The 72,089-nt window shown below is 42.2% G+C and overlaps 2 protein-coding genes across 2 annotated transcripts; one reads left to right on the top strand and one right to left on the bottom strand.

The window, feature by feature from the left end:
- The first annotated feature begins 34,522 nt into the window (after positions 1 to 34,522).
- Positions 34,523 to 35,752, top strand: LOC134291168 (uncharacterized). The gene has a single exon (XM_062858586.1). It carries the CDS (start codon positions 34,523 to 34,525, stop codon positions 35,750 to 35,752), a length of 1,230 nt encoding a protein of 409 aa, XP_062714570.1.
- A 15,886-nt stretch (positions 35,753 to 51,638) lies between these two features.
- Positions 51,639 to 53,978, bottom strand: LOC109413262 (fibroleukin). Its single transcript, XM_019686990.3, has 2 exons — positions 52,425 to 53,978; positions 51,639 to 52,372 (listed from the first exon to the last, which is right to left on the bottom strand). The coding sequence occupies exons 1-2, from the start codon at positions 53,747 to 53,749 to the stop codon at positions 52,258 to 52,260; spliced, it is 1,440 nt and encodes a 479-aa protein (XP_019542535.3). The 5' UTR covers positions 53,750 to 53,978; the 3' UTR covers positions 51,639 to 52,257.
- Positions 53,979 to 72,089: the final 18,111 nt, after the last annotated feature.

Here is a 72,089-nt window from a genome sequence, read left to right as displayed (position 1 = left end):
TATTTGGGACAATCGGTAGTGTCATGGAATGAGTTACAGGTTTCCCGCCGGAAGTGGTCAAACGTAAAATTGAACCAAACCCATGCATGCGACACTTCAAATAGCAGAATCATGAAAGTGAACAAAATCAATGTTAGCGATAAATCAAATCGTGAGTTTTTTTTATAGCTTGGTAAACAGTGGGTAAGATTAAACGTTAAGAAATTGTCGAAGTCGTCATATATGTAAGGGATCAAAATCGTGACCAAAGCGATCTCATCAAATCACACCATTTCAGATTCCTGCGTTGTAAATATATAGTAGGATGGATCATTGGAAAATTATCATTTGAGCGCATCAGCACTAAATAAAGTTTTTCCGAAAACAACTGCTCACGATTTGGGTGCGGCTGGTTGAGCCCTCGCTCTTCTCATTGCGATTGAAATTTGAAAGGAAAATTTCCCTTTTCTGCATTTTTCGAATAAGGAGGTCAACTATCACATGAATCGTGTAACCAAGAATAAAAAAATATAGCCGTGGAAGTACCGTACCACAACCCATGAAAACCCGGGACCACAAGCAGTCCCGGCGTAACTGAAACAATTGCGGGGGGTCCTACCTACAGGTTGATCATTAGTACTCTTTAGCTAAACCAATGAACCATAGTGGAAGCTGTGTCAAAAAAGTCACACCAAAACATAAATGCCGAACCTCGGACTATCAAGGCACACGCCTAGCAAACAAAACATAACCAAAAGGGGTCTAGGTGATCAACTGGGGCCTTAAAAATCCTGTAGGGCAAACCATCTGATGCTGGCCCCGTGGCTAATCGAGCTTAAAGCAGCCTGCACACCACGTTAAACGCAAACTCCTGCCCTATAAGTCTATGAAGACATTTTTGAAGAAATTTCAGAATCAGTCGAACAACTTTTGTAAGAATTCCTGAAGGAATTTTCGTGAGATTCCGAAGAAATCTCCAGTAAATTCCCTGCACAAATCTCTGATAGTACTCTCGATTGAATCTCTAGAACAATATCTGAAATCTGAAATCCCAGGGATATCCTTGACGGAATTCCTGGAGAAATGCCTAGATAAATCACTAGGAAAACCCTTGGCGGGATTCCAAGAAAAGTATAATGAAGGTTTTTTAAGAAAATTATGAAAATATGAAGCTAACCCTGAAGCAATTTGTGAACGTATTTCCGATGGAATTTCTGTAAGAACACTTGGAGAAACGCTTAGATAAACATGAAGACACGTTGGAGACAATTTGAAATTATGCATTTTCTGAAGAAATATCAGAAAAGTTCCTGATGAAATTCTTGGAAGAATCTCAGAAGGCATTCCTGTCGAAAATTCTGAAAAGTTCGCTAGAGGATTTTCTGAAGGAATCGCTGGTGAAATTTCTGATGAAATAAGTGGAGGGTTTTTAACAGGAATCCATAGAAGAATTTCTGGAGATATTTATGGATGGTTTTCTAAATGAATCTTTCGTTAATTTTTTGGAAGAATGTCTCAAAGAATTTACCTAATTTCACTGATGAGCTCACGGTGTCAAAATTATGATTATTATCGAATTTTCGTGCACCTCGGATTTTATTTCACAGAATGTCAGAACTTTGGCTAAATATTATTAAGGGAAAGTTTGAAAATATTATATCGGGGAAAATTTGATTTAGCTAAGTGTTTGGATTTTTTCCATACTAAAGATCAATAAATACTGTTTCAGCCTAAAACGTGTGGAAACAATTTCGCTGATGACATATTTCCTAGTCTTCCGATTTTGAATATATAGCCTAAATATAAATCATTTTTGAAGGAAAATACGTTGTATAATCGAGATATGACACCGCAAAGCTATTTTTTCATGCATGCAAAAATAGAAAACAAATCATAAATTGGATATATTTCTTATTTGTAAAAGAACATTTTTTTGAAAAATGACCATTAAAGCCTATATTATATGGCCATTTTTCACAAAATTGGCCACAACTCAAGAACGAAAAAAAGTGCCTTCCACTTTCAACGATTAAACCTCCTAATTTTTTTTTTAATTTTCCGCGTGTTCGGGCATAGTGTTTCAGTTTTTCTTTATGGATTTTCTCAACAGTGAAAAATTTCCCACTTCATATTTTTCTTTGACTTTCATTTTTTTGATATTTTTTTGAAATTTGCTTTCATTTTTGAAAACTTTTTTTTACGACGCTTCCTTCGTTCTTTATTTTTTTTTAAAGTGAGGCCGGAACAAATCTCATTTTCTTCTTTTGTCACTTTGCTCGTTCATTCGTCAAGAGAGGGGGATGATAAATAATAAATGTTTTTGATGAAAAATTACCCTAACAATTAGGCACTAGATTAGGCATAATTGACAAACTCATCGGATTTGTTAAGAAAATTTCTCGACGACTCTTATTTCAATTTAAAATTTTTAAATTAGGTATATTTTATTTGTGTGCCCCCTCAAAATGTCGAATGCAGACAAAATTTTTCCAAGGGGGGAGGTGGGTCACATAAGAGAGAATCGAAATTTTTGTCAGCCTAAGTAGTGTCAGGGAAAGCAAATAAAAACCACCTGAGTTTTCCGGGAAAATAGGCGGCTCTGAATTTTTCACATTTTTTTAATTCATATATCCATGAACCCTGCTAGTGGAAAAAGTTTCATGAAAATCTGGGTTCTTCGGCCTAAATCCGTGCGGTAATAAAAAAAATAATCCCCTAGTGTAAAGTATATCACTTACAAATAAAGCCAAGATCTGGCTGCTTACGTGTCATTTCTTCAGCATCTATATACTCCACTTTAACGATTACCTTATTGTATCGCCACTTTTCAAACACTCTTTATTAAAACTGCATCCCCAGGTCATTCAAAAGTTTTGGTTGTGTCAGTTTCAATGCTTTCGTCGTGATAAAAAGCATTTAATTACGTCGGCTGAGTGTTATAAAAGCGTTCGTAAAAACAAACGTCATTTGGAAGATTTTCCCATTTGTATTTGCACACGAAAAACGACGACGATAAAACTATTCTAAGCCATCTCTCCGTCGGAAGTGCATAACTCAACCATAGGCGAAGTCAGGGCTTTTCAGTGGGAAGGGTGAGAAAAGCCCAATTGTGAATCCTGCATCCGCCAATGACCCAATCGAGATGAGAGCTTTAAAACTGGGTGACAACAAAACTAAAACTCATCCCTGCCTACGAGATCTACGGGGGACGGCGGTGATGACGATGCTTAAAAGAAAACCTTGGCAAATTATTGCCACCCCCACCGAGCATCGCCGGGTACTCCATAACGAGCGCGTGCAAACACATCCATCCTCAAACTTCAACCATCGCCATCGTCGTTGTCGCTGCCGCGCCGGTCAGAGGATGACTCCTTTTTTTCGGCGAGCTCTCTTTAGAACTGCAAACGAGACTGCATTATGCATCTGGAAGCTCTTATTGAAATTGTGCCTCCGCATTCGGTGACCAATTAAATTTTATAATTGCTGTTTTTCCGAGATGAGCGCACTTTTGAGTTTATGGTGGCTAGTTTCGAGCAAACAATCGAAAATGCACTCTGAAATGAATGCAGCAAACAGCCGGTTCCGGAGATGATTATTTAATCCTTGGAAAATTCTATTTTCGGTCTGGCTGATTTTCAGCCACTGCTTAACCCACTTAGACAAAAACGACTAATTTTGAATCCTTTCGAAATGAAACAGTCTTGTTATTGATAACTTAGTAAAACCAAACGTCAGCGAAAGAGCACCCTACAATTTGGTTAGCTTGCTGTTGAACGAGTCACTTTCAAGCTGTAAAAGGAGCAAAGAAACAGCAAATTTATGGGAGAACACCATCACCAGAAATTGGCTTCATGAATGGGAACCATTACTCTGGGTTGCCGGCTAGAACTAAGTATAAGGTACGAGCAACACACGGACAGATTGGGTCTGGATCCGACACCAGTGGTGTTTCGGGGGGATGGTCAGATGATTTGTAAAGATTTTTTTTTAACAAAGTCATTATTTTCTTTGGCTTCTGTTGCGGCTTAAAGAGAGAAAGGAAAAAGTTTACAGTTGAGCCTCCCAGTTGTTTTAAAGTGAAATATAAATTGATGCACTGAAGAAGTGCATACAGTGGGTTGACAATCTGGAGATGTGGATCGAGCAGCGTCTGTCCTGGCAAACAGCGGCTGAATGAGAAACGCCTACGTGATACATGTAGCACGACCCCGGTAAGGTAGTCTGTCGAAATCTTTCACCACCACGAAAAATGCAGAGGAACAAAAATGGGAATGGCCACCTTCTGGATACTGGGTTAGCCGTAGAGTTCAGCGAGCTCGTGATTCATCCTTCTTCGCCACAAACCATTCTCCTACATATTGCCGAAGATCGTCCTTATCACGCGTCGCACGAAAGGTGGTATGCACTACTCAAATACGACCTAAGAGTTGGTGCCAGAGCATAACAGACGAGAAAAACGTTGCCAGAAGCCGATTGCTGGTGTAGGGGATCGGCAGAGCACTGAGCGATATATGGAAGCAATAGGAGTCGAAAAATGAATCCACCGCAAAGCGAAATGATGAAAATGTGAATGCTCCAGCGCAAAAGATTATAGAACAGAATTATATGCGGAGGTGTTACGAAACTGTCAATGACGGTGCTTGCTCTTGTCATATGCAGCGACTGTGATGGAAAGTTTCTGACAGATGGTAGTTGCCAGGTAGAAATTGCTGTTGAGGCACCGCAGTGCCTCAAGTGGGTAGCTCTTGGATTCCTGGCGGGATGGAGTCTCGCAAGAAATCCTCCGTTGATCCGACTCGAAGGACCAAAAGTTGAGGCGCCGTAGTGCCTCAAACGGGAAGCGTTGGATTCCTCCGGTATTCCTGGCGGGAAAATGTCTTGGGTTGAAAATATCTTGGGTTGCCATGAAACACAGGAATCTGGCTTGAACAACCAAATGTTTGGGGCTCCGCAGTGTCTCAAACGGGACTTTCTTCCTCGCAAGAAAGAAAACACACAGGAAGTACTTTACACTAAAAGCACTTTATTTCCTACAAAACTTGCGTTGTCCAAGCCTCACCAACGCTTGTAATTGCACTTCACTTTTACACTTTAAACTAACTTGACCGTTTGCCGGGTCAGAATAAACTATTTCGTCGTACGTTGGTCCGGGTCTGCTTTTATAGATCCCAAAAATGTTGCGCGACATAAATTGGAACAATCCAGTAATCTGGCGGCACTGGAACCCACGCGGTTGGCTCTCTCCGCTGGCGATGACAACGATGATGATGATGACGCTGAGTTCCCGACGGCGGCCAATGAGGTACAGATACAGGTGGCGCAGATAAACATTGCGAACCACTAGTTGTCTCTTTTGTTCTACCGCTGATGCAACTCAATTGGTGACGTCGCTACCTGTGCTACCTGTATCTGTACCTTCTTCTTCTTCTTCTTTTTTCTGACCAACTAGCACCGTTCGGCGCCAGTTGTGTTTTACTTCGGCTGGGTCTAGGAGCTAAGCCTTAAATTCCGACGCCCCAGGGAGACAGCCACCACACCACCACATATCGAACCCATCAACACATGGGCCGGGACCTACGGCTTTACTTCCTATCCGAGGGAAGGCGTGATCACGGATTTTATATCTCAGAAAATCCCATCGGCGTCGACGGGAATTGAACCCCGACCGACATCAAATTTAAAAAAGTGTCTTGTATGGGAAAATTTGACCTTTTATTTTCAAAAAATCATATCTCAAAAACTAAAAAACATACATCTCTGATTTTTTGATATGTTACGCCAAAATACCATGAAAACGTGAAAAAACTTATATATATATATGCATATTGTATAGTACTCTTTACATTTTAGCCCCTTTAACGTATTTTCCCTGAAAACTACAATTCAATAGCTTTCAAACAAAAAAAGAAATTTGAAATCGGTCAAATGGTTCAAAAATTACGATTTTTTGAAAAATATTAGTTTTGAAAAACCTTGATTTTTTGGACCATTCTATATGAAAATTGGTCACTCTAATGACGAAATAAAAAAATACGGGTCTAATTATTTCCGAAGAACTACAAGCCCACCAAGTTTCACGACAATCGGAGATGCACTATATCGTTTTTCTATGGAATGGCTGTATAAGTAAAATATTGGCATGGATTCGTACACTGACCCTTACTTACCTTACCGGTCAGGCTAAGGCCAGGGTGGCCTCTGCTGTACATAGTAGCCGCCTCCATTCCACTCGGTCCATGGCTGTTTGTCTTCAGTTCCGCACTCTGCGTAGGGTCCGCAGATCGTCCTCCACTTGGTCGACCCACCTAGCTCGCTGCGCTCCACGTCTTCTTGTACCGGTCGGATGACTCTTGAGAACCATTTTAGTCGGGTTGCTATCCGACATCCTGATGACGTGACCCGCCCACCGTAGCCTCCCGATTTTCGCGGTGTGGACGATGGTTGGTTCTCCCAGCAGCTGATGCAGCTCGTGGTTCATTCGCCTTCTCCAAGTCCCGTCTTCCATCTGCACTCCGCCGTAGATGGTACGCAACACCTTCCGTTCGAAAACTCCAAGGGCGCGTTGGTCCTCTGCACGTAGGGTCCATGTTTCGTGCCCATAGAGGACGACCGGTCTAATCAAGGTTTTGTAGATGGTGAACTTCGTGTTACGGCGAACTTTGTTCGATCGTAGAGTTCTGCGGAGTCCAAAGTAGGCACGATTTCCTGCCACAATGCGCCTCTGAATTTCTCTGCTGGTGTCGTTGTCGTCGGTCACCAGTGAGCCCAAGTACACGAATTCTTCAACCGCCTCGATTTCATCACCGTCGATATGAATTCGGGGTGGCGGGCGCGGTGATTCCTCCCTGGAGCCCTTTGCCATCATGCACTTTGTCTTCGACACATTAATGACTAATCCGATTCGCCTGGCTTCACTCTTTAGTCGGATGTAAGTTTCCGCCATCGTCTCAAATTTACGAGCAATAATATCAATATCATCGGCGAAACTAAGCAGCTGAACGGACTTCGTGAAAATCGTCCCACTCGTGTTTATCCCCGCTCTTCTTATTACACCCTCCAAAGCAATGTTGAACAGCAAGCACGAAAGACCATCACCTTGTCGTAACCCTCTGCGAGATTTGAAGGGACTCGAGAGTGTCCCTGATACTCGAACTACGCACATCACTCGATCCATCGTCGCCTTGATCAACCGTATCAGTTTATCCGGGAATCCGTATTCGTGCATAATCTACCATAGCTGTTCTCGATCGATTGTATCATACGCCGATTTGAAATCGATGAAAAAGTGATGTGTGGGCACGTTGTATTCGCGGCATTTCTGCAACACCTGGCGGATGGCGAACATCTGGTCCGTTGTAGTGCGTTCACCCATGAATTCAGCCTGATATTGCCCCACGAGCTCTCTTGCAATCGGTGATAGACGGCGGCATAAAATTTGGGAGAGTATTTTGTAGGCAGCGCTCCAACTTGTCGCCCTTTTTGTAGATGGGACACACGATACCTTCCATCCATTCCTCCGGTAATACTTCCTCCTCCCAAATCTTGGTAAAAAGTCCCAAAAAAAATGACCACGTGTCGCTTCAATCGGTTTAGTGTGGTGCGAAACATTCGAATCGGCGATCTGGTCATCAATGCCAGCGTCAAGAAATGAAATGGTTGGACGCGATGAAGAATACTTCGCGTCCATCAAGGGAAAGGTAGGCGAACAAAAAAAAAAAAGACACGGACGTCTTCAGCTTTCGGCTGTACAGACTGTTTTAAACTTAACATTAGACAACGGACAACGGAGCATGGCACCAGTGGAAACGGGGAAGAAACTATTCTCACGAAAAGTTTCAACGCCCGATGCGGGAATCGAACCCTCACCCCATAGCATGGTGCGATTATATGCTTGGTGACCCTAACCGCACGGCTACGAGGCTCCACAACAAGGTGAGTCAATGAGCAGACTTCAATGCGTACACATCAACGTCCGGTTTGCCAGTTGGCTATGTCGAGCATTCTGGTATAGCCAAAAATCTCAACAGAAATACGGGTGGAAGCATGTATGTAGGACACTGAAACGTCGTTTAGTGCCGCCCAAACAACTTCGGTTGCTCCTAGAATCTTCTAGTCAGTTTAGTTAGTCAGCATGTAGGAAACGGCACATCAGCGCTTGTAAGAATAGGAGGAAGCGATAATCTGACCCATCCACAAAGGTGATTAGCTAGAATGCGAGAACTTACGAGCGATTGTCAGCCTGAGTGTCACCTTCAAAATGATATCCCGGATCATTAACGTCTATCTCCGAAAGCAAAGTAACGTCGGCTTTGTGACAAACAGCTTTTCAGCTAAGTATTCAATAAGCTCTTCCACAGTTATTAACTGACTCATGGTTATGCTGAATACTCACGCCTCCCCAGCTGTGGTTCTAGGGCCCCGAATTTCATCTAAAAAACGAATACATATAATAATTTCGTTTACAAGCCACAAAAAACAGCGTGTATAAGCTAGAACGAAAGTAGCCATGACTATCCCTCCGAAACACATCACCGTGGGCACTGCAAATGACTTTCTGCGACCTTATTCTGGCACCAGCTGCGAGCATCCTACATCTGCTTTAGTAAACTAAAAAAATCGTACCATCCAAAGAGATAGATTTCATCTACATATAAAGTTGAACGCGGATAAAATGTAGGAACGGGCATCTCCATATCGTGCTCGTTCCGTTCTTGTCGCCGCGTCGTCGTAGACAGTAGTCAGGCCACACCTGACGGTGTCTGCAAGAACAAAAATTTCAATTTCCTCTTGGCGGAAAAACCCTGAAAAATGCAAACTACTGCAGTTTCGCTGCCTTTCTTCCCCATGAGAGACAGAGCGGAATATGTATGTATGTAGAATGGTTTGACTCTTCCTGGAGGAACCGACACTAGGCACTACTGTGGCTGAAGTACCTTGTCATCGGGGACGTCGCTACAGTCACAGCCAGCAACGCGACGGCGGCGAGGACGACAGTGGAGACAGACATCTGCTGTCTGATGAATGTATAAAAAAGTGGGAAATTTAATATCGAGGTAGTCACAGTGGTGAGATGATACCCCGGATTGAGAGTGCACGCCAACCGAAAGCTGTTAATGGCGGTACCGAATCCTCCAGGTGAGACGATGCGAAGTTGGGAGCTAGGTGGTGCCGACATCGGGCAAACAATACGGTTTTCGTGTGGAAAACTGAAGTCCCATCACCGCGCGCTTGCTGGCTGTCGTCACGAGGACAACACTGTGTAAAGCGTAGGAAAAAAGGCCGCTCTGTGTGAAGTGTGTCACAGAAAAATTGCATTTTATGGTTCCAGCCGAGCCGAACCGAGGGTACCGGGTTGGAGCCGGAATGTGAAAGAGTACGGCGAATGAGATGGATTGTTCCATTTGAAGCGAAATACTTTATCAAACGCTTCCAGGAAGAAGCGGATAACCCATAAAAGCTCAAGGCCGTAATCCACGGGGTTGATGAAAGTTCGTTGCCGTTGTTTTTTTGCGCTATGTTTGTCCGTTTTGACCATGGAAGCCGTAATATTAAAAAAAAAAGTTCTTTGTTTCAGCGAACCTTTTCACAGCTAGTATAATTTTTAATGTACTCGTGTTCCGGCTGATGTTTTATGCAAACAAACCGGCAAAGAAAGGGTGAAATCAATAAAAAAGATAATGCAATCTATCATGTACGTATGACTGCGCATAATTGGGAGCTGAGTTGAATTGTGACTTGTTAGCACAGAGCTTCATTTTAACAATGTGAGAAATTTCCTGGTTGGCCTACAGGGCGAAGCGTAGAAATGCCGATACCGAGAAGGTAGCATCGATTCCTCGAAAAATACCTGGAGCTGCGTTTGAGTCCCAGTTAATCTTATCCCTACCTCCCAGTAAAACCAATTGCAACGACAAGTTAGCAATAGAGTAATACGAACCGAGACCCATGGCTCCAATTGGCTTCTTTAACGGTGTTGAGCTAATTCGATATTCTGAATCTGCATGTCAAACTGAGCCGAAATCCAAATTTTCATGAATTTTGGAGCCCGGGAACCTATTTAAAAATCAATTTGAAGTTTGTATGGGAGCGATTTGTCGAATCACCCCTCTTCGCAGTTTGTACTGGGCGGAGCTGTCAAACAGTTGCCCAGCTGTCAAAAGGTGATTTCAAAAAATTTCTTTGGAATAGATTTTAGGTAACAAAATAAGGTTCTAAAAATCTGAAAAAAATCATAGTGGCTCAGAAAAATATGCTCTTTCGTATAAAATCAAAAAATCAATATATTTTTCAAAATTTAAAAACCCAATTGGAAGCTCGATACATGGAACTACCGATCCATCAACTTTCTGAGGAGCATCCATATAGTCGCCGATCTACTGAAGGGCCATGGATTCGGTGCTGTAGTGCTACAGAAGGTAAGGTATAAGTACCCTTCTTCATTCTGTGCCCCTAATTTTAAAAACAGATTATTTAGGCCCCGGTCTATTCCATTCTTTTTTGACCTTGCATGCTCAGTGAATATTGCTCACACCCAACAAAAATACAGAAGGAAACAAATATGTAGTGCTTAAAATAATTCGTCTATTGGGCTTCGTGGCCGAGCGGTTAGCGGCGTCAGTCGTTTAGGTGTCTCGTAAGCCTCGGAGTGTGGGTTCGATTCCCGCTCCAGTCGGGGAAAACTTTTCGTCAAACGGAAAATTCTCCACTGGGCCACTGGGTGTTTCATGTGTTGTCCGTTGTCTAATGATAGTTATGTTCAGTATGTGCGGCCTCTGGCCGAAGACGGAGTAGTGTCTTTAATTGTTGAAATTTTCGTTTACATTTGCACAATTCCACGATAATAAAAAAATATATATATAGTGATCGCCTAGATCCAGTCATTTCTTACACTTCTTATTGAATTGGGATTTCCTGAAATTACATTTTGTAATAGATACAATGGGGTGCAAGTGACCATTTTGTCGAATTTAAGCTGAGCAGATAAAAACATACTTTTACATACATACTTAGATTGCAAGATTTTAGAATCTTTTTCAGGATTATTTTTACGATGCTTAGAAAAATACCTTTAAATTGGAGAGAATATTGTTGAAATTCCATACACTTTTTATGTATGGGATAAAAAAATAATAAAAACTTAGAACCTTAGCTTCTCGAAAGCCACCCTCTGTGACCCTCAAGCGTACTTTTTCATGGTGCGTGTACTCAGTACATGACCGACATCTCCCAGGTTGAACGTACCTTTAAGGTGGAACATCAAGAAATCCCATTGCAATTTTGCATACAAACTTTAGAGGCACAAATCTGACGAAAGAAGCGTCGATCAAAGCCGCACTCGGTTATCCTGGCTTTGCTCACTTGCAAAAAGAGGCAGCTTTTCCAAATCGAGCGCATTTGTTAACGTTTTTTTTTTTTTAGATTTGTGCTCTTGAAAACGTGAGTAGGTGTCCCAGTCGGCCATTGTGGCAGCCATATTGGTACTCTTTGAAGTTTCTCCTTAAGTTACCTCAAGGTGTGGCTCATCCTAATGTTGACCGAGTCTCACTAATTGTAGAATGGTTCTCCCTGGTAGATGGAATTCAAGCATATCTACAGTATGTTCCGATCTTATCACGCCCTCCGCGCGTCAGTCCTTCATTTTTCTTTAACTTGCTGTTACATTTCAGAGCAAGTGTTCCCCTCTTCTTCAAGATGAATGTTGAAGGCTGGTTTTGCGACGTTAAAAATATTGCAAATGGGTTTAGATTTTGTAGAACATTTAAAAACAGTTTTTAAAAGAGGCGTGGTAAAATCGGAACAATACTGTATTACAAATATGTCAGATTTTCTTTTTTAAGTTTCTTGGGAGGTTTAGAAAGGTTTCGCAAGTGTTCCCGGTGATTCAAGGGAGCTTCTAAGTGAAGTTTCAGGTATGTGTCAAACACGAAACATTTATAGGGGGTTCCGAAAGGACTTTCGTTGGATTATTGAGCCACCCTTAAAATGCCCTGCAACGACAAAGCAAGCCCTTGAGCCCCAAACACACCCCTGTAACACTCCTAAAATCTGCCGAGGCCCCCTGAAACACCCCTAAAACGCCCCTAGAACGCTTCTGAAAGCGCTTAAAACCCTTTGGAACGTCATTAACCCTTCCGAAAAAAAACATGAGATCCGTTGAAATGCCCATAAAACTTTGAAAATCTAAAACGCTTCTTAAAACCAAAGAACACCATCGAAATGCACCTGTTATATCCCGGAACACCTAGGAAACCCCTTGAAATTAGAGACGAACCAGCCAAGGCCTGAAAGTCGATATAATAAAGACAAATCAATCAAAAACCTCCTGGAACGTTCTTGATACTACTTGAAAACCCCTGCATGGTGTCTATGATAGAAGAATATTGTTAGAATACTGTCAATATCGCTGAGTCACCCACCAAATGAAAGCTAAGAGTATTTCATTTATTGATAAGAGTGAAATGTTCTATCATTTTTTTTTCATATAAGTATTGGATGAAAAGTACCTACAATAGGTATTTCTCGGAAATTTGTTTTAGAAATCACGAAAAAATATTTTTTTTCTAGACCCCCCTCGATAGAACATTTTCCTGTTAGCAGTTAATGAAATAGAATACCCTTTGCTGTCATTTGGTAGACGGTTTAGCAATACTGATTTTTTTCCGATTATATTTTTATCATAGATATCGTGCCAGGAAAACCTCCGAAAATCCACTGAAATGTCCAGAAACGCCCCTGATATGCTCCTGAAACTACCTAAAATCCATTGGAACATCCCTAAAACTCCTTGAAATTTCTTAAAACTCTTTTGAAACGACTTTGAAATACCACATGACGCCCTTGAAACACCCCTGAAATTCCCTGGAACACCCTTGAAATCCTTTGGAAACCTCTGAAACGTCCAGGAATCTCTTGGAACACCCCTGACGCACCTGGAACACCCTTGAAGCTTTCTGAAAATACCTGAAACGACTGTAACCCGCTGAAATGTCCAGGATCGACCCTGAAATCCTCTTGTATCCCTTAAAATGTCCCTGAAACGCTTTGAAACGCATTAGAAACAGCCCTGAAAGCGTCTAGAAACCCCGTTCAATAGATCTCCACCCCCCCCCCCCCCCCCCCGAAACGCCCCTAAAACTCCTGGAAAACCCCTGGAACACCTGACGTTCTTGAAACGCCAATGAATTCACCTGAAACGCCCCTCAAATCCCTGAAACGTTCCTAAAATCCACTAAAATGTCATTCAAACCCCCTACAACACCCCTGAAACCCCTTGTAATCTTCTTAAATCTTTTGGAATACACCAGAAGCCCCCTGGAACATCTTTGAATGCCCCTAGATCGCGCCTAACACCTCTGAAATTTCACTGAAATCACCTGGAACGCTACTGACACCCTTTGAAATGACCCTTAAACACCCTGGAATACCACTGACCACCACATGATCGCCTTTTGCAGGCTGTTCGGGCTCGTTTGGAAGTTGACCATCAATGTTAACTTCTTTTCTTGAACAGCCTAGATACCCAAGTAACACACATGTTATATAAAAGTTGCGACAGCGCAAGTTTTGGTTGTACAGAAGTTTATTTTACGATATTTCAACACAATGTTAGAATTACGTAAAATAAACTTCTATATAACAAAACTTGCGCTGTCGTAACTCTATTATAACATGTGTGTTGCTTGGGTAGCTGTGTAGTGTCGGTAGCGGTTGTCTCAATTGGGTTCTTTAGGGTTCTCCAGATTATTTCATAATCGGATTCTCCGCCCAAAAAATAGTCGAAATCCAAAATTTCATAATTTTTGGAGTTCGGGAACTATTTTTAAAATGCATTTAAAGTTTGTATGGGGAAAATTTTTTGTTCGGTTAGAACTGTCACTTTATCGATTGAACTGTCATTCTAGCCACGAAAATTAAAACTGTTTTGTTGATTTAACCATCAAAATAAAGGTGTTGGAGTCCAATTAAATCATGTTATACTCAGAAAAATGAGCTCTTTCGATTAGGCTATAGAAAATAGCAATATTTAATTCACTAAACAACCCAATTGGCTAAGAATAACACTACGGATCGCCTGATCCAGTGGTAAGAGTCCACTAAACAGGTGACCCCTAATTCATGGTGTTATGCGGCTTTATGCTTACCGTGCCAAGGAATGAATGGTTAGGGGGGTCTAATAAAAACCTAACTTCAAACGGAGCCTGTGGAGTACTAGGGCGCCCTTCACAGTATTCTGCCCTTACTGCGCTAACCGGAGCAATGGTGCAGTGGACCTTGTGTTTCTCCGAGATAATCTGCTATCCTTCTTAATCCTCAACTGCGAGGCTCAATAAGGATGGGATTATTAGTATGTTGTTTATTAGCTTTAATTATAACCTATATGGCTCTTCGCATTATGCGTTCTTAACAGTGTCCTCTGTGTATGCTCGTCTCTGGCGCTCTTCAATCGATATTGCTGTGTGCGTTCAAGATGCAAACGGTGCCCAAATGCGCTCCAAACGCGGTAACACAGTGTTACCAAAGGCAACTTAGCAACCATAGCCAAAACCATCGCCAACCTAGGATTCAAAAGCTCCCACTGACATCGGGTTACTTGTTAGAAAATCTTACCGCATTTGGTGCTCCCGCATTTGATATTTGCATTCTGAATGCACACAGCAATACCGAATTGGTTTTTATCGCTGCTCTTTTTTCTTGTGTTATGATTGTAAGAGTTTGATCGTGCCTAGTTTGGGTAGTGGCTAAGGTTATGACAGCTCAGATCAGTCTTCAGCATAAAAGAACAGCTTTGGTCCAAGAACCTTTCTTTCGTAGGGAGGATTTCTATGTAGATGTAATGTTTTAATTAACACCTATATGGTTCCGCGTTTTGCGTTTGACCCGATGTTTGCTTCTTCCAGTAAAATTGAATTGACAATCTTGCGTGTCATGCCTCGAGCCAAAAAATGTTTTGATAAAACTGCTTGTTTGCAGCCTTGCTATTCCCAAATCTTGGTGGGATTATACTGTCAAGTTTATTCCGTAAGTGGATAATGTCTTCGTATGAAGATCAAACCTATCAATTTGGCCTCTTCTTTTGAAATGATTTAGAACGCTTTGTCGAGCATCACACCCGTGATGTTTTTTTAGCAAACATGCTTCTCCATGGGAACTAACATGCTTACCAAAATAGAAAGTCCACTGTGATTAGTTAATGTTATTTACGATATCGGAAAAGCATTCATTCAAAAACAATTTTGCTTGGGTGTTTCTCGGATTTCCAGGATACTTTTGAACACGTACCTTTCGATTTCATATTGGAAGCCGCATGGATTGTCCTATTTATCTTTCAATGATTTCCAATTGGATTTACCAAATCCTCAAAAATCAAAATCTCTTCTCGGCATTACGTCAAGCAGTGATTAGGGAATTGAGTGTTTGTGGATGCCCCCATGCGGAAGTCTTGCCATGCCTTTTGAGGAATCTCGTAGCAGAAACGCAATTGCGATAACTCAATGTGGTTTTCCAACCTATGATTTTGTCCATCACAAGCCTCAGTCAACAGGCTGCTTCATTTGTATATCTTAGCTGAGAATCCGACTGTGGAACTTTGAATCATTTGATATGTAACTACCCAGTTTTTACGCAACTGCGTTTCCGAGTACTCGGTAAACACTTGATTAAGTGAAACTGACCTAAGAAGCCTGAATCTTCAGGATGTTCTGTTGTTCTGAACCCGTTGTGGTAAGTAGCTATAGGCTTACTTTACGCTTTATGCCCTTTTCAGGGCACTGTTTGAACCCGCTGTGGTACGCTTATGCGATTATGTCGACCCTATTCCCTTACCTTCCCTTTCCCTATCCCATCCCTTATTCCTCACTTCGCTCTCCCTCAGGTAAATAATGAATAGGCTCGTATTCATGGCGATGGCACAAATTTCCCAAATGGAGGAGAACGTGCCTCTTGAGCCGACCTACTGATACCTGATACCCTCAAATCCCTGAAACGTTCCTAAAATCCACTAAAATGTCATTCAAACCCCCTAGAACACCCCTGAAATCCCTTGAAATCTTCTTAAATCTCTTGGAATACACCAGAAGCCCCCTGGAACATCTTTGAATGCCCCTAGATCGCGCCTAACACCTCTTAAATTTCACTTAAATCGCCTGGAATGCTACCGACACCCTTTGAAATGACCCTTAAACACCCTGGAATACCACTGACCACCATATGATCACCTTTGAAACACCTGGAGCGCACAACAAAAAACTTAGAAACCCCTTGGAACGCTTTCGAAATCACTTGGAACACTTGCAACACCCTAAAGCCTGAACCGTGGAAACCATGAACACTCTGACACTCCTGGAAGTCCATTGAAACACCTTGAAAACTTTTGGAACGTCACTGCAACCCTCGTAATATCACTGAAATACCCTGGAACACCCCTAAGGTCCCCTGAAAACCCCTGCAACACCTCCGAAACCCCTGGAATAAGTCCCGGACGCCGCTAAAATCCTCTGGAGTACCCCTGAAATCCCTATAATCCTATATGGAATAAGTCTAAACCCCTTGTAACCGTTCGTCAAATTCGCTTAAAAGAAACTCAAAACGCGGTGGCTTTTACGCCATTCTGGAAAACGAGACACCACCGGTTTATTCTAAAGTTTACCCGACCAAATTGACGACTCTTCACTCAAGGGCCTCCTCGAACGGCCGCTGACTCGACTAAATCCCCAAACGCACTAAATCTAACACACCTAAGCGCACGAACTAAAACAATAATGGAAATATGTATACACCAAAAAGAGACTAAAAACAGAATTAACAACAAAAATCAAACAATTTGGGATCGCTGAAGTGAACTTATTCAAATGATCAAAATAACAATGAAACTAAGAACAACGAACAAAAGAATTCGTTACAACGTATATTATTTGTCACAACATGCTAGTCAAGTGATGTGCATTGTGTGTGGAATATCATGGCCATGATTAACGATCCTGCGCAGGTTTTGTTCGTCGACGGTGGTTTCTCCTGACCAATCGCCGACGTGGTTCGCTGTCCTAAATGTTCGCCGAATTATACACAGATAAAAATAATGAGATTCACACGTCATGTAAACTTCATTTTAGTCATGTAAATTTAATGTTATGATAGTTTACATGATAAATCATGTAAATTTGTGTTATATGTCATGTAAACACTCAGAGTCATGCTGAATTACATGGCATATAATGGAAGTTTACATGATATTTCCTGACGTTTACATGACATGTCATGTAAGTAACGCTTAGCCTAGACACAAACCTTACATGAAACGGATAAATTTAGCTATACGAAGCGGTTGAAATCCAAAGTCAAATTCAATGAATCCAGTTTAAATAAGATTTTACTTAAAAAGATAACGGGATGAATGACCCATAAAAGGTTAAAATACCTGGTAATAAACAAACAAAAACAACTTAAAAAGATAAAAACGTTAGAAGCTGCAAATTAACTAAAATAGTAACAATTCAAAAGAACGGACTTTGAAATAAAAATCTAAAATATTGAAAGAACATATTTATCCAAATTTATCCAACTGAATGCAAGCTTTATTTTACTTAAAAAGATAAAAAAAAAACGCCATAACGTTACACCATCTGAAGCACCCCTAAAGCCCTTAGAAAGCCCGTGAAACACCGCTGAAACCCCCTGTAGCCCCTGGAACGTCCCTGACACTCTCTGAAACCCCCTGGGGGTTTTGTGGTACCCTGAAACCCCCTGGAATGCTCCTGAAAAAAAAAACTATTGTAACGCCCCTCAAATCCCCTGTAATGCCCTGGTGAGCAGAACATCTCTAAATCACCGAAAACCCCTTCCCGAGCAGAAGAAAATAATAAGAGAATAACATATCATGGTATTTACCTTAAATACTACCATACCTTGATATGCCCTTCATTATGTGGTAATAAGAGGCAAAATAACAAAAACCAATACCAAAATTTTGTATAAATAACACCTAGAAAATAACAAGTCTTGTTATTTCAATAATGAATGCATACCTAAAATTTAAAGTGCTGTATTTGTTATCCCAAAGTTATTGAATAATAAACTAATAACATTTCTTGTTATTAAATGTTTCATTTGTTCGATGACTTCATGATATAATAGCAAATCTTGTTCTTCGGCTATTTTCACTGCTAAACCAACAAATACTACATCAATACCAAACTTTGCTCAAATACCTCCAACTGTCATTGTGATGTTCTCATAACATTTCATAGAATAACGCAGCAATAAGAATTTTAGGTATTAGAGCACACGTTGCTCTTCGCATGGTATTTGTAAGGTATGCCCTTCGGCTCGGGTTGACACTTCCGTGGACCAAACCCGTGGAAAACTCCTGTATCTTGTAACTGCCGACTAGCTCAGTAGGGGAGCCTTCCTGAGACTCCCTGAAACAACACCTCAGGGTCGGCATGCTTCTCGACCAGTTATTCGCGGGCAGGGAATATTCGCACTGTTGTACAGAAAAACTCACATCACTTCACATTTTACACATTTATTCCCGGACTTTTCCGGTCTCTTCTTCTTCTTACACTTTCCTCTTTCCCACATTCTTACATCTACTCTAACCTGTTCTTTCTTGTATTTCGGGGCCCCTTCTTCTACCTTCCACCACGCACCACACCAGATCCTAAACGATGGCGGCCTTACGTACTCGGTTCCCCAGTAGCCTTCGGGGTAGCGATGGCGGCATTTCGTAGGCCCTTCTTGACTTCGGGCTGCCACCGAGTGTGTTGACGGACTCGATGGACGACGGAACTCTTCGGATCGTCCCAACGTAGGGGGGGGGGGGGGGTGGGCCTTGAACTCCTACAGAACCGTAGTTCTGTCCAAAAACAGCGGGGTTCTGTGAAACCGAAGTATGGCATTATAGTTGAACTGCGTGTTGAGCGGACCAAATTACCTGTTGTCCTTCTTCGCTTTTCCACTTTTCACTTATCCATCAACTCTTTCTTGGCGGGTATGAAACGTGTGGAACTTCCGCACTACTTCAACCTTTCAGGTTGGCGATTCTTTTGTCAGTCACAATCCTGATCATAATGGAGTGCAGTTGAGTTCCTGACCTTTACTGTTCGGGTAGTGACCCGAGATCACAAGACATAGTATTCGTGTCCGTTAAGCAACTTCTCAAAGAATCCTTCCATCTTGCTTTCCCTTATCGCCACCCCTTTTGGGCTACCAACAGGATCCTTCTATCCCTCTGGTGGTGGGTTGTGGAAACTGCAGATATGGCGACGCAGTAAGGTAGACTAACCTACTCTTGCCTAACAACTCATTGACGGAGAAAACTGCACAACACATACGAACACTACCTGCACTATTTTATATTAAACACGATATACAATCAACACAAAATCTCAAAAACACTCCACACTGAACTGCGAACACTTACAATCTCCACTAAAATCGAAAAAAAATCTGGAAATTCCTCCTGGAATTACCCCCGGGAATTCCTCCAGAAACTTATTTGATAAGTCTTCCAGTAATTCCTCCGAAAATGCCTTCAGCCATTTCTCCGGAGATTTTTCCAGCAATTTCTCTGGGGATCCCTCCTGGAATTCCTCTGGAGATTCCTCCGGGAATTTCTCCGGGGATTTTTCCTGGAACTCCTTTCAGGTTTTCTTCAAGAATCGCAATGGTGATGTTTATCCTTCTTCTAACCAAGCTATTTGTTCTAGTATTCTTTCAAAAAAAAAAGAGAAAAAAGCTGTAGGTATTGCAACTGCATGTTTTCATCATGCATTTTATCTCTTCTTTCTGTCATATGCTGTTCTTTCAAGTCATACTTTCGTAGATACCTTGGCAACTGGGGGTAATGCAATTCGGTATAATGTCATAGAGCCGTCGAATTCATCTTATTGAATTATGTCACTTAGGATAACTGTGCAAAACAGTTTTCTAACATAAACCATCTAGTGCTGTTTTGTTCTATTAGTTTTAATCAATAAAAGATTTATAAGACAAGAATTTTGAAATATAAATCATCCGAACATATACCAAACAACTTGACAACAATCAAAACTTGTCACAAAACTCTGCTTTCCACAAAGAAAGTCATTCTAGGTGTCACGTTTCGCCTCCTGCTATGCGTAACCAACGGAGAACTGTGCAGACGCTGTGTGCTATTTGATGACAGGATACACCCCATTTTTCAATTATTTAAAATATGCCGGCCTGATTAAAGATTCGCCTACGCACGGTTGCTGGCAACAAACACCGCGATGCGGGAGGACGGATATCTAGCTAGCTGCTTGGGCTGAAAAAGGGTTCATTATGGTTTAGTGAGTAGAACGCCGGAGGAGGCGCTGCGATTAAGTCGGTCGAACTAGAGGAGGCGTAAGATTCATCGTACTATGGCAAACGCTAATTTAAATTTATTCAACCGTCAACGTTGCCGAGCAGATAACACCCCATCAGACGCACTACACTACACGGTTGCCGTTCAGCGCCGGGTGGCCAGATTTTGGCAGCTATGGAGCTCGGAGCAAGCTGAAAAGAGAGCTGGATGCGGGCTGTTGGGTTGCAGATGGTTATTACAACTTTGTCAGATAAAGCAGCGAGAGATTAAGATTAATTCATTTGCAGACAGCCAAACGACTTTCAAAAAATGGATGTTGTTTGTGGAGAAGTGAGTGGTCCGTAGCCGACGATGAAACATAACGTTTTTGTAACAATTTTGAACAAGCGGGGCGGTAATGAGTCATGTTTCTGTTGATGGCTCAGTAATTTAATAATGAAGCTGTGTTGATTCCAGTTTTCTAGATTTACTGAACATGACGACTAAACCTAGACAAAAATAGTTGATCGACATTTAAACATATTATGTTCTGGATGCTCGTAGAGTGCAGCGAGTTCGTGGTTCATCCGTCACACATCGATAGTAAGTCACACAAACTCCTGGAGGAATCACCGGAAGAATCACTGGAGGAATCTCCGGAGCGAATTTCTGGAGGAATCCCTATGGGAATTCTTGGAGAAATTCCAGGAGAAATTCCCGAAGGAATTCCTTGAAGAACCTCCGGAGAATTTCCTGGAGAAATCTCTGCAAGAATTCTTGGTACAATCACCGTAGAAATTTTTGGAGAAACCCCGGAAAAATTTCTGGCTGAATCATGCTTGTTTTATGTCGATTTTTTTTTCTCTAGAAGGTCAATAGGCCATTAAATATTTTCTGTTGGTCGATAGGACTAAAAAAACCGAAGCGGAAAACGAATTTCTTGAAGGAATCCCCGAAAGAATTCCTAAAGGAATCCCCGAAAGAATTCCTAAAGGAATTCCCGAGGGAAATCCGCAGACAAATACCTGGATAAACCCTCAGACGAATTTCGATAGGATATTCCCCAGATGAATTCCTGGAGTACCCCGGAGGAATTCTGAGAGGAATTCACTATGGAATTCCGGGAGGAATCCCCGATGAAATTGCTGGAGAAATCCCCGGAGGAATTTCGGGAAGAATTCCCGGAGGAATTTTGGGAAGCATCCCCGAAGGAATTCGGTGAGGAATCCCTGGAGGAATTCCTGGAGGAATTCCTGGAGGAATCCTCGGAGGAATTCCTGGAGGAATCCTCGGAGGAATTCCTGGAGGAATCCCCGGAGGAATTCCTGGAGGGATCCCCGGAGGAATTCCTGGAGGAATCTCCGGAGGAATTCCTGGAGGAATCTCCGGAGGAATTCCTGGAGGAATCCCCGGAGGAATTCCTGGAGGAATCCCCGGAGGAATTCCTGGAGGAATCCCCGGAGGAATTCCTGGAGGAATCCCCGGAGGAATTCCTGGAGGAATCCCCGGAGGAATTCCTGGAGGAATCCCCGGAGGAATTCCTGGAGGAATCCCCGGAGGAATTCCTGGAGGAATCCCCGGAGGAATTCTTGGAGGAATCCCCGGAGGAATTCCTGGAGGAATCCCCGGAGGAATTCCTGGAGGAATCCCCGTAGGAATTCCTGGAGGTATCCCCGGAGGAATTCCTGGAGGAATCCCTGGAGGAATTCCTGGAGGAATCCCCGGAATCACCCGAGGAATCACCCGAGGAATCACCAGAAAAAATCCTGGAGTGATCCACGGAGAAATTTCTGGACGAATCGTGCTAGGATTATGGCAGTTTTTTTCTTCTAGATGGTCTATCGGCCATTAAGTTTTTGCTGTTGTTCGTTAGGAATAATAAAACCCAAGCGGAAAACGTGCCATCATATATGACAAACAGTCATCCATGTAGATACTTCCATTGAAACCATTTTGCATATTTCGACAATCTTAACATGAGCAACAAAATTGGCTTTTCTCAGAAAGCCTCATTTTCGGTACTTTACTTTCCGTACTGTTCAAGAGGCACTGTTCTAAAGAGGAACACTGTTAACGTGTGTAACCACTTCGATAAAGACGGCAAGGCAAGGTAAGCTTTTTGCTAGAATCCAGGTTAATTAATTTGCATAGTCATGAATAGGGAATTATACACTCCGTAAGGGGTGAGTGTGCGAACCGTGAGCGACCGTGAAAAAAGATAATTTATGAAAACACGGAGATTCAGATAGGGAAAGCAGGTTGTCTTACATCGTTCGAGCAGTTCTAAGAAACTGAGTGTAGATTAAAGGGTTGTGATGCTTGAATAAGGGTACTTATAAACATCCTTAGCGACAATACGCGTGTGCTGTTTACAACAAGCGATCTGTCTCAATTTTCAAAACCAGCAACTTATTTTTAATATCATTTAATGTTAATGTGATCATGGGAAACTTTTAGAATTATAGTTTCACTTTCCTGTGCTTCGTTAGGCTACAAATCTCAAACGACCACCCACAACTTGTAGTATCATACTATCATCAACACAATGAATGGGAAATTCCTCCGTTTCTTCAGAAGTTTTCAGAGTATAATATAGTTATATTGCTGGACAAGAGGATGCGAAAAGGAAAAGCTTTCTCCGGTTCTTATGACGAATTTCAAATGCACAGAACTTCAAACGGAGGCACTCACCGCGTGACGTCATCGTGCTTGGCTGCATCCGGGAAGGAAGTCGCACTTCATCACAATGCGTTCGTTCTTTTGATACCTACTACATTATAGTAGTGCAGGTTGATGGAACAGAAGAATAAATTCCTCAAAGTTGTTGGTTCAATGACAACCGGGAAAATGAACGAAATGAAAACGGCACACTCGTTGTTGTCGTCATCGTCGTCGTGACTTGATGAGGACAGATCCGCTAGTCTTTGCGGTGCCTTTGAGGAACGGGAAGTGATGGAATGAAGAGATAGTTTGCATTACAGATCATGGTTTTTATGTTGATAGACGAGGCTCGATTTCACACAAATATTAAGGGAGGATTGAAAACCAGAAAGTAATGCTTCATTTTTATTGTCCATGAAAAATTACAAATTTTAAAATATTCTAACTTTCAAGCAAAACAAGGTTTCTCGTGGGTCTCAAGAGTGTTTCAGGGAGTTGTGGGGGTACCAGGTGGTCTCAGGGGGTTTCAGAGGCCTCCAAGGTGCTCTGACAGGGTTTCAGGTCTCAGGGGGTTCAAAGGGGCCTCAGGGATACTTCAAGCGGCCCGTGGGATTCCAGGAGGCCTTAGGAACGCTTCAAAAGGTATCAGGGGCGTTTCAGGGAGTCTCATTCAATGTGTATTCAAGGGGTTCCATGGAAATTCCAGAAAGCCTCATGGGAGTTTCAGGTGGTACCAGGAGATTTCAAGGGAGTTGCAAGGGGTCCCAGAGGGTTTCAGAGGGTACCATGTGGTCTCAAAGAGACCAGCTATGACAGATGCAAGAACACTGATTTCTGGATAAACTGATACGGTTGATCAAGGCAGCGATGGACCGAGTGATGTGCGTAGTTCGAGTATCAGGGACAGTCTCGATTCTCTTCAAATATCGCAGAGGATTACGGCAAAGTGGTGGTCTTTCGTGCTTGCTGTTTGACATTGCATTAGAGGATGTGTACGCGCCGTACGCGTGCAGGGCGAATGACGGCCACTCCGGCGTCGACCGACAATTATATACAAGCGGAACGCTGACAGCCAGGCGGTTTTTAGCGTGTTGTGCTTCGCATGGGCGGAGCTTGCTGTGCAGCGAAGCGAGTGCTGGCCGACTCATTTCATTGAATGGAGACTCTATATAATGTGTGTCATTGTCATTTTTTGTATTCAGTCATTATTAAACCGTCGTCTTGAACGGAGCAGCAAGCGTTTTCTTGTACCGAAAGAATAGTAGTAGTGGTGGCTAGCCCGATCGGTGCGAGGATCGGCTGGCATTTTCCTCTTCCCTTCCACCCCGAGCCGGTGGCGAGTTTGTGTGTGTCGGAGCTGATGCGCAAGGAGAACGTGTTGTGTCCTGTTCAGCGTCGCCGTTGACCGATCCGTGGTGCGGTCGGTTCGGTGCATCGAGAGGAGTAGCTGTGGTCACCGCCGTGCTTGATTGGTCGTGATACCGAAGGAGTGGATGCCAAGAGTTATTCGTTATTCGGAAATATTTTCCTTCCCTTTTGGCGTCCCTCCTCTCGCGTTATCGTCGGCAAACAAGCGGCGGCGGGCAGATCGAGCGAGAGTTCGGCAATCCAGCCGTGGTCCTTCGAGCAGAGGTTTTTGGTAGCGGTGGCTGATAACCGTGGTGTGCACGGTCGTCGGCTTCGAGTGGTCGGTGGCTGCAACGAGTGCAGCTGTCGGCATTCCCCAACGTCGGCTGGTGGCGAGCACGGTCATCGGTGGCGAGTGTGTTTTCGCGTCGGTGGCTGCAACGAGCGCAGCTGTCGGCATTCCCCAACGTCGGCTGGTGGCGAGCACGGTCATCGGTGGCGAGTGTGTTTCCCCGTCGGTGGCTGCAACGAGCGCAGCTGTCGGCATTCCCTCATCGGTGGCTGGTAACCGTGGCGTGCACGGTTGTCGGCATCCAGTGGCCGGTGGCTGCAACGAGAGCAGCTGTCGGCATTCCTTCATCGGTGCAGGCGGTGGCTCTGGGTAAGTCGTTGGTGCTGCTAATCCAGGTAAGTGCAACGAACCTACCTCCAGAGAAGTTGTGTACCCAACATTTGGTCCGGACCGAGCCGGATAGAGCCAGTGAAGATACAGTCCATTGTTAAATATTGAGTTCCCCGAGAAAGTTTTTCCATTGAGCTAGAACTGTTATCCTTGAGCTAGAGTGTGTTTAGCCCCAAACGTGACAATTCCGTAAACTTTCGAACCGCGTAAGAGGAGTTATGTCTATCCGCGAATATTCGTAGTCGGTCCTAACGAGATTCCTGTCAAGGTGAGTTGTAGTGCAGTGGTACCCGAAGAAAGTGAAAGTGATTGCCCTTCGTGAACTTTAGTGAATGGTGAAGCGATAGTCTATTAGCGTGAACAACAGTTAAGCGATAGCCCAGTGTACTGAAGTGATAGTGTGAGAACCATGGAGAGTTTGAAGCAGTTGATCCACCAGCGTAGACAGGTTCAGACACGAGTGACGGCGATTGTACAGAAGCTGATCGATGCCACCGAGAGTCCCGAGATGATGAGCCTTTCCCAGTTGAAGGTGTTTGAGAGACAACTCGAGTTGCACTACGCAGAGTATTTGGCGAAGCATGATTTGGTCATGGATCAGTGTTCGAGCGCAGATTTCGAGGATCAAGATAGGGAATTTGACGAGTTCGATGAGCTGCATACCGATGCACTGGTGAAGCTTAATCAGCTGACGGATTTGAGTTGTGCCGAGCAGCGTAACAGCCCTCAGGAGATCGTGAGACATCGTGGCCGAGTGTTCGAGAGATCTGAGGTGAACAGGGTGCCATCTTCCAGACCTTCAACGATGGCAGAGACCAGTTCACCACCAGTGTCGCACATAGCGATAGCTAGTTCAGCGGAGAGTGAGAGCTGTGCAGACCAGCACAGCAACAACGAGTGTCCTTCCTTATTGAGAGTGAGGGTGGATCATCGAGTGACCAAGGGTTTCGGCTACCCCCAGGTCAGAGCTTGTACATCAAAGGAGTCGTGTTCCGAGAGGCACCAATCGGAGTTGCTCTTAGAGAAACCAACCCTAACAGAACAGAGTAAGCAGAGTTCCAGCGTAGCGTCCGAGCAGCCAGAGGAGAAGATGGCAGTAGAGTCTGCTGTACCCGAGCATGTAGTGTCTGAAGCACGTTCCGGTGTTCAACGTCGTCCCCACCATGTACTTTTGATGCCGGCGTTGGTGAATGTAAGAGCGAAGAGCGGAGGAGTCAACAAGTTGCGTGCGCTTATGGATACCGGGTCTCAGATTGGTCTAGTATCGGAGTCTGCCGTGAAGTTGATTGGGCTGCCGAGGTGCCCTGCTGAATTGCCGGTTGAGGGAGCAAGAGGAGTCAAGTATGGAGTTTCGTATTGTGAGAACAACAAGATCGAGCGATACTTCGACTGTTCGGTGACAATGGGGATGTCAGGAGGGATCGCATCCGTACCGGTGATCATCTCGGAGTGGAAGATCCCCACCGATGTCGTGTTGGCCGATCCAGGATCCAGTGAGCCTAAAGATGTGAACCTGCTGATTGGTGCTGAGTCTTTTCCTTCAATCCTGGTACGGGCTCAAATGAGAATCTCCGAAAATCAATTCATAGTGTATGAGACCCAGTTTGGAGGGGTTGTCGCCGGTGCCTTTGAGGAGGCTGGAGAAAAAGCCTACCACGTGATGTGTGCCACCAATGAGAGCCTGCTGCAGGAGATGTTACAGCGGTTTTCCAAACAAAGACAGTGTCCAGAGTCGAATGTGCCAATGATTGAAGAGCAGAATATTGAAGACAACTTGTGCGGAACGAGCAGAGGAGACGAGAGCGAGCGAGCCATGGTTATACCACAGTTCCACGATTTTGTTAGCGAGGTAGGAGACTCCAAGTCGTCAACGGTAAAAGGGTTCGTGTCCAGCAAGGAAGATCAAGCCATCCAATCCAAGATTATGAAGTCGTGCCCGGCCTTCGCGAAGGTGGTTAAAGATGTTTACAACGATATCCATGAACGAGTCGATGCGGTCAGTCAATCGAATAGTTTCCCAAGTTGTGCCGTAGTGGAGTCTGCAGGTACCAGCGCAAACGTGTTTGACAGCGAGTTGAAAGCGAGTGATGGGTCCACCGGGGAAGTTCTGGTAATCGAGCTAAGGGGATACCCTAACCGAAAACAAGAGAGAGTAATTCAGAGAGAGGATTCTGGAGGAGAGGCGGGAAAATCGGGTGCGTTGTGGAGTCCAAAGTGTGGTCGAATGTTGCTCTGGAGGAGTTCGAATTCTATGCGATGCTACAGGAGGGTGATGACGCGGAGGATCCAGCAGAAGTTGATGAGTGGGTTGAGATGGAGTGGAATACTTTATACCGCGCTGTTCCGACAGTTTCTAGTGCAGTTTGGCGTGAGCGAGAACCGGCTGTGGTCCAACAGTCCGGTCGAGTTGCTGTGGTTCGTGGAGAGTCCGGATGCGTTCCCGGAGATAAGTTGTGCTTTGGGAATCTGCAAACAAACCAGCTGCTATTCGAAGGAATTCACCAGAGCCGAGCCTGGTCAGACGAATTCAGTGTTTAGAGAGTGTTACCGAGGATTGTTGTGTTGTTTCGATGAGGGAGTGAGTGCTCCTCCGGATCTTCAGACTGTGGAGTATATGATCCAGGAAGTTATGAGGTTGGTGCTTGGTGAACTGATGAAGTGCTACCGTATCCAGTGCAATTTTGATCAAGATTTGCGGGAGGTGAAAGGACTGTCCAGTGTGAACTATTTGCATTTGTGGGCTGAGTGGACAATTGATTACTCTTCATCGCTTCCTTTAAGGGCAAAGTGGACTATAAGTGCAGAAACGGGTACCATTGAGCTACTGATGAGGGACAGAATATCGGATGAGTTGAGGAAATGGGTTCTTGATGTTGCACTTTACCTGAGAGGATATGTGACCAGAGCCGCCGACACTGAGGTTTTTGTGGTGATTTCCGGCGTTCGCATCCCCGAAGATAGAGTCGCTGTCGTTGGCCTATATCAACCAGCCATCTATTTCTGCTTTGGAATTGTATTCCAACCGGCGGGAATATGTACGCGCCGTACGCGTGCAGGGCGAATGACGGCCACTCCGGCGTCGACCGACAATTATATACAAGCGGAACGCTGACAGCCAGGCGGTTTTTAGCGTGTTGTGCTTCGCATGGGCGGAGCTTGCTGTGCAGCGAAGCGAGTGCTGGCCGACTCATTTCATTGAATGGAGACTCTATATAATGTGTGTCATTGTCATTTTTTGTATTCAGTCATTATTAAACCGTCGTCTTGAACGGAGCAGCAAGCGTTTTCTTGTACCGAAAGAATAGTAGTAGTGGTGGCTAGCCCGATCGGTGCGAGGATCGGCTGGCATTTTCCTCTTCCCTTCCACCCCGAGCCGGTGGCGAGTTTGTGTGTGTCGGAGCTGGTGCGCAAGGAGAACGTGTTGTGTCCTGTTCAGCGTCGCCGTTGACCGATCCGTGGTGCGGTCGGTTCGGTGCATCGAGAGGAGTAGCTGTGGTCACCGCCGTGCTTGATTGGTCGTGATACCGAAGGAGTGGATGCCAAGAGTTATTCGTTATTCGGAAATATTTTCCTTCCCTTTTGGCGTCCCTCCTCTCGCGTTATCGTCGGCAAACAAGCGGCGGCGGGCAGATCGAGCGAGAGTTCGGCAATCCAGCCGTGGTCCTTCGAGCAGAGGTTTTTGGTAGCGGTGGCTGATAACCGTGGTGTGCACGGTCGTCGGCTTCGAGTGGTCGGTGGCTGCAACGAGTGCAGCTGTCGGCATTCCCCAACGTCGGCTGGTGACGAGCACGGTCATCGGTGGCGAGTGTGTTTTCGCGTCGGTGGCTGCAACGAGCGCAGCTGTCGGCATTCCCCAACGTCGGCTGGTGGCGAGCACGGTCATCGGTGGCGAGTGTGTTTCCCCGTCGGTGGCTGCAACGAGCGCAGCTGTCGGCATTCCCTCATCGGTGGCTGGTAACCGTGGCGTGCACGGTTGTCGGCATCCAGTGGCCGGTGGCTGCAACGAGAGCAGCTGTCGGCATTCCTTCATCGGTGCAGGCGGTGGCTCTGGGTAAGTCGTTGGTGCTGCTAATCCAGGTAAGTGCAACGAACCTACCTCCAGAGAAGTTGTGTACCCAACAGGATGTAAAAACGAGAGCGAGAGTAAACACAAGACGAACGATTTTCACGAAGTCTGTTTCGCCGATAATATTGATATTATAGCTCGCTAATTTGAGACGATGGCGAAAACGAACATCCGACTAAAAATAAAGCCAGGCGAATCGGATCAGTCAATAATTTGTCGAAGACAAAATACATGATGGCAAAAGGCTCCAAGAAGGAATTACCGCGCCCACCACCCCAAATTACTATCGACGGCGATGAAATCGAGGCGGTTGAAGAGTTCGTGTATTTGGGCTCACTGGTGACCGGCGACAACGTCACCAGCAGAGAAATTCAGAGACGCATTGTGCCAGGACATAGAGCTTACTTTGGACTCCACAAAACTCTACACCGTTAAACGAAGTAAATTACCCACAAAACCCTGGTTAGACCGGTAGTCCGCTGTGGGTACGAAGCATGGACTCTTCGTGCAGAGGACCAACGCGCTCTTGGAGTTTTTGAACTGTAGGTATTGCGTACCATTTACGGTGGAGTGAAGATGGATGACGGGACTTCTTCTTCTTCTTCTTGGCGTAACGTCCTCACTGGGACAAAGCCTGTTTCTCAGCTTAGTGTTCAATGAGCACTTCCACAGTTTTTAACTGAGAGCTTCCTCTGCCAATGACCATTTTGCATGTGTATATCGTGTGGCAGGCACGAAGATACTCTATGCCCAAGGAAGTCAAGGAAATTTCCTTTACGAAAAGATCCTGGACCGACCGGGAATCGAACCCGTCACCCTCAGCATGGTCATGCTGAATACCCGTGCGTTTACCGCCTCGGCTATATGGGATGACGGGACTTGGGGAAGGCGAATAAACCACGAGCTGCATCAGCTGCTGAGAGAACTAACCATCGTTCAAATCGAAAGGCTACGGTGGGCGGGTCACGTCATCAGGATGTTGGATAGCATCCCGATTAAGATGGTTCTTGAGAGCCATCCGACCTGTTCAAGAAAGCGTGATTCGCAGTGAGCTAGTTGGGTCGGTGGAGGACGATTTGCGGACCATTCGCAGAGTGCGGAACTGGAGACGCACAGCCATGGACCGAGTCGAATGAAGACGACTCCTATTTACAGCAGAGGACACTGAGGACCTCATCTGACCGGTAAGAAAGTATGTGGTCTCAGGGTCATCTCATGGTGTTTTTGAGGGTTCCAGGGGGCTTCAATCGGTCTCAGGGGCATTTCAGGAGGTCTCAGGGGACATAAGTTTCCAAGCGGCTTAGAAACGCTTCAAAAATATAAGGTATTTCCATAGAAGATCCTCGGGTTCACAGGAGCATTTCGGGGGTCTCACGAGCGTTTTACGAGATTGTAGGGGGTACCAATAGGGCTCAGGAGTGCTTCAGGTTAACTGAGAGGCCTTTCTTGGGACTTCAGGGGGTTTCAAAGGCCTTTAGGGGTCCCAGGGTGCTTGAGCGGTTCTCGGGGTCGTTTTGTGAAGTCTCAGGGCGTTCCATGGGGCCTTTGCGATGCTGCAAGGGTTCCCGGGAAGTTCCAGAGGGTCTCTGGGGTGTTTCAGAGAGTTTCAGCTGGTATCAATCGATCCTTATACCCTGGAATCCTTTTAAAGCACTTCTGAGATCTGCTGATATGCCCCTGAAGCCCTTGTGCCCCTTGAATCGCCCCTAAGACCTCCTGGTACCGTACCTCCTAAAACTTTCTAAAACACCACTGAAACAACTTGAGACCCCCTTGAACGCCCCTGAGGCCTCATATTACTCCCAGAAACCCCCGAGGCCCCCTGAAAAGCCCTGGAGACCTCTTGGTATTCCCCTGAAAACCCCTGGATCTCCTTTGAACGCCCCTGAGACCTCGTGATACGCTCTGAAGCTCCCAGTCACTTATGAAACGCTCCTGAGATCTCTTTCTACCTCCTGAAACCCCTTGGGTCACCCTTCAACGCTCTTGGTGCCCCCATAAACTCCCTGATGTAGAGTATTAGATAGAACTGGTTGGAAATCCAGGTATCGTAGTAGGCAGAAGGAAAGGGAGTTAGTTAAGAAGTGCGAAGCGTGACGATTGGTTGTGATGAGAGTTGTTTGCGTCCTGATAGTGTTTGCGTGGAAAGATTAATAAACCGTGTTTGAATCCTAATTCAGTAATTGTTATTAATATATCTTCTGAAATACCTGCTTATTCTCTACAACTGGCGACGAGGATAAAGGTATGAGATTAGCTTTGATTAAAAAACTAAGTGAATAATTTGAGAAAAGTGATTCAATATCTGAATTTTTCTGGTAAGTAATGATTTTTTTTTTTTCATTTTGATGAAAAAATGTTTGTCGTTTCCATAGCAACGACAGCAACACTGTACACCGAGGCTCAGGGGTGAACAATTCCATAACTAATCTATTGATGGTTCGAGAGGCCATGATGAATCGAGCAACTGTTTCTATAGTAACAACGCTGTTATTTGAGGGAAGGTTCTGATTCGCCAATGGCAAGGAGGCCTATTTTAGTAACAACAATATTTTGTCAGAGTGTCATTGACAGCTAGCCGATGGACAATAGTCCATTTTACGAGCCGATTTGATGAATGAATTTTGACAGAAGGTAGCGTCCAATAACCCGTGAAAACCAATGTCATCATCAACATTGTTGTCATTTCGTAAAATGGCTCATTGAGAAGCAAGATAGCAAATCGTTTTCTGCTAATGTGTTGGTGATTTACTGCTGCAGTTGGTATTTTCCGAATGAATGAAATCATTGAATGACGGGTAATGATGATGGGTGTGTACAATGAAGTGGAATAAAAGAGATGGCAACAATATAGTAGCTGAGATGTGGTGTCGATTTTCTTGTTTACATAAAAAAAAGTGTAAATACAGTTATGTTGAGTGTTCGGTTGAAACTAGATTTTTTTATCAATTTAAAACCAAGCAAAGTAATGTGATACGGTGTAAGTAATTGACAATTATTGAAAGTATATAGATTTACCGTTGTTTTGATACGGTTGATGTTTGGATCTGGATTGGGAGTTTACTAGGAGAACGTAAGTATTTGTTGTGTTTTGTTTCTATACGATTGATTGTTTTATTTGAACCAAAAGAGTTTGATTGGTAAATTGAATCGAACCAGGAGCGTTCAAGGGAATTTTGTGTTCGGTTTAAACAAGGAGCGTTCATGGAATGTATAGATTTGAACCAGGAGCGTTCGAAGGATTTTTGTGTTCGGTTTGAACCAGGAGCGTTCATGGGATATTTCGAATTGAACCAGGAGCGTTCGAATGGAGAGTTGGATTGAACCAGGTGCGTTCGAAGGATGTTTTGAACCGGCAGTGTTCAATTATTGACAAGTAATTTTGAACCAGAAGCGTTCAGAGGACATTAAATGACCAGGTGGATTCAAAGGAAGTTTTGTTTTCGAACCAGGAGCGTTTGAACGGAAATTTGATTTGAATTTGGGGAGTTTCTATGGATATTTTGAACTGAACCAGGAGCGTTCAAAGGAAATCAGGATCGTTAAGGAACACTTTGAATTAAAGCAAAAGCGTTAAAAGAATGTTTTCATTTTTTTTACCATAAGGGTTCTTTGAATGTTGTGATGTTAAGTTGAAATCATTCAAATATTTTTTTATGAATTTAAACGAACAATGCAAATCTGTCGATTGAATTGATTTAGCTTTATTATAGAAATTTTCAGCCTTTGGCTTTGATAATAAAAATATGTGTTCGAACATGAAGTTATTTTCACGATTATATGATTTTATCAAGGGTTGTTCAAATGTCTACAGAATGGTTTGATTAGAACCAATAGTAAATATTTCAACGTTATTGAAATTGTTTACTTATGTGTATTCATCGCAAATTGATTTTTTTTATTTGATCTTATTTAACAATTGACTTGAATTATAATTAATGTTTGAGTTTGATGTATGCCATACGAGACAAATGTGGGATTTGGGCCGGTGTACAGTGTAAGGTAAAATATTTTTTTTTTTTTTTTTTTTTTTTTTTTAAGGTTTTAAACCGAATGGTTCATTCGCCTTTATTTGAGAGAATTCATTATTATCTTATCTTAATTATTGCTTACACAATTATTTTACATTTCTTAACAAAGTTCAAAAGTTTTCTTTCTTCACTTTCGTTATTTCTTAATACAAATTGGATATTGTTACTTAGACCGACTTCTTCCCTGACGTGTTCGTATTTTATACAATTAAGCAGAATATGCTCTACTGAAAGTTCTGTTTTACAAACTTCACAATTTTTCGTAGCATTTCGGTCAAACAGGTGCTGTTTGGTCATCCTAGTGTGACCGATTCTCAGTCGAGTGAGGGTACGTTGTTCACGACGATCTTTCCTATCGGACCATTTTTCGGTCAACGGTTTGCAAATTTTCAAAAAAGTTGGTCGATGAGAATCCCATTCGGTTTGGAAACAGCTAACCGTGGTGCAATCTCCCACACTACCAGGAAGCAGCCAATAATGTACTCTTGGAAGCAACTAAAGCAACGATTCCAGACATAGTCAAGCTCAAGCGTGTAGGCCGCCGCCCGTGGAATTCCGCTCGTGTCAAAACAGACTGGTCCATCGAAAAAGCTTTCAAGAAAGGACAAAACACGAAGTGTGCAAGGATCATTGTACAAGAGCATCTCAATAACAAATATCCAAGCTTTAGTAAGCTGTTCACCGATGGATCAAAAAAGGCAAACGAAGTTGGAGTTGGCGTCTTTGGAAATCAATTACTAATTGAAAGAAGCCTCAACCAACAGTGCAGTGTATATACAGCAGAAGCCGCAGCTTTGGTAGCTGCTGCTCGCTACTCTCCAAGGACACCTACAATAATTCTATCCGACTCAGCAAGCTGCATATCTGCCATCGATAAGGGTGAATCCGGTCATCCGTTCTTGCAAGAATTTGAACAGCTGGCGGCACGAAAAAACATCGTAGTTTGCTGGATACCAAGTCACTCCGGAATTATTGGAAACGAGGAAGCAGATCTAGCAGCCGAACGAGGCCGAACTTCTAGGCGACTATACCAAACAGTTCCAGCATCCGACGTGATAAGATGGATCAAGGTAAAATATATACATATATATATGCGTCAGTATTACATTTATGCTCTTACTGTTTTGATTTATTATTTATTGTTGCACACGCCATCATCCGGTAATTCAAATAAAATATATAAAAAAAAAATGTTTCATTTTTCTGTCAAGTCTAATTGGTTAATTTAAAAAAAAACGTTACAGATGGAAGAATCGCGTCAAATAGCACCGTTTCGATGTGACATGATCGAGAAAGGAAAACTTTCAAGAGAATGGGAAACGTGGAAGTGGTCTCTCGAATGTTATTTTGAAGCGTTCGGTATAACAGACCAAAAGATGAAGCGCGCGAAGTTGCTTCATCTAGGAGGAGTGGAACTACAACGGGTGTTCCGTAGTTTGCCTGAGCATGCCAAAATGCCATTGGTTACTCTTGAGCCGAAGGTCTGTGACCTAGCCATAGAGTTGCTCGACTCGTACTTTCAAGCCGGCAGACAGGATGTTATCGAGCGCAGGAAGCTTCGTAAGCTAAAACAAGATTCAAACGAGAAATTTTCGCATTACATCATTCGTCTTCGTCAACAAATCATGAATTGTGGTTTCGAAAAATATTCGTCAGAAGTATGCGAAATTCTGAAGGAAATATATTTGATCGATGTGGTAGTGGAAAACTGTCGGTCAGATGAGTTGCGCAAATCAATTTTGAAACGCGATCGCACGCTGAAGGAAATAGAAGAGATTGCTGCAACCATCGAAGACACGGATCATCAGATGAAAGAGCTAAAAGAAAGTAACGCTGTTTCGCGGGAATCATCAGTTTACGAGATTGAACGAGGAAGAGGTGTAATTTCGACGGCTAAAAAGTTTGGCGAACGTGTGGGAAATTTGTCTGCTGTTCATAATCGTCGTTTAAATCAACAATCATCTTCAATGAGCTCCAAATCATCTTGCTACGCGTGTGGACAGATGGGCCATATTTCCAACTCACCGGAGTGTCCAGCTCGAGGTCGTACCTGTCGTCGGTGTCAAAAACTCGGACATTTTGAGATTGTGTGTAAGAAACGTAAGCCTGTTAACCAGTTTGGGGTCTCCAAGAAGGTATCGAAGAAGGTGTACACGGTGGACAACCAGCCCGATAATATTACCGAAGTTGAAGAAGTTGATGATTTCAAGCCGGACGAAAAGATTTACTATGCGTTTTATGGAGGAAACGAAAGCAACATGCTGGAAGCTACGATCGGCGGTGTTCAGATCAAGGTTTTGATCGACTCTGGTGCTGATGCGAATTTGATAAAGTTGAAGACGTGGGAGATGCTGAAAACGAAAGCAGTACGAGTTGTGAAATCGATCAAAGGTTCGGCGCGCATTCTGAGAGGATACGGTAGCGAAAGACCCCTCGACGTTGTTGGAACATTCGAAGCGGAAGTGAACATCGGTCGGCGATCAGCGTTTGCAGAATTTTTTGTCGTCAGAGGGGGTCAGAAGGATATTCTTGGCGATTCAACGGCGAAGAGTTTGGGTGTCTTGAAGGTTGGTGTTGAAGTGAATAACGTCGATGTGAAAGCTAAGCCATTTGCCAAAATCAAGGGAGTGAAGGCGTCAATCGAAATGGATCCGGAGGTTAAACTAGTGTATGCTTTATTTTGAGAAATTAAATTTAAAATGAGTAATTTATTAAATAGGTCAAACCAGTGTTTCAACCTCTGAGAAGAGTACCAATACCAATGGAAGCGGCAGTCAACAGTAAGCTGGAACAACTTTTACTTCGCGATATAATCGAAGTAAAGAAAGGACCTGCAACGTGGGTGTCACCATTAGTTGTTGTCGGAAAAGCTTCAGGAGAACCGAGGATCTGTTTGGATTTGAGACGAGTTAATCAAGCAGTTGTTCGGGAACATTTTCCTATGCCTGTGGTTGAAGAGTATATTGCGCGATTGGGGAAAGGAAAGATTTGGAGTAAGCTAGACATCCGTGAAGCCTTCCATCAAGTTGAGCTGAGTGAGGAATCAAGAGATGTAACAACATTTATCACCAACCGAGGACTCTTCAGATTCAAACGTCTACCATTTGGACTAGTGACTGCACCTGAGATCTTCCAGCGTATCATGGAAGAGATGTTGTCAGGTTGCGAAGGAACTTGCTGGTATCTTGATGATGTCATTATTGAAGGAGAAACAAAGGAGATTCATGATAGAAATCTGAAGAAGGTAGAATTTTAAGATTTGTCAAGAGGTAGATTAGATGATAAATAAACAGAAGAGTTATGTGAATTTATTTCTAGGTTCTTGATAGGCTTAAAGAAAGAGGCGTAGAGCTAAACTGGGACAAGTGTGCTTTCGGGGTTTCACAACTGGAGTTTTTGGGACATCGGATCTCTGATACCGGCATAAGTCCATCGCAAGCCAAACTGAATGCAGTTTCGTCGTTTCGCTCACCGTCTACCGAGTCCGAAGTAAGAAGCTTCTTAGGTTTAGCAAACTATTTGAACAAATTCATTCCGAACCTTGCAACGATTGCTGAACCTCTTCGAAATCTTACGAAAAAGGAGACGAAATTTGAATGGACTGCTGAACACGAGAGAGCTTTCCAAGCCATAAAAACAAAGCTCGCTGCTGCAACGTCTCTAGGATTTTTCAATGCCGAAGATAACACAACAGTAATTGCCGATGCAAGTCCATCAGGATTAGGAGCAGTTCTGTTGCAAGAAAATGCGGATGGCGATCGACGAGTAATTTCATTTGCTTCTAAATCATTAACGGATACTGAAAAACGTTATTGCCAAACCGAGAAGGAAGCTTTGGCCTTAGCATGGAGCGTTGAGCGATTCCGGATGTATCTGTATGGCAAATCATTCATCTTGATGACTGATTGTAAAGTTTTAGAGTTTTTGTTTACTCCTCGTTCGAAGGCATGTGCAAGAATCGAGAGGTGGGTGCTACGATTACAGGCGTTTGACTATCAGGTGGTACATATTCCTGGAAGTCAGAACATTGCTGATTGCCTTTCTCGATTGTCGACTCTAAAATCATCCGCATTTGATCCGGAGGAAGAAATATGTATTCGAGAAATAGCTGTAATGGCTGGATCCACGTTTGCTCTTGATTGGAATGAGATAAGGAACGAAAGTCAGAAAGACACTGAAATCTCCAATGTCATTTCGCTCCTCGAGAATGAGAATCAATCAGCGTTGCCGTTATCTTACCGCGTGATTGCAAACGAACTCTGTTGCATTGATGAAGTGCTGTTAAGAGTTGATCGAATTGTCATTCCTAATACACTCCGTAACCGAGTACTACAGATTGCGCATGAAGGACATCCAGGTATTAATATGATGAAAAGTCATTTGAGGACTAATGTGTGGTGGCCAAAAATGGATCAACAGGTGGAGAAATTTGTGAAGCTGTGTAAAGGTTGTACATTGGTTTCTGCACCAAGCTCACCTGAGCCTATGGTGCGTCGTGAGCTTCCTGAACAACCCTGGATAGATGTAGCAGCTGATTTTTTGGGACCATTACCAGAAGGACAGCATTTATTGGTAGTTATTGACTATTACAGTCGATACATGGAAGTTTGCGAAATGATGGAAATAACGACAGCGGATACTATAAAGGAATTGGCCATAGTGTTTAGTCGATATGGACTTCCTATGACAATACGTGTAGACAATGGCCCACAGTTTAGCGAGAAGTGTGAAGAATTTCAAGACTTTTGTAAAAGCAACGGAATAAAGGTCGTAAATACCATTCCTTACTGGCCAGCAATGAATGGCGAGGTTGAACGCCAAAATAGATCGATTCTAAAGAGATTGAGGATAGCACAAGAACTGGGTAAAGATTGGAGATTGGTGTTGAGGCAATATTTGCTAACGTATCATTCAACAAATCACAGCGTAACGGGAAAATCGCCTGCTGAGCTTATGTTCGGAAGGAAGATTCGTAGCAAGCTGCCCAGTGTGCCTTTTGCAGAATTAATGGATGAAGAGATAAGAGATCGTGATATGGTGCATAAGGAAAAACAAAAAGAATATATTGATAAGAAAAGGTCGGCTAAGGAAAGCGAAATTGTTGTTGGAGATCGTGTGGTAATGAAAAGAATGAAGAAAACTCATAAACTACAATCAGATTATGCACCGGAAGAATTACAAGTCATCCGTAGAGTAGGAGGAGATGCTACAGTACGATCATGCGGTTCTGGTAAGGAATATAGGAGGAATGTGGCACACTTGAAGAAGATCCAACAAACAGATGGAGATTCAGCTGGAAATGATGAAGAACAAGAACAAGAAGCAAGCACATCAAACATGAGGAATAGCGAGACTGAAACTGATGCCGGACAGATCGATGTCAATACACGTAGTTCTGGGGAGGGCGAAGCTGAAAAACTAAGAACACAAATGAATATGAAGAGAGTGAGATCCGAGCCGAAGAGATACAAAGATTACATTTCTTATTAAAATCATAAAAGTAAGGGAGGGTTGTAGAGTATTAGATAGAACTGGTTGGAAATCCAGGTATCGTAGTAGGCAGAAGGAAAGGGAGTTAGTTAAGAAGTGCGAAGCGTGACGATTGGTTGTGATGAGAGTTGTTTGCGTCCTGATAGTGTTTGCGTGGAAAGATTAATAAACCGTGTTTGAATCCTAATTCAGTAATTGTTATTAATATATCTTCTGAAATACCTGCTTATTCTCTACACCTGAAACGCCTCTGAGACGAGTCTGAAACCTCATGGTACTTCCTAAAACTCCCCAAGAACCCACCCTCGAAACGCCCCTGAGATCTAATTGTACACTAAAACCTCTAAAAATACATGTTATTTTTATTCACTTTTAATGTATGCACCTTTTTATGCCCTGCATAAAAAGAGCGAAAGCTATTCAGAACCAATATTGTGATTAAGAAAATGTAGTAATGACATGAATTTCTTGTAGAACTGGCCAAGCTGCACAAGTTTTTCATAAACCATACCCTCAGGTTGTGCTTCTAAAATGAGCTGGATCAGACATGTCCAAACACTGCACTGCACGAGGAGTCGATGCTCAAACACACCACCGCGGGTGCCAAGCGACCACCTAGCTCTCCGTGTTTCAGAACGAACACGCACCGTGTCTGGCTCAACACCGGTGTCGGTGGCGGTGCTCAGGCACTGGGCACGGTGTTCGACGCTTCGGGTAACACGGAGCCCGAGTGTTTCCGATTATGCAAAACACTCGTGCGAGTTCAAGCGCTCGGTGCCGTTCATTCTCCAGCACCAGTTGCAAATGCTGTTGGTCGACGACGAGAGTGAAGTACTTGGTGGCTCCTTTTGTGTCTTTCTCGTCCCTTCTGACTCAGTGGCTCTGATGCAGCCAAGCTACCACGCACTGTGGCCGAGCTCACTGCTTTGGTGTTTCATACAATCGGAAACACTCGGCCTCCGTGCCCAACCAAAACTGAAACACGGAGCCGAAACTGAGGCTCGAGTTATAACACCGACACGAGTGTTTCGTCAGTCGCACTGCGTGTCCATCAGGGGAAGCACAACGAAGGTGGTGATATGAACACACACGGTGGTGTGTTTACGGGCAAACACACCACCGGTGCGGCACGGTTTGGTGTTTTGCCCATGTCTGATGAGCTGGATGTGGTTGAATTTAGACATGTCGGATTCGGAGTATTTCAGGTGCGTTACATAGGGTCTTGAGTGGATTTTGAAGACATTTCAGGAAATTTCTGAGTAATTTTGACGAGATTCAGAGACGTTACGAAGGCGTTACGGAGGCGTTTTCGGGGGTTACGGAGGGTATCAGATGCGTTACATGGGATTCGAGAGCGTTTTATTGGGATGTCAGAGGCATTTCAGGAAGTTTCGGCTAGAGCGTTTTCGGCGGCACTTAAAGGCGTTACGGAGGTATTTTCGTGGGTTTAGGAGGGTCTCAGATGCGTTACATGGGTCTGAGGGGGCTTTAGAGCATTTTGAGCGGAATTGAGATGTGTTAGGGAGCGTCCATAAATGACCTAGCGTTTTTGGCCGGTTTTTTACTCATTCCCACTTGTAGTATAGTTTCTCCCCTATAGATTCCCTTTTCACCCCTTAAATGCTACGTCATTTATGAACGCTCCTTTTCGGATGCAGTTCGGTGGATCTTAGGTGCGTTACAAAGGGGTCCGGGGGGTTTATAAGGATGTCAGAAGCATTTTAAGAAAATTCAGAGCATTTTCGGCGGGATTCAGAGGCGTTACGGTTGCGTTTTCGGGGGTCTCCTTGGGTGCATTACATGGAGCTCATGTGGGTTTTAGTGGGTTCTCGGAGGCACTTCTGGAAGTTTCAGAGGATTTTCAGAGGCCCCAGCACAATAACTTTTGAAATTAGAGACGAGCCAGCCGAGGCCTGAAAGTCTCTCTATTAAGATAAAAAAAAAATGAAACGCGCCTGTAATTCCCTCTGATTTAAGGGTGTTCTTGAAATCGTGATACATCCCTGACCTGAAATGCCTCGATACGCATCTGAAAACAAATTGAAATGGCTCTGAAACCCCTTGGAACGCCTTTAGTAAGGGACTGTTCATAAACCACGTAGACCAAAATTTGGCCATCTCTGACAAACCACCCCCCCCCCCTCACCCCTCGTAGACTTTTGTCCATACACAAATTTTGAAATTTGTATGGAGCGTAGACTTTGGTCAGATCCCCCCCCCTCCACTCAAAAAGTCTACGTGGTTTATGAACGGCCCCTAAGCTCCTAAAACTTTCTGTAATTACACCTTAAAAGCCCCTGCTACCTCCTCGTACACCTGAAACTTACTGGGGCTCCCTTGAAACGCTCATCTTCTGGTACCTCTTAGAACTCTCTAAAATCCTTCTGAAACCTACCTCTGGAATTTCCGTGAGATCCGTTAAAGCGTCCAAGAGGCCAACTGGAACCTCTTCCAGGATCCCCTGAAACCACAGCGGATTCCCTTGAAGGCCTCTGAAACCCCCTTGAAATGCCCCTGCGATCGCCTGGCAAAACCATGGGTAAAATTAGTTCGAAAATATAGAAGTTTCCTTAGTTACACAGCGTATTTTGTTGGGAAATATTTAACATAAAATAAGTCAAAATATTTCAGCCAAACTGTTCGTTTTTTATATTTTGAAGTACTTCTAAAGAAATTTCTTAGTTATTGAAAATTACCGACGGAAATCTCGTCCTAAATTCAGACTTTTTTCATGTTTCTGGAGGATTCACCGGAATTCTAATATTTGCAAAATAACAGATTTTCGGTTGGTTTCGGAAAAACAGAAAATCAGACAAATCTTTAAAAGAACTCAATGTTTTTCGCAAACACTTAGTGTCACAACTTATGGAGACATTTTGCTGATTAGCTCTGGGAAAATGGTTTTTGTAATAATTGTAGTCATCATTTTACACATACTTTTAGTCGACCTTAGAAAACTGCAAAGATGAAACTATTACATCATGAGTGGATTTTCCAAAACTGTTTTTTATTCTTAATCACTTATAGCTACAGCTCTATTGTCCACTAGGGGACTACGAGAGCGATTTCAATTGACAGCTGCACATACATTTTTTTTGTACAGCGACTAGAAGTATATTCTATTCTACTTTATCGAACTGGTTGCCTTTCTGCTGCTTTCACTTTTCTACTCTATGCATGGTAGAAGGATGAGCACAAGGATGATGGATGACGATGACCGTTGTTCCTTTCCAGTCTGATTGAGGGTCCATTATGAGTAGCAGTTCGCCGATGTCCAGGCATCCGGGTCCATTTGAGCCACGGGGCTCAGAAGAGGGTCAGTGTCGTCAGCCGCTCTCGGGGGAAGAGCAACTGACGAAAAAGTGCAAGTGCCGGGGCTGGGAATCAAACCCATGACCATCCGCATATGAAGCGAACGTGTGACCAACTACGCCACCGGCCCCGGCTTCCAAAACTGTTATTGAAATCATTTTTGTTTTCTTCGGAACACCATGATCAAATGGCCATTGCTCTACTACTAACTGACCTGCTTATCTCAATGAAATGCACTTTATTCGTTCACCAGATTATCATTTGAATGTAATATTTCACTTTAACATTCCTTTTGCATCACGTGGGCAGCAGCTCGCTGACGTATTGTACAGTTTGGGTAAAAAATTACCCTTATGCCAAAGGAGGGTTAAGTGGAACGCCATTGAAATATGAGCTTTTGAGTTACTAGCCTAATTATTGATCAAGTTCCTAGAAAGTGAATTGTCATCAGGTCTGAATACGCGATACTTACTTAATGTGATAATAAGTTGGTATATGACTGCGGTGATGACGCCAAAAGGCTACGAGATCATTATGAATTATCACAATAATTACTGACTCTATTGTATAATTTTCCTAAGATCTAAGGTTTTTCACACCCCGATGGCGTAGTGCACGTTCGGCGTGCCTGTCTGGGTCATATTGACCCCAACATCTTACTAGGGGTTAAATCCAGTGGAAGTAATTTCTAAGAAAACATTGAAGCGTTTCCGGAATGAAAACATAACCTTTCAGTACACTGCAGGGTTCGAGAAAAGCAAAAATAATTTCAGCTGGTTGGTCAGTCAAGAAGAATGTAGTTCTGTGTATTTTCGCAATAATCACGTCCATCCAGCTGGTCTGCGGATATATACACAAATTACATTAAGGGAATTGTTCTGCAGACCGTCAATTCCACTCTCGCACTCATATCCATCGGACATACCAAGCAAGATTCCTTCGCTCGACCTTACTGGCATGGAGGAAATTGAGCTTTATGATTGGTTTAATGGTTATCGCCACAGCAGAATCCATGGGGCTTCTAACTACCACCTTACCCCTTTTCTTGAGAATTTTATGGCGCAGAAAATGAGCACCGGCTCAATGTCTGTGCTGTTGTCGGACCAGCTTCTTGCTACGCTCCATAGTACAAATCGATTGAACACGTTGGATTCAATGCCGGCAAATTCGATCGAATTCTTGCTGAAATACCTGGAAGCTCCGGAGTGGTCGTACATATCTTACTTGTTTGTTGATGCGGAAATAATGGCTATTTCATAACCAATATTTTTCGTAATCGTACCTGTCGAGAGAGAGAAAGAAAGCAAAAAAATCCCCATTAGTTGAAACCAATGCCTAAAAAATGTCTGGTAAATTTAATCGAAACCCAAAGCTTGCCACGTTAGAACAGATCTTCAACCGAGCAGAACCGTCCGCCACCGGGACCGTTTCGATAGAACGCAGAAAAATTATAGCTACACTAAGGAGCAGAATCAACGACGGACCCAGCCCGGGAAAGGGGGATCTTTTCTTGGTGATGACTTTCTTATCGCCAGCTAGTCTAGACTTGTGACGCCAGTTCTTCCAATCGGTTGTTGTAATGTCAGCGGGAGAGTGAGTTTTCCTCACTCATGTCAGCCACGAAGTAGAGCCATTCTGCCCGTCCCGTATTCCATCGACTATCTTGATGGTGGCAGGAAGAAGCGTAATGCTCAGGGGGTGGAAAATACTGTGGCACAGCATGCCGGGACTACATGTCAACGATGTTGAAAAGCTCACGCAGTAATATTATAAATGGCGATATGCCGTCAATGTTCTTCCGGACGACGACGACGACGACGCGATGGGGAGGAAATGTGACCCCAGAGAGGGCGGGCTTACATTTCGTGCGTGGCTGATTATATCGAGTTTTATGGATATTGGCTTTTGCGACGTGGCTTGATAGCTGGTGCGTTGGGTTCTAAGTTTTCCGTAGTAAAGTAGGTCAGATGAGGGGATGCGAAGCATGCTCCGGCTGGGTTCCGGAAGTATGTTTCGCAGATTTAGGTTCCAGTGAAATTCGTCTAGCAACCATTTGGCAGGTCTTTAGTTTTTGTACTGGGACAGTTCGTATAACATTTATCATTGATATAATTGTGTCCTTGATTCTATCCTATTTGACACGCCTCACTACAGTTTCAGAGTACCTTAATGTACTAGTTATAATTGCTCACTGTGCTATACATAGGGTATGTGTTCCATCATTAATCTCACGCTCCCGTATTCATCCTATTCGAAAACAAGTGATTATGGCACCGATTGATTCCGTTTTTTTTTGTTTTCATGGGTGCTCACTTCTAACAAAAAATACAAAAATAAGAAACAAAACAAACAGCGCTTCAATCCTTTGTTTTTCGTAGGATGAAAATGGGAGCCACATGCTTAAGAAGGGAACCAATACCCTATCTCCTTCGGCAAGAATCAGTAAAATTATGCTGTTATCAAAGAATAAAAAGAGAAAGAATGCCCTCTCTTGCCTTTTTATATGTTAACGTCCAGCGACAAGACAAGTGGTGCTCTTTAAGCGTATCAAGGTTGAAGCTCTCTGTAACAGTGTTCGTGATTTGTCATCAGGGAAGAAGGTGTGCGTATGTTTTGATATCCGAATACAATCAGTAACGCACACTACCGTATGAAGGTTGAACTTTCATCCGCAGATAGCGCTGCGGTAGTGTCCCCCCGAAGTGGACATTCCTGATATTCTTATTCTTTGCTGTTATGCAATTACAGTACGTTTAAAATGCTTCAATCATTGCGTCATAACTTAGTTGTAGTTTGTTTATATAGGGTAGGAGAAATATGAAAAAAAAGCTAAAACAAATAATAAACAATTTCCGTTAAAGATAAAAGCTTTATTTGTCGCTCTTTTCTTCATTTTTGTCATATATTAGTGGGCAATGGTAATAATCGAATCATAATAGGTAGGTCTAAGGGCCCATGTCCCTTTCGTGACGAACCAGCACAATTGTGCTGATGAGCGGTACTAGTTTTGCATTTTTTTTATCTGTTTAGACTTTGTTTTATTTGATGTAAACTAGTTCAATGATTCAGCCTTTACTTATACTTGTATGTATGCAAACAAACTTTTTTTACGTTGCCTGTGAGATTTACCACAACAGGATACACAAAAAGTGGATAAAAACACTAAAACATGAAAAAGTTTTATCTGTCGCATTTTTTTTCGATTTATCTAGGTAGCCAAAGCTAGAAATCGAAAGATAAAGACAAGTTCTTTCAAGTGAGGAAAAATAATTGTTGATCAATCATTCCAGTTTATCCGGTAATCCATATTCGTGCATAATTTGCCATAGCTGTTCTCGATCGATTGTATCATACGCAGATTCAAAATCGATGAACAAGTGTTGTGTGGGCACGTTGTATTCGCGGCATTTCTGCAACACCTGGCGGATGGCGAACATCTGGTACGTTGTAGCGCGCTCACCCATGAATCCTGCCTGATATTGCCCCATGAACTTTCTTGCAATCGGTGATAGACGGCGGCATAAAATTTGAGAGAGTACCTTGTAAACAGCGCTCAGTAGTGTGATCGCACGATAGTTCCCGCAATCCAACTTGCCGCCCTATTTGTAGATGGGACACACGATACCTTCCATCCACTCCTCCGGTAATACTTCCTGTGTAGTGTAGTGCTCTTACCAGTGCTTCTCCTCCGTATTTTAGTAACTCGCTTGGTAGTTGATTCGCTTCAGCGGCTTTGTTGTTTTTTAACCGGCCAACCTCCTCCTTAATCTCTTGGAGGTTAGGGGCTGGAAATTTTTCGTCCTGTGCACGTACTCCTATGTAGATCTATTACCACACTACCTACATTTGAAACCGCGCAGGTTTTAATTTAATAATGGTTTGCCATTATTTTTTTTACAGAAGTTTTGAGCAATCAGTAAAGTCATCCAAGGTGTTTTGGTAGTGCTTCCTGTTTTAATGACTTTTTGCATAGATATACTATTCTTTTGCATAAAAAAGTTTACTCTAGGGACGCTTGTATTGTTTTTATCAGCTGCTAAAACCATTCCAATTATTTAGTGGCCACCCGTTAAACATAGGCAATTTTGTGCATAACTTAAGTCAGAGCTTAGTTTTCGAGAACAGGTTTTGCTCTTTGGCGTTTGAGTTGGGCCATGAAAGTTTCCAGGAAGTCCCAGAGATCCCAGAAGAATAGGGTTCAAAGGACTTCAGGGGCGATTATGGGGGTTTCAGGAGTCTTTGTGGACGTTCCCACAAATACTGCTTAAATCCCTGAAACTCAATTGGACCCTCCAAAACACCCCGAAGCTCCCTGGAACCCCTTGAAGCGCCCCTGAGCCCCAGTGAACCCCTCCGGACCCCGTAAATTTCCCCTGAGATGTTTAGTTTTCTATGTTGCCGAGAAATTTATCCCAGTTTTTCACATGAAGGTTATTCTACACTCTGATTGCATTTTTGAAAAATCAATTTTGATTTAAGATACAGCCAGTTGAAAAAATAAGCTTGAGAATTACTGCCCTAGAGCACACCTGAGACTTTCAGGTACTCCTTGAGATCCCCGAGGCCCTTTTTAACGTCTCTGATATCCCTTAAAACCACTGAAAGCCCTTGGTGGCCCCTTTTATCCCCTCTGAGCCCCCCAGAAACTCCCCTGAGACCCCCTGAAGCACCATTGAGACCAACTGGGAGTACAGAATCCCTGAGAATTTCTTAAGCCCCCGTGACGCCCCTGGAATGCCCCTGAGACCTGCCTCTCAGGCCCCTGGAAACTCCCCTGAGCCCCCTCAAACGGCCCTGTAATCCCTGAAGCCCCTCTCAAATCTCCTGGTACTCATGCATCCCTCTGAGAATCCATTGAAATGCCCCAGAGATCTCCTGGTACTCCCCTGAAAATGGGTGACAAAACGTCGAATGCCAAAACGTCGAAAGGACAAAACGTCGAAAGGACAAAACGTCGCACGCATACCAGGAACCTAAATATTATCGAACTTTCATGAACCTAAAATCTTTTTCCATAGGGTTTCAACTTATGGTCTAACCTTTCAGAAAAGCCTTTGTTCAAAATATTCTATCGGTAAAAATTGAAATAAATCAAGTTTGAAGATTTTCTCTCAAATGAGGTATATTCAGAGCATAATTTTGTTGATCATTCCGAACTGCAAACAACAAGGCATCGTGCGTGACCTGTCACATACCCGATGGTCTCTTCTTAGTTTTATAAACATTATATTCACTTGTCATTTCTCCGGCATCTGTGTTACATGACCAGCCTAAGGTGGTCTGCCGTGGTTAATTAGCTCATTTTTTATTTTGTGGGCTTCGTAGTCATGCAATTAGTGGAGTTAAACGTTTAGGTGTATATGTAGTAAGTCATGGAGTAACACTCTGAAGAAACTTTCGTGAAACGAAAAATTCCTAACGAGCTTCTGAATGTTGTCTGCTATATGGTGGTTATATGGTGGTATGCAGTCTGTTCATCGTCTAGCAGAAGACGGTGTGAAATGCCAAAAAAAAGAGTTTAGGTTCATACAAGTTTGATAATACTTAGGTTCCTGGTATGCGTTTCTTTACGTTTCGACAATGTTTCTTGTCATCTTCAAAGGAAAAATCTTTGTTTGTTCTGTGCCTGTTGAACTAACCAAATGATTTGTTGAAAGAGTTTGTTGACTGCTTAGCCGAAAAATTCAACATTCAGTGCATCCAAAGAGTCGAACACTCAAACTGCCAGTTATACGATACGTTTATCAAATCCTCCTCCAGAATCCCAATGTTAAGTACTTAGCGATTTACAATTTCGGATTTCGGCTTAGGCAGTTGGTTTAGCGTTGATTGTTTCTTATCATCGCCGACGTTTCGGTCCTCGGATCGGATTTTCTTCAGGGCTCGATAATAATCAACTGGTCAATTTATAAAAGCTTTTTAATAAAAATGATCACAGCATGTTGAGACCCCATATTGGGAATTCATATTGTGTGTGATACCTTGATTCTATTTCGCACCATGATCATTTATTACACCATCATTGTAGTGGCCTAAACACGCCCCCCCCCCCTTCCCTAGGCGAGATCCCTGCACACGCTAGTGCAAGGACTTCCTCCGCCAAAAATGTGTAGATGAAGCACTTTCGCTCGGCGTCCTTCACTAGTACGAGTACGTCTGATGCAGCCAGCGCCAGCTCTCAGATACATGAGCTTAGCATATCGCCTGCAAGATCTCCTGGTACTCAGTAGCAAAAAAATACCGAGCCAAATTTTCCTCCCAAAATCCGTCAAGTTCAATCTTTTGTAACTTTGGCAATTATCAATATTTTTGACTGAAAATTGCACCACTTTATCATCAGTTTATATTGACAATCTATGGTCAAAATTTCAAATTAATAGATCTTTCATATTTTGAATTGTAATAAGTTATGTGAAAAAAAAAATACTATTGAAGAAATCCGTATTTTAGTGAAAAATTGAAGTAGCTTTATGAAAATTTCACTGCAGCGGCAGAAAATATAGGATCCAATTTTCATCCAGTGTACCTTATTGTAAGCAAGTTGGTGGGCATCACTTGGTAACGCATTGTAATGTATAGTAACGCGTGTAAAGTTTTTACAGTAGCCAACATTTGAAATTCATACACAAAACTTAAGTTGACAATTATAGACAATTGTCTATTCATTGACATATGTTTGTAACGGATTACGCGTAACACACTATGTGTTACGAGTGGGATGTCATATAATAAATAACTAATATACGGAAATTTGAGTGAACGCGTCATACAATATTAATTGTTTATTAAAAACTTAGAACTGAACATGGAATGGAACGAATTGACGTCGGCTTTTCTGCTGCACAGGTGCCTCATTATGGTCAATACGGAGTAAAAACTGTGGGCATCCAAATAAGTACTTCAACTTTAACGATGGTTGTAACCCAAATCACTGGATTACAATTATTCAAATTTCGACCACATCATTTCCTATATTATCTGACGTTGTAGTGAAATTTTCACAAAGCAACTTCAATTTTTCACTAAAATACGGTTTTTGAAAATAATATGTTCAAAAATGACTTTTTGAACGATCGATTGCTCCTCATCAATTTCATCCAAGTAAAAGGACAATAAGGATGACGTCACAAGATGACGTCCAAAATTGAAGTTTACATTGTTAAATAGCGTGCCTCGTCTTCTGGTATACTGTGTGCCTCACCACACACACATTGCTGCCCTCGTTAATGCTTCTTTTAGTTGTTTTCCACCCAATTGTTAGCAGTACGATGACATAACTTAAGCTAACCACGTAAATAAAGTCTGATGGAAAAGCTGCGATATTGCGGTAGGGGTAAAGAAGATGGCTGGTGTGGAAATCGCACCGGCGAATGTCCATGTTACTTAAAATATTAAACAAATATGGCAATTCACACCGTCTTCAGCCAGATGCTGAACAGACTGAATATTACTATCATCATATAACCGACAACACACAGAAGCTAGTTAGGAATTTTTCGTTCCACGAAAAGTTTTTTTCGGAGTCTCACTCCATGACTTACTACATATACACCTAAACGTTTACCACCACTAACTGCATGACCACGAAGCCCAATATCTAATTAACCACGGCAGACCCCCTTGGGCTGATCATATAACACACATGCCGGAGAAATGACAAGTGAATACAATGTTTATAAAACTAAGAAGAGACCATCGGGTAAGGTACCCCGGGGCAAGTGGGACCTAAAAAAATGCTAGTTTGGTTTTGTCAAGCCAAATAATTCTAAACATAAATAATTTTAAAATTTCAATGCTTCCAAAAGACATTGTTGGTATATTTCTTCTTAATAACGGGCATTAAAACTGTTTCAAAATTTTGAAATTCTATATATTATACATATAATGAAACGTGGTGCAGATCTTCATTTACACCATATCACGGGGCAAGTGGGACCTATTCGGATTGTTTGTACTAATGGCTTAATACAGTTGCTGCATCTATGTAAGGTAGCATAAATTATAAACATCTTATGCGAATAACTATGTTTAGCAATTTATGTTGGAAAAGTTTTGTGGTATCGTGCATAAATTACGTAACACATATAATAACGAATCACTGAGAAAAAAAATGATTTAACTCTAGCAGCTCGTGCAAAACAAATTGATTTTATTTATACAAAAAGTGCCCTAAGGTTAAATGCCGGAAGATTTCCAAACTTACTTTTCATATTACGTAGTTGATGAGTCTCACCAAAAGATTTTTCAGCATTTACAGATGTTATGTTATCCCTTACATAATTTTACAATCATTAAATAAAGATTTATAAATCGTGAACTCAGAATAAGTCGTTTTCCATTTTTTTCCATACTTTATGGCCGGTTCCTAAATATTCAGAAATACTCATTATGCAGCAAAAAATGAAAAAATAATTTGCTTGAACTAAAATATGAAAAATAGATTATTTTGAAAAATATATGTTCTATCAAACACTTTACCATTTTAAACAATAGCTTCATCATCAGAATAGAAGTAATTAAGTATAATTCAACGATTGATTACTTCGGGCGCCGATTTTTACTCCACTTTTGTGTAAATTTCGACTTGGGCTGAAGAAAGCGAGATCAAACTATGAAATTGTCTTTGTTTACTCTCATAGGTCTCACTTGCCCCAGATGCTGAAATGCACTGGGACAAGTGAGAGCAGTTAGCAAATGGTAATAAACGAAAATAAAGTACAGCTTTTTCGCTTAAAATAGTTTGCAAGCACTCCGAATATTATTCTGAAACCGAAAAAGTTTTACTTTATTTGTTGTTCTATTTTTAAACGACGAATGTAGTAGAGTACGTTAATCTCAATTAGTGAATTGAAAATTACATATGAACAACAATAACATATATGGTCTCTTTATGGTGAGAACAATAACAATTTTTGAATTCAAAGTATCCGTTGGTGTGATACCTATGTTTTCTATGAAGAATGTTTGCCTTAAAACCAACAAATAAAAAAAATTATAGCTGTAGGTCTCACTTGCCCCGGATTCTCACTTGCCCCGGGGTACCTTATGTGACAGGTCACGCACGATGCCTTGTTGTTTGCAGTTCGGGATGATATACAAAATTATGCTCTGAATATACCTCATTTGATAGAAAATCTTTAAACTTGATTTATTTCAATTTTTACCGATAGAATATTTTGAACAAAGGCGTTTCTGAAAGGTAAGACCAGAAGCGGAAACCCTATGGAAAAAGATTTTAGGTTCATGCAAGTTCGATAATATGTAGGTTCCTGGTATGCGTGGTCGCGTCGAAAAGTGTGTAACTGTTCGCAGTTCAGTGTGGATTTTTTTTTTTTTGAATTTGTATGGATCGGTTTAATCCTGTTGATAGCCTGAGAGGGGTGACGATACGGTAGATCCACCAAGATGGTAGGATGACGAATTAATTACGAGGACACACTCATTATGTCTCATTATCTCGGGTCACTACCCAAGCGCTGAAGGTCAGTGACTCATTTTGCACTCTATAATGCTTCAGACCCGACTTGAAACCACCAGTTGTGTAAAGATTATTGTATGGATACTTGGCATTGATGTGCTAGTACCATATTCTGCAATACCGGATGAATTGCGGAGGACAGCCGTAACAAAACCAGACGACTGAGTATGAAATGTCCCTCCACCGGAAGCTATACCTAAGGTGACAGCCCCACCACGGTGGATAGGAAACCTGAGGCCAACAACCTACTGTTCTCGAAACCGTTCTCGAAAAACCGTTACAGAAACCAAAAATGAAATTCCACCCTCTGCACCACCATGGGTGCTCAGGAATGAAAGTAAGTAAGTTTTGCCTCACTTTGCCTAGGGTATAGCTTTTTTCACAGGCGACTGATCACGTTGCACCTACAAGATTACTAAAGGTTTTATCAGTTGACCGCTTACAGCGACACCTAGCGGTAAAAATCGAAAACTGTGATTTCTACATACATTTGGCCAAGTATTCCCATACAAACTTCAAGCTCGTAAAGCGCCCTCTTAGACTTAATTGATTTCGCTCAAATTTTCAATCTGGGAGTTCAAAACAACTGATACAGGAGGTAAGAATTGACATTTTTAGAATTTTTTTTTTTATATGAGTGTGAGTAAGATGTAGATGAATGCTTGATGTACTGTAACTCGTTGATGATATGTTCATAAATTAAGTTTCTGTCAGCTTTTCTCACAATTGAATCGCTGTGGGTCTTTCGGATAGCAGCTTACTCTTCGCTTTTCTGCCGATTTACTCTGGGAACAGCTTATAATTTGACTAAAAGACAACAAAGAATAACCACAGAATACGTAAAAGAAACAAACTTTTATTAACCATTCCATCGTCGCAATTGCAATCACCACATCAAATAGTATTTATTCAAGCCTCACGAATCATCATTCGGGACATCATGAGCCCAGTGTCAGTGTAATCAAAAACGTACCAGCAAAGCGACTGTTTACTAACCTCATTCTGATACTTCCCATTGAGATTGCTGAAAAGACAACAGTTAATATGTTCCTTTTCCGTCATACAATGCATCTTACCTAAAAGTACAACTTTTGTACCACCAGGCGCCATTTCTGTCAACCGCGCAGTTGTCCGTCGATTGATCGTTATCGGAGTCCCACGTGGTAAATTTCATCCCCTCACTGTACTTCAACCCGTCACTAGCACTTCCACTATAGCTGCCCACCCGTTTCAGCGAGTATCCCTCGGCTTCACTTCCAATTTCAAACCGGTCGTACATGGCGTAAGCGTAACTTCCGTTAAAGGTTTTAATTTCTATGACCAAAGTGAATTGTTTGTCCTTCGTAAGGCGATGCAGCGTTTCCAGTCCCAACCAGAACTCTCCGTCGATCGTTCCAAATCCATTCCGATAGTCCTTCCAGCCGCGATAAAAATCAACGGAACCGTTGAACCGATGTTGAATTACCAACCAACCACCGCCGAACTTGTTCTGTTCGCAGTAGCCCACAAATGGTTCCTCCTCGAGGTTAGGATGTAGCAGGTATTTACCAGAAGACGTTTTCATCGCTTTGTCTTTGCAAGAGTGTTGCCGGTTTGAGATTTGGTAGTAGCTGTTCGTGTTTTTGAAAATTACCAAATCAAATAGTACCTGCTTCAATGTTTGATTGTTAACACATCTGTTGTTTTGCTCCGGAGGTACCGTTGAATGGTTTATTATTTGCGACAAATTTTGAGCAATTAGTTGTTCGAGGTTTGCAAGACTTTTGACGATTTTCTCATTCATACTGGTAATTTGGTTTGTTAATTGGAGGAGTTTGGCTTTTTGTGAATCAATCTCTAATTGCAGTATTTCATATCCGAAGCTGCCATCAGGAGACTTGCCTGGGATTGCCTCTTCTACAGTTTTCTTTACCTTGTTTTCTAGCTGCTTGAACTTTGTTTCAAGAGTTGCCTCCATTGTCTGCGTAACGAGCTGTGTGATCATGTTTCCCATTTTGTCGATTTTCAAAAGAAGTGTTTCATGCTCATCGTCATCTGTTTTAATGCTTCTCTTGACCATCGTATCCATTAATTGCTTTAAATCTTCCTTCTGTTGTGAAATCTTTCTTTCCAGATAAGAAGAAACCATATTGACAGTGGTTTCCTGACAACTCTCTGCATCATGATTTTCAATCATGTTTTCTATTTGCTGTAATTTCTTCTCTAAGTGATGCAATTGTAGTGGCACTTCTGTATCATCCTCACTAGGTGAACTTTCTCTTCCAAGCTTTGCTGTAACTTCATTTTCGGCTTCATGCAGATCGTCTTCTTCAGCGTAAATAGTTGGAACATCACGAGATTGAGTCAATTTACTCCCGAAAATCACCAAAGCGAAAATTATAACCACAACTGTCTTCTCCATGCTAGGCTAATCATACCGAACGTCTGGGACCAAATAAAATCAATCATGAGATGCACAATTCTCAACGTCAAGAATTTGTACGTGCAGAAAGTATACAATCTAGAAGAAACCCAATTCGATTAAGGTGCCTGTACCATTTATGGCACTACCTAAGGATAACTATTTTTTACAAAAATAATGTCGTCAATATGATAAATGATAGTTTCGTTTTCATACTTTACAGGATAAAAATATAAACGAAGCCAAAACCACTTTGAGTATTTATTACGGCATGTGCCAATGATAGGAACCCTATACCAGTCTAGGTTCCACTTTCACTATTTGCGTGCATTTCTTATGGGATAAGCCATAACTGGTGCACTATAGCGAAATAGGTTGTACGGAAGTCAACATTAGGGTCACAGCTGTAGACCATGCTAAGGGTGACGGATTCGATTTTTGGTCGGTCAAGGAAGAATGGAATTATTACATAAAAACAAATAGCACGAAAATGGGAGCACTTTGCTTAGGATAGGTTCCGTTCCCCTATTTCAACCAAATTTGGTTAAAATTCGTGGTAATCGTTTGCATGCGGCCAGGACAGTCACTAGGCACGGAATGACCCAAAAACGAAATAAAAACACTCTCAGCTGATAATGATAGCATGTTATCAGCAAGAATGGTTTCAGGGTCGTGCAATTTCGAAAGGAAAACATGACGTACGACGACTGTAGCAAACCGTTTCCCATGCGAACGGACTGCTGTGATGCTTCATCTCTCACCCAGCAACACACTCGTTCGTTGCTGCTACAGAAACAAGTGTGTATGAAACATGGGATGATACACTTGGATTTTCGTTTCATTTATGAGTCATTGAAATACTTCAACATGCTAAAAACACAACAATTTTTAAATAATGGTGCACGCCAATAGAATGATAATTATGTTTTATGAAAGAGGATAACAAATTCGACCACTAAAATCCAATTAACTGGCGCCCGTGACCATTGAGAGACTAGCGCGCACCAGTGAGACACTAAAGCTCTGACGGGTGAAGCACAAGAAAAAGCGACCGGGTGGGAGACTACCGAGTGCTACGATGAGTGGAAAAGTTTTTTTTAACGACCGAGTCATTAGAAAAATGTATGAAACACTTGAAGTGACTCATTCAAATGTTGCATGAAAGTGTATCATTGAAACGAAATTGTACGCCCCTGAATGGTTTATGCGCGTCCTACTTAGTATTGGACGTAACTTCTTCATCAACCTACCTGCGAGAGATAGAGAGTGCAATACCATATAGGGTGATTTGCCAATTGTTGAACACTACCCGAATGTTGAACGGTTTCTGAAAATTTTATTCGGCCAAATATTATAAGAAACGAGTAAAACTAGACGTTTTCTTAGTATTTTTCAACTAAATTGGAATTATGCATGGAAAAACAAATGAAAACAAAAATTGCAGTAATAACCGTTCAACAACAGACAAATTACCCTGTAGACAAAACAAAAAAAAAAAGTCTCAGCTTATAGTGATTGCATTTTGCGTGTATTCTTGCTATTGGACTTATTCGTATGCTTAGTGTTGTTAGACTCTATTTTCGTTATCCTTGGACTTACATACATGAAACGGAAAATACCCAGCTAACACAAAGTCTTATATGATGTTGCATAGGATGCTAAAGTGGAGGCCATATGCGTACATGCTCCCATTTACCCGCGTGTAAAATGTACGTATATCGCCTCCACTTTAGCATCCTATGGAACATCATATACGATCGTGTGTTTGCTGGGTAGAATAACTGATCGTCGCTTCTTAGAAAACCGTGATTTCGGGTGAAGTTGATCAGTGGGATGAAATTGGTCGACGTGTGATTCATTTTTAGTTGCCAAAAATAATGCTTAAAATTAAAGTCAAGGATTATTGAATGATGAGTTAACAAATATTACAGCAAATTTATTAAACAATTCTATGAAAAAATAACGTTTTCTCAAACAATGTGTTTTGCGATTCTGTAAGACACCTTCAAACTTTCATAGCCATAGTGGTATCGCACATACAGTAAACAATCGAATCATTGTTTCTTGCTCTAAAAAGCCATCGTTAAACCCGATTTTGTGATCAAAATGTACATATAAACATTACTATTTATGCAGAAATATGATTTTTTTTCGAAACTAAATGCACATTTTCCAAAACCATTGCATACTTTCAGGCGTTTTCGTTAGGTTTATCGATAATTATCAATACTTAGAACTTGAATAATAAAACATTTAGTAAACTTGTATGAGTTTTGCGATCCTTTTCGCATTCTGGGATCTTAAATACAATTAGAAAAATTAAGTTGAGCTCTTACAAAGCCACTGCACTGACTGATCAATTTCACCCGAAAGCAAAATTATTGATTTTTTGTTTCAAATATTATTTAGGGTGTACTATAAAACTCTAATTTTTCAGCCCCGGGACCGCTCTGTTCCTGAAGGGAACAGGCACAAGCTCCCGTCTGCTGGTCTAAGCCGCGGCAGGCGATTGGAGTGGTGTGGTGGTGCAAAAATACATTTATTCAACGACTTACATGTGGGTATAGGGTATAGGGTAGCGTTGGTTGCAGCGAGGAGCGGCGTCAACCGCGGTGACGAGCTGTGTGGAGTGACGGTGACCGCAGGGAACCGCGGCGTTGGTTGCAGCGAAGGGCGGCGTTGGCCACCAAGAGGGACGACGTCACCCACGGCTAGAATCGACGACAACGGGCTGTGGCCGCATGGAAAAGCGGCGGCGGCAGCGGCGAACATCGGCTGGGCCGACTCGAAGTGCAGCGTCGGGGTTGACCGCCGAGGAAAGCGCCGAGGAAGGTGACCTGGCGGTGGCGAAGTTTGTAGTGGCCCACCACAAGAAGCAGCGCAGAGCAGCGGTGGCCGTGGTAACCAGCCGAAGTGGCCACAGAGAAAAACGGCGGTGATGGCCGCGATGAAGACGAACTTTGGCCGAAGCAACGTGCTGCGAGCCGCAGCGTTGGCCACGACGAAGGTCGACGGTTGCCGTAGAGAAAAGCGCCGGCGGTCGTAGCGAGGGTCGGCGCAGAGCCGAGCGGCGTGGCCGCAACGAGATTTTACAAAGAGCGTTGGTGTCCGCGGCTATCCTGGTCACTAAACCGCTTCTGGGATAACGAGGTCTCTTCAGGTGTTGTAACCAGATGTTGTTGGCTTGCAAACGTGGCCGCCGGTGCTCCCGGGGCTGGCCAGAAAGATCCCTGGTGGTAATTCCCACCAAACAAACGAAGACTCGTTGAAGCAGCTTTCTCCTCGTGGTGACCCAGAGCAATCAACGTTCCGATCAATGGCGGCTGAACAGAAAATAACTTTGGCAAAAATAATGCTTTGGTTTGATGGACGGTTGTCTCGCTTTGCGTGTTGCCAACTAACTGCCCGCTACTCGTCGCCCACTCGTATTCTCGGTCGCCCACTAGCGATCGGTCACCCATGGAAACCTGCGTTTTCCTTTTTCCTGGTGCTGCAGGTGACTCTCATGGCTTTTCGCCCGCGAAGTTCGCTCACCCGCGAGCGGTGCGTTTTTGTTATGTCAGCCACCCACAGCAAGATTTAAATTAACCGTTGAGTTGACCTAGCTTACAAAATCTTCCCTACACACTCGCACCCATAATAACACAAAATGTTACCTGTCGGTAACAGTACCTATTTTGGGCACTTGTCGCTATAACTAAGTCAATTTCAAACCGATTGATTTGAATTTTTGTACAGAGTGGGATACTGTACGTGCCTAACTCTATACAAAATTTCAAATCAATCGGTTTGAAATTGACTTAGTTATAGCGGCAAGTGCCCAAAATAGGTACACCTGCCGAAATGGTACAAGGCCCTTGTTGAAACTCAGTTTGAACGGGAACGGTTTCCATAATGTTATTCTCCGGCCGAAGGCAAATAAAACTCAAGCAATTCAGTATTGGAGAATATAATTTCCTGGAGGCGAATGCAAAAAGTGTTTATGATAAATTCAAACGGAGTTCATACTTAATATTAAGTGCTACGTATCCACTGTTATGTAGACCTCTGATTATCATTTGGTGTAGCTACAGATATAAGTTTGGTTTATATATAACATCATGATTTTGACTTACGTTTAGTCCCTTTACTAGGTTTCTGTTCACGATTCTAACGGTTCGTCGGCCTAGTTATGCACACAAATAGTTTCTAATAGTGTAAAATAACACTTTAGCATTTAAATGGGAGTGGGTTTGATTTGCTTACCGGATAGCACTTATGCTGATACGTTTTCCTAGCTTCGCACCGAAGGTGAATTATGCTGATTCGCACTGCAATAGTGGTTACAGGGGACTGTAATATAATTTGTTTGATACCGTTTAGAGATTTCTCACCGATTGTGGCGTACGATTTACCAATGCGACCAACAGGCCACTAGCACAGCCACGAATGGAGATGTAACCTGTACGATAGCAGCGTAATGTAATTACCTATCCACGGTATTAAATAGTTCTTGTTGCTTACCAATTTGTGTCATCTAGTATTGGGCACTGATAATAACACTTAACTATAATAATTACACTATTTTTGTGGATTGTTTTGTACCTAATAAACTACAATTTTGTAATAATTCTCGAGCACATGCGATCCAACTGCGCTATCGTTGTATTGCCTCGGGATTGTTTTGGTTCTGTTCGTTTTACTCTTATCGGTGTAGGGTTACTCACCAAATCGTTGGTAGTAGGATGGATAGTTACCACTCATCGACAGCAGCGGCGTATGCAGGTAATAATGAAAGGGCAACAACCCTAAGGGCGGCTAATAACCGTTGAAAGTTTTGAGCGCATGCATACAGCGACTAGGTAGTGATCCAAATCTATAATTCGCACTGCGGTACGTGCGAAAATTGGTCATCTTCTTCTTCTACTTTGTGGCTCTACGTCCGCACTGGGACTTGGCCTGCCTTGCTTCAACTTAGTGTTCTTTGAGCACTTCCACAGTTATTAATTGAAGGGCTTTTTTTGCCTGCCATTGCATGAATTTGTATATTGTGAGGCAAGTACAATGATATGTTATGCCCAGGGAATTGAGAAAATTGTCCCGATCGGAACAGGAATCGCACTCGGCGTCTCCGGATTGGCGATCCATAGCCTCGACTACTAGGCTAACTGAATACTTCGGATATTGGTCATATCAGAAAAAAAAAATTACCATCGATTAGAGCGTGGTCGATTTGGTTTTATGTTTGATGGCCGGATGATCTCCATGTGGCTTTGTGGATATCTTTGCGGGGAGAGAAAATGCTTCGGACTATCATACCACGGGAGGCTGCAAAGTTAACGCTTCACTGGCCGTTATCATTCGATACGGCGTGCAGGCTGTTTTGTCCGATTACCGAACTGTACATTTCCTCCCTGACTACCTGCGCGTGCATGTCACCGACAATGATTTTCACATCACACGGCGAGCAACCTTCCTATGTTTGCTCTAACTGCGCGAATGCTTCTTTCTGGTCATCAGGACTCCCTTCATGTGGGCAGTGCACGTTGATGATGCTGTAGTTGAAGAAACGGCCCTTAACTCTCAACATGCACATCCTTGCGCTGCCACCCAATCACACGTTGTCGCATCTTGCCCAACACTATAAATCCTGTTCCCAGTTCATTGGTGGTGCCACTGCTTTGGAAGAAGGTGTTCGATGTTCGCTTTTTCATATAGTCCAGTCCAACAAAGTTCCTGGAAGGTCACGACGTGCGGATGTAGTTCGTCGTAGATTATCCTGTAACATCCTGCGAAACCAAGTGACTTGCAATTCCATGTTTCAAGTTTTCAATGGTAGTCCCTCTTTAGTCACGTGGGCTTTTGCCGATTGTAACGAGTCGTATTTTCTCCTATGTTATTCATAATGGGAATTTTTTCGGGTGGTTTATTGGGCCTACACTAATACTACTGTCGTCGGCTGTTCGGGCTCGAAAGAAGTTGATCATCAATATTAATTTATTTTCCCAATCAGCCTAGATAGCCGTGTAGTGGCGGTAGCAGTTCCTTCAACTGGCTAAGAATATCACTACGGATTGTCTGATCCGGTGGTAAGAGTCCACCGAACAGGCGACCCCTAATTAATGGTGTCCTGCGGCTTAATGCGTACCGTGCCTAAGAATGGATGGTTCGGGGGGTCTAATAAAAGCCTAACCGCTTACGGTGCCTGTGAAGTATCAGGGCACCCTCCACAGTATTTTGCCCTTACTATGTTAAACGGAGCAATGACGCAGTGGACCTTATTTTTCTCCTGTAAATAGTAAAAAAATGAGTACCTTGAAAATTATCCAAACAAATCTTCACCACGCGAAGGGTGCTTCAGCTGTGCTCAGCAGAAGATTTATTAGAGAACAGTTAGACGTGGGCTTAATTCAAGAGCCCTGGGTAAATAGTGGAAGGATAATGGGTTGCTCTTCACAGAATTGTAGGATTTTGTACGACGAAAGTCAATCTAATCCAAGTACAGCCATTTGAGTAAGTAGAAGAACAAAATTTGTCCCATTTACTGAGTTTATTACAAGAGACATTGTTGCGATTAAAATGGAGGTTCCAACAATCCAGGGAAAAACTGAGGTATGTATTGCTTCTGCATATTTTCCGGGAGACGTTGATGATGCGCCTCCATCTTCGGTCGTAAGTTTTGTTGATTATTGCAAAAAAAAAATAAAATAAACGCCCAATTTGTAATAGGGTGCGATGCAAATGCCCATCATATCATATGGAGCAGTACATATATTAATAAAAGAGGAGAGAATCTCCTGAATTACATGTCGTTTAATAACATAGACATATGCAATAAAGGAAATTCTCCAACTTTTGTTAATGTTATTCGACAGGAAGTTTTAGATCTTACGCTTTGCAGATACACTCCCGTTCAAAAGTTTGGGGTCACCCCCTCAAAAACATGTCATTTTTTTAGGCCCATATCTCCGCCAATTTGCGTAAGATTTCAAAACCCTAGGTTTCATTCAAAAGATCACCAAATCACTTTTCCATGTTTTACGAAAGTGACCCCAAACTTTTGGCCGATACATCATATTGAGGGGTGACCCCAAACTTTTGGTCGATGACATCAAGGATTAATTTACTTAAAAACTTTTTTTCTAGATTTTTTAGCTAAGTTCTGTAAAAAGCAGTTGAAAGCTAATAGAAAATGGGTCATATTACCGCTCTCATCTTAAAATTTGGTCGACCCAACTTCCAGCAACACTTCCATAAGTTTATATTCATTTTTTAGAAAATTTGGCAACTTTGGGTTAAGTTTACATACAATTTTTTTTTGAAAAAGTTTCTTTTAAATCATGTTCAAAGTTTCTTTGGCTTATTATCTTTTGAATGAAACCTAGGGTTTTGAAATCTTACGCAAATTGGCGGAGATATGGGCCTAAAAAAATGACATGTTTTTGAGGGGGTGACCCCAAACTTTTGAACGGGAGTGTATCTGCCATCAGATAAGATCGCGAACTGGCATGTTTCTAATGAGGAATCATTGTCAGATCACAAACATATCAGGTTCGATTATAAAGCCGGATCAAATTTAATTGAAAGCTATAGAAACCCGAAGAAAACTAACTGGGACCTCTACAGCTACAGCTTTTATTTAATAAATGGAAATTCATATAAGGGTGAGCAGATATTGTCTTTTACAGTTGGAAAATGCCTCTGATGGGATTATTGATAAAATGATTTCATCATATCATGCTAGCTGCCCAATCCGACAGAGGTCATCCAACAGGGATGTCCCTCGGTGGAATTATAACCCGAGCAGAAGAAAATAACAAGTGAATAACATATCATGGTATTTATCTTAAATACTACCATACCTTGATATGCCCTTCATTAGGTGGTAATAAAAGGCAAAATAACAAAAACGAATACCAAAGTTTTGTGTAAATAACACCTAGAAAATAACAAGTCTTGTTATTTCAATAATGAATGCATACCTAAAATTTCAATTGCTGTAATTGTTATCCAAAGTTATTGAATAACATACTAATAACATTTCTTGTTATTAAATGTTTCATATGTTCGATGACTTCATGATGTTATAGCAAATCTTGTTCTTCGGTTATTTTTACTGCTAAACTAACAAATACTTTATCAATACCAAACTCTGCTCAAATACCTTCAACTGTTATTATGATGTCCTCATAACATTTCGTACAATAACGCAGCAATAACAATTTTAGGTATTAGAGCACATGTTGGCAGTGTTGGGAATACTCACTTGGGAAAAGTTATACTCACTTGCTTCTATCTCAGTCCAGAAGCATGCTATCAAAAAATGATGTTTGAAGGGCTTTTAGGTTGTAGTTTTATCTAAAAGTTTGCCGAATAAAGTAAAGGTCGCAGACGCATACCAAACCCGTGAGAGAGCTGTGAGTACAACGTGAGTATAAATTACACGAATTTTACTCACCTCGTACTCACAGCTCTCTCACAACTTTGGTATGCGTCTGCGACGTTTACTTTATTCGGCAAACTGTTAGATTAAACTACAAAATAAAAGCCCTTCAAACATCATTTTTTGACAGCATGCTTCTGGACTGAGATAGAAGCAGGTGAGTATCACTATTGCAAGTGAGTATTCCCAACACATGATGTTGCTCTTCGCATGGTATTTGTAAGGTATGCCCTTCTGCTCGGGAAGCTGGCAGATTTGAGGAGAAATCTAGATGGTTGTTCAATAGAGCAAAAGTTACATCTGATTGGGTTCAGTATAAACAAACCCTTACAGAATACAACAGAGAATTGAGACTAGCCGAACGGAAGGACTGGAGACGGGTATGTGAAAACATCAAAAACGCTCATACGGCTGTAAGGCTTCATAAAGTCCTTTCAAAAGACCATTCAAATGGACTTGGAAGTCTTAAAAAAGAAGATGGCAGTTTTACTGTTGGTTCTTCTGAAACATTGGAAGTAATGATGAGAACTCACTTCCCAGGATCGATTCCTTATTTGGATGAAGAACAGGACTCAGATAAGGCAAGACATGCGTGGTCGACCAATGCCTATCAAAAAGCTTGTGGAATCTTCACACCGTCGAGGGTCGAATGGGCATTGAGTTCTTTTCAACCTTTCAAATCCGCCGGTAAAAATGGAATTTTCCGAGCCTTACTTCAACATGGAAAAGAGGCGATTTGTCCGCTCTTAACCGAAATATTAAGAGCCAGTATTACTTTAGCTTACATACCTAAGGCGTGGCGTAAGGTTCGTGTTGTTTTTATCCCAAAAGCTGGCAAACCGGTCAAAACAACTCCAAAAGCCTTCAGACCCATAAGCCTTTCTTGTATTCTGTTAAAGACCATGGAGAAAATAGTGGATGACTTTGTCAAGTCTACCAGCTCAGTATAAATGCCTCTAAGGGGCTGTCCATAAACCACGTGGTCATTAAGGGGGGGGTTCGGCCAATGACCATTTTGTATGGACAAATAAAAATTTTTGTATGGACTAATGACCACGCGGGGGGGGGGGGGGGTTGAAAAGTCCCAAAAAAATGACCACGTGGTTTATGGACAGCCCCTAAGCAAATTTCAATTTGCTTATCAAACAGGCAAATCTACTATAACAGCGCTACAGTCGCTAGTCATCAAAATTGAGAAATCGTTTCAAGCCAAGAAAATAGCCGTGGTTGCTTTTCTCGACATTGAAGGAGCATTCGATAACGCATCCTACAGCTCAATGCGTTCTGCAATGGAAGCAAGGGGCTTGGATAAATGCATTATTGAATGGATAACATCGATGCTTAGAGATCGAGAGATCTCTTCCGTTCTTGGAGGTGCGCAACTATCAGTAAGATCTGTGAAGGACTGTCCTCAAGGAGGAGTACTATCGCCCTTATTGTAGTCTTTGGTAGTGGATGAACTCCTTAAAAACTCATCAATCAAGGCTTTGAGGTGATTGGATACGCAGTTGATGTACATTAGGCCGTGTCGATTTTTGCAAAATTGCGAATACACAATCCCGAATAGTCACAAATGGTTGCAAATGGACCCAAATGAAGCCCTGCAAAATATAAAAATTCTAAAAAATCGGTAAGCTAGTCCGCAATCGACTTGAAGTTTTATATGGGAATTTTAATTTTTCAGTATGGGGAAATCCAACTTTTCAAACTTTTGAAGAAAAAGGTACATTAAAGCAACTCTAAAAATCCGCTCCCCACCTGAAGATTTAGTGCATATATTAGGGAACATTTTGTTAGAAGACAACTTTTTAGTTGCACTTAAGATAAGGGCGTTATTAAATTTCGAGACATTGGACATTTTATTCGCATGATTTCTAACTTCTTTAATTGGCATCACTGCACGTTTTGCGTGTTGAAGAGGGTGGTAACAGCCATCTGCGGCGTCACCACCCGTCGCTGGATGGAGATGCAAGTACCTGATAAAAATATGAGATAGTTAGGATTGTAAATATTCTTGCGATATTGCTTTATAAAAACTTGGTATCTTCGGCAAAGTTGTTGGCATGGTCAAGAGCTGTCCAGTGATGAACTAAATCATTGGCAAATCCATCGCTGAGCAGCGCTAGTGTGCATACAAACTGCATCCAAAAGTATTAACGTATATGCGTGTATCTCAATAACGTGATAATTTAACTGTGTGGTGTCTTCGACAAAGTTGTTGGCTGGGCCACGGGCTATCCAGTGACGAACCAAGTAAGTAGGAATTCAACCGATAGGCGGCGCTAGTATGCAAACAAATTGGATGCAAAAGTACAAACGTATATGTGTGTATCTCAATAACGTGATAATTTAAGTAGGTGGTGTTTTCGACAAATTTGTTGGCTGGACCACGGGCTATCCAGTGATGAACGCAATACAGTCTAGACGCCTACTACACGGTTAGTTGGGGGGTGCAGTAGGAATCCGTGTTGTAGGAATCCCACAGCTTATGGGATTTCGCCTAATTGGGGGTGTGAGCGAATATATCAGGAGTATTACAAGATAGCACCATACTTTCTTTGGCAAAGTTGTAGTACTAGAATAGATCTACCACACAATGCGAACTAATATCCAATTAGTTGGCAATTTGGCCGATAGAGGCGCTATGTAGAAGTGGTTGCTTATGTTCACTCGCCAGTAGAAGCACTCATAAGTTATCGCTTGCGATATCTCAAGATCTAATTGATTTGGAACAATGCTGTCTTCGGCAAAGTTGTTCACTAGGTCAAGAACAATCTGGTGGTTAACCAATTAGTTCGTGATTTCGCCGCTAGGTGGTGCTAGTTGTCAAGTAAAGTTTCAAACTTCTCTAGCTCGCGATCCAGAGCAGATAGAAAAGTGTTAAAAAAAAGTTCTTTAAGCGGCATTTGGAAGGTCACTTATAAAGCCAAATGTGGAGCAAATATTACAAGAACGTTATTTTTTAAGTTGGAATAAATCGACTCCAAAAACCCCATAAAAAATCGAAAAACTATTTATAACTCATACAATTTTGAAGATAGAGTCAAAGTGTCTTCGAAAAAAATGTGGGTTTTCATCATACCTAAAAGTTCCCCATACACGACTTTTTTGTAAAAAGTGAAAAAAAAGCTTGAAATTGATAATTTGTTTTTAAAGAATATAATCGTTCTGATTTCCTAGAAAAACATAGCATGTACCCCTAAGAATCAAATTATTAATATATAGCTTTTGTTTCACTTTTTGCAAAAAAATCGTGTATGGAAAACTTGTAGGCATGGTAAAAACCTACATTTTTTCCAAAGACAGTTTGACTCTATGTTTGAAATTGTATGAGTTATAAGTAGTTTTTTCAATTTTTAAGGGGATTTTTGGAGTCGATTTATACCAATTTAAAAAATAACATTCTTGTAATATTTGCTCCAAATTTGGCTTTTATGTGAACTTCCAAATGCCGCTTAAAGAACTTTTTTTTTATTTTACCAGCTCCTAGAGATATAAGCATTTGAAGACATCGTTGATTTCAAGACAAAATTGCCCATAACATTTGAATGACAAGACCTAGCAACGTGCAATGTTCAGAACAAATATGCGTCATTACTTGCTCTTCAAATGCTCCGAGGCTCATATCTTCAAAAAAAATCGAATAAAAAAGTTATTGCGAAAAAACCGTTTTTGGGTTGCTCACCCTAAGTCAAAACTTAAAATTGACCTACTATGTTCAAATTAAGAGCTAGATAAACGGCGTATTCGGCAAAGTTGCTCAAAATAGCATTGCCTACAACTTTGCTGAAGAACTCGATCGCGTATGACTTGAAATTTAAAAGTTCTATTCCAGATTTGAGTTAAGACGTGGACCACCCTAATCAAAAATTTTTGGAAAAGATGCAGCAAACAAAACCAAACAACTTCTCTGAAGACACCAAATGCCTAAAATTAACGAAAACAGAGATACAGATTTTTTTTCTACTAAAACGTGGATTCGGACCATTGTGATTGTCCATCACAGCTCAATTGTCTACAGATGAGGAAAAACACACTCCTGTCTCTCCAGAGGGCCATCGTGCCAGCTCTGTTTAGTGTCCCAACCAACAGTGGGATGGCCACGCTGATTGGGCTACCACCTTGGATACCAGAACAGAGGCCTCATCCGTTGGATACCAGAACAGAGGTTGTTTGAGCTGCACCTCCTTGGTGAACAGACGCTCGGGACGTACCTCCCAAATCTAGCTGAAGTCAGACGGACAACAGTGCTCAGGTTGCACTATTAGCTAAACACACAACTCTTAGCCGGCGATCTTTGTCATCGCATGACCCGTGGAAGCATGAGGTAGGAACTTGTGAGAACCAGAGCTATGTTGGATGCTCTCCTTATCGACTCATCGTTTTGCGGCCTGGATAATATAACAATAATTTTTATTAAGCAATAAAGTTTAATAATTTCCAATCTGACCCAAAAACTTTTTTACGTCACTCTTGACCTTAACACCTTGTGGATGTCTCGATTGATTCGAATATTGTTGAATATACAAATACGGCTGTTTTCTTTGAAAGCTACTGTTTCTAACCATTCCCTCCAGGAAAAGCATTCGTGAATATATAATACAATACTTCCGGTGCTCCGAGTGGATGTCATCCGATTTGTATTAGAAGGACCACGGCCTGGGGCGCAGCTGATGTTGGTCTCGCTTGGACCAATGAGAAGGTTATCAGCCAAACGGGTAGCAAGAACGGCATTCCTTTTTTTCCTCCAACGAATCCAGTCCTTCTCCAATGGAATGCACAAATATGCGGAAAATAAACTAATCAAAATGAAAATTGGAAAAGAAATTGAATTTGTACGCTTGGTGGTTACGCCTGCTGCGTACCAAGGAGCATCGAGCCGAGCGCCGAACGAACGTGTGTCTCGGTTTCGGCGGGTTTCTCCTGCTGTGCGCTTCTGCAAATTCGATACGGCCGCAAGCAAATGACAACCAACCGAGTTTCGCGGCAGATATGAAGAAATTTGTGTTTTTATTCCGCGCAAACGAAAACGAACATTGATCGATGATCCCACTCATGGGGGCAGTCTCGTGATAACTTTAAAAAAATGAAAATAGAAAAGTCGCATCACGCACGTCAGCAGCGGTTGATTGATAGAGCGCTCAGTGGACCAACATCTCGCGCTTTCCATCCAACCTAGCTTTTTTGCAGTATTGAACGAGCACAATCCGTTATCAGTGAACGAACGAACGAACCAGCAGCACTACTGACCGCGCGCGCGAGTCCGGAGTGATGAAACTCGACCGGCAACATCATTGGCGTATATAGGATTTTTTGTTGGGGGGTGCCTAGGGGGTGCCAGTTTCAGTGGCTCTCAGGTTGCTTTTTTTTTAACGAAATACCGATCCGACCTCAATTTCTTAGTATAATGATATGCTGCGTCGCGGGAAAATAGAATTTGTAATTTCAGTTTGAACTTAAGTATTAAACAATCATCGCGACAACCCCTGCTTTGTGGATTGAAAACAATCAGGTCCATTAGAATACATTTTCGAAGCAATTATTAGACGTGTAAATCTCGGAAACCATAAAATATTCACAAATTTTCGTGTAACTTGTATTCATCGTGACATCCTCTGTTTTATTGCATGATAACAACCCTTATAAAAATAGCTTTCAAGAACAATTTTAAGAAATATAAATACTTAAAATTTCAAAATCAGAATACATATTTGCATTTTTGGTTTGGCCACAAAATTAATGGCTAAAAAACGTTTTTTTTTAATTAGTTGAATATTACCATGTGGACACGAAAATACTTTTACAGAAAAAATGTGAGTATGATTCTCAAAACTACAAAATTCCCACTCGATTATCCTGAGTTCCATTCTGAAGCTTCACTAACATATTATCAATCCAGTTGAAACCCGGAATTTGGTGCGAGCGAACTTCGATTTTTCTCATCGGGATCCTCATGTTCGCACCAAATTCCGATTTCGACTGGATTAGTAATTACCATTTATTAATATATCTGGTGAATAGAATGCTGTATAAAGCTGATTTTTCAAATAGTATTTCAATCATTGTTTTGTTAATGTCAGCAATTCTATTGATATTTGCTTTTAAAAATTCTTCAATTATTCTTCAGGCAATTCCTTGGGGAATTCTTTTAGTAAAGCCATTTGACAATGACTCTGGGAGCTTCCACACATTTTTTTTTTTAAATATCTTCGGCAATTCATTCTGCTTTTTTTTTAACTTTCGTCCATTTTTGGACTGTAATTATTTATGCTACTCGGTATTCATTCGCCAATTCCTTCGAAAACTCCTTCGGAAAGTCTTTCATACATCACTACTATAATTTTATTGAAAAATCTTCAGACACTTTCTTCCAGATTTCTTGAGTTTTTATTTAAGGATTTCCTGCAGCAGATGATTCCGGAATACCTTCGGCAATTCTGATATTACTATTCAATGTATATTTATTCGGGAGTTTCATCAGCAATTCATTCGAAAATTTTGGCAACTTCGAATATTACTTTTGGGAACTTCTTTGGCAATTCCTTGGGAAATTGATTCGGCATATTTTTTAGAGATTTCCTTCGGAAATTTATTTGAAAAAAAAAATGTTTTTTTTTTGTGTTCTTTAAAAATTAGGTCACGGTGATTCTACGGAAATTACTTTTAAGGGTTCTTTTTAAATTTTCTTCAGAAATTCCTTTGATGCTTTCGGAAAATTCTTTGAGAATTTCTTCGAATTCATTTCTTTGTTTTTGCCTTTCTCGTACACCAAGGTGTACCGAAAGGCTATATGTTCACTCCAAAAACGAAAATTTGATAGAGCCTCCGGAGGGGTCAAGTCTTATATACCAATCGACTCAGCTCGACGAATTGAGGTGATGTCTGTGTGTGTGTATGTGTGTGTGTGTGTGTGTATGTGTGTGTGTGTGTATGTGTGTGTACAAAAAAACTCACATCACTTTTTGGCAGTAAACCTCATCCGATTTCAATGACCGACGGTTCATTCGACGCGGAATCTGGTCCCATTGTTTCCTATTGAAAATGGTTCGGATCGGTTCAGCCGTTCCGGAGATATGGCCATTTAGGTGTTCCGGAACGGTACCCCAGGAAGGGACCAGATATGAAAATGCATCAAACCTATGCATGCGACACATCAAACCACGGCATTTTCGATAACCTGATAAGCGGTAAGCAGAAAAATAGTCTAAGACTATATCTGAACCGGTAGTGTTCCGGAACCGGTTCCGGGTGTCCCGCCGGAAGTGGCAAATATCAAAGTGAACCAAACCCATGCATGAGACACATCAAACCACGGCATTTTCGATAACCTGATGAGCGGTAAGCAGGAAAATAGTCTCAGACCATATCTGAACCGGTAGTGTTCCCAAACCGGTTCTGGGCGTCCCGCTGGAAGTGGCCAAATATACAAGTGTACCAAACCCATGCATGCGACACATCAAACCACGGCATTTTAGATGACCTGATGGACAATGAGCAGGAAAATCATCTCAGACCATATCTGAACCGGTAGTGTTCCGGAACCGGTTCTAGTCGTCCCGCTGGAAGTGGCCAAATATACATGTGAACCAATCCCATGCATGCGACACATCAAACCACGGCATTTTCGATAACCTGATGAGCGGTAAGCAGAAAAATAGTCTCAGATCATATCTGAACCGGTAGTGTTCCGAAACCGGTTCTAGGCGTCCCGCTGGAAGTGACCAAATATACAATTGAACCAAACCCATGCATGCGGCACATCAAACCACGGCATTTTCGATGAACTGATGGATAATGAGCAGGAAAATCATCTCAGACCATACCTGAACCGGTAGTGTTTCGGAACCGGTTCTAGGCGTCCCGCTGGAAGTGGCCAAATATACAGTTGAACCAAATCTATACATGCGACACATCAAACCACGGCATTTTCGATAACCTGATGAGCGGTAAGCAGAAAAATAGTCTCAGATCATATCTGAACCGGTAGTGTTCCGAAACCGGTTCTAGGCGTCCCGCTGGAAGTGACCAAATATACAATTGAACCAAACCCATGCATGCGGCACATCAAACCACGGCATTTTCGATGAACTGATGGATAATGAGCAGGAAAATCATCTCAGACCATACCTGAACCGGTAGTGTTTCGGAACCGGTTCTAGGCGTCCCGCTGGAAGTGGCCAAATATACAGTTGAACCAAATCTATACATGCGACACATCAAACCACGGCATTTTCGATGACCTGATGGACAATGAGCAGGAAAACCATCTCAGATCATATCTGAACCAGTAGTGTTCCGGAACCCGTTCCGGGGTTCCCGCCGAAGTGGTTAAATCTGAAAGAGAAACAAACCCGTACATGCGTCACATCAAATAACGGCTTTTTAGATTACCTAATGAACGGTCAGCAAGTGTTTCGGAATCGGTTTTGAGTGGCCGGAAGAGGCCAAATGTAAAAGTGAACCAAATCCAGGCATGTGACACATCAAATCGTGGCTTTTGCGATAACCTGATGAACAGTTAGCTAGAACATAGCCTTACGCCACTGGTAGTGGTCCGGAATTGGTTCCGAGAGTCCCGTCGAAATTGTCAAACCCTGCATGTGACACCTTCAATTTGCAGCGTTTTTGGTTAACCGATGAGCAGATAACAAGACAATAATGTTAGACCATATTTGGTTCAACCGATAGTTACCCGGAATCAGATCCGGGTAGTAAAATGTAAAATTTAACCAAACCCATGGATGCGGTACATCAAATCACGACCAGTCTTGTAAACATTCGACACTTTTTACTACCTTCATTTCGTTGCCGCAGTCGGGTGTCAGTCGGCTTTGTTACATTCGTGCGCTATCGTTACCTCTTACCTACACACAACACGAGCAGTAGAACGAAGACTGATCACGACTTATCGACAACCTGATGGAAAAATAGGGTCAGACCACATTAGATTCCCGGTAGTGTTGCGGGTTCAGCTGTGGCTTTGAATGGGGACAAATGCCGGTCTTCGTCCAAAACTGGTAACCAGAAAATCATAAACGACATGCCAAAATTCAATAAGGCGACTATTTTATGTAATTTTAGGTGCAGAGTCCAAAAATGAATACCAGAACATCCAAGATGGTGTCTCAATGTTCAAGATGGCGGTTAGTTTAGTTGGGGTAGATATCCGGAGTCATAAAATAATGACCGGAAAATCTAAAATGACGTTTCAAAATTTTGCGGCTTCATGACACTTGTTTGGTTTGAGTTTTGGGTCGTTGTCTTATATTTTCTGAATATTGGATGTTATGCTAATATAAAATGTACCCATATTGAGTAGATTTAGCAAGCAGCTTTCATTTTGTATTTATGTCAATGTCATCTACATATCGCTCGAGTTTTGTTGAAAGGATATTTTAAAGAAGAAAGGCACCATCACCGCTAGGTGGATTAATTAGGGTTTTTTTTTATAGAATACATAGAATATTTCGACAGTTGATTTTGATATTGGATTTGGCCAATTTCCTTGAAAAGTCTTAACATTTTTTATTCAGAAATTCCTCTGGTAATTCTTATATGAATTATTTTGGCAACTACTTTGAAAGCTCTAATTTAATTTTGATGGATTTTTTCCGACAATTTCTTTGGGAATTTTTTCAGTAAGTTTTCCGTGAATTTCATGCGGTTTTCATTGACCAAGACCAGTTGAGAATTTTAGATTTACCAATTCAGCAACTTTCGGAAGCAATGAATATAAAAACAGTTAAATCATAAAGAATTTCAAAAATAATCACAATAAAATTGCCTAATAAATCCGTAAAATAACTGAAAAAGAAATTGCTGATATATTTTCAGAGGAATAGCCATTGAAATTAAGCAAAAAAAAAAATCCAAAGAAATTGCTGATGAAATTCTAACGAAACTATCGCAGAAATTTTC

The sequence above is a fragment of the Aedes albopictus genome, chromosome 1 (assembly GCF_035046485.1).
Source record: "Aedes albopictus strain Foshan chromosome 1, AalbF5, whole genome shotgun sequence".
Classification (NCBI taxonomy): domain Eukaryota; kingdom Metazoa; phylum Arthropoda; class Insecta; order Diptera; family Culicidae; genus Aedes; species Aedes albopictus.
Note: the sequence above shows the minus strand (reverse complement) of the source record. Positions and strands in the feature narration are given on the sequence as shown.

What these genes read in the sequence shown, in the direction of transcription:
- LOC134291168 (XM_062858586.1), top strand. Translation starts at nt 34,523, where the DNA reads ATGCCATTGGTTACTCTTGAGCCGAAGGTCTGTGACCTAGCCATAGAG.
- LOC109413262 (XM_019686990.3), bottom strand. Translation starts at nt 53,749, where the DNA reads ATGGAGAAGACAGTTGTGGTTATAATTTTCGCTTTGGTGATTTTCGGG. An exon ending in TACAAAAGTTGTACTTTTAG is followed by an intron (nt 52,373 to 52,424) that starts GTAAGATGCATT and finishes TTGTCTTTTCAG; the next exon opens with CAATCTCAATGGGAAGTATC.